General features: G+C 40.9%; 1 protein-coding gene across 1 annotated transcript; it reads left to right on the top strand.

Moving 5' to 3' along the window:
* Positions 1 to 23,636: 23,636 nt before the first annotated feature.
* On the top strand, positions 23,637 to 60,210 carry CHIC2 (cysteine rich hydrophobic domain 2). Its single transcript, XM_089669255.1, has 6 exons — positions 23,637 to 23,890; positions 43,420 to 43,474; positions 43,563 to 43,718; positions 56,982 to 57,038; positions 57,205 to 57,264; positions 58,763 to 60,210. The coding sequence occupies exons 1-6, from the start codon at positions 23,769 to 23,771 to the stop codon at positions 58,811 to 58,813; spliced, it is 501 nt and encodes a 166-aa protein (XP_089525381.1). The 5' UTR covers positions 23,637 to 23,768; the 3' UTR covers positions 58,814 to 60,210.
* The last annotated feature ends 11,879 nt before the right edge of the window (positions 60,211 to 72,089 follow it).

Raw genomic sequence — 72,089 nt, 5'->3', positions numbered from 1 at the left:
GCGGTTAACTGCGTTTACATGCATTTACAAGCATTTGGCGTCCGAAATGCCGGTAAAATCTACTCCTGAACGCAAGTTTGGTGCATTCAAAAAAACGACTGTAAACTCAACTGCCTGTAAACGACTATGTGTACATGGACACAGGAAAACATTAGGGAGAGTTCAGCTCCTGAACGTGAGTTTATCAGCTGCAGTGTATATGAGCCCTTACTTGTTTCTTGCTGGCCATTGATGCTCAGAAAAGGTTATCCTCAGAATTCTGTCTTATATGAAGTGACACTAAACTCTGGTTTAAAAAAAAATAATAATATTCAAGTATACTGTATATTCAAAGATCAAAAAATAAATTATATTGCTCTCAGCCTTTTCCAAATGTCCGAATTCTTTTTTTCATTTTGTGCTGTGATCTAACTTCCTGTTAGAGGGTGGCTACTTTTGTTCTCCATGGTCCCATAAGAACACAGCCATCACGGCCAAGATGGACCAAGGACTATGGACTATGGGATTTGTAGTGTGCATAGAGTAGCATACATGACCACAACTAACATACATAGTTTTTTCCAAACAAACAGTAGTTAGATGAAAAGGAGAGGTTTATGAGCTCATGGTGGACATTACAAGGGGGCAGATACAGTAAGAAACAATTTAATGGAAAATAAATTACAGGGTCATTAAGTGACGGATGTGTATGGATTCTTGTTTGGAAAATGAAGATATTGTTTAGTGTCACTTTAAGCTAAAAGTTACTAATATATAGGGAACTAAGCTTACTACTTCCAGCAGAGGTAGTGAGCCAGTCAACAGTAAATAGCTTCAAACATGCTTGGGACAAACATAGATCTATACTCAAAAACAAACCCCCCGCCCCCCCCCCCAAAAAAACCCCACAGAAAACACACACAAATCAAAAACGGGCAGACTCGATGGACCTCTTGGTCTTTTTCTGCCATCACTTTTCTATGTTTCTATGAAAAGTTTTATAGGGTAACTCTACTTTTGTGGGAAAATACTAAATAAAAAAAATTAATATAGTGTATACAATTGCGACACAAGTCATATTGTAATTGATTGTTATTAAAAATTCCCTTTCCTTTTCAATGTGTAGCGCTATAATGTTCTGTAAAATGCAGTGCAATATGGCAACTTGGAGGTATTTGCCCCTCAGAAATGCCATTTCATGCTTGCGTGATTGGCTTACTGATTTTCCCAGAAGTCTGCCCTAAGATACAAATCAGATTTTGAGCATCCCCTGCAACAAAAATGTCATTTTTGTTGAGATTCACATGCGGGAAATCACATCTAGAGGGATGCAGACCCCACGACTTTCCCAACATTGCATATGCACATGCAAGAGTCTTGCAGGTGCAGTACCTGTCTGATATTTATAAAATCAATCCCATACAGATTCACTGCGCACATGGACACAGACAAACAAACAGTTATTATTTCAGAATAACGAAAGGTAGGAATCTGCAACAAGATTTATAAAATCCCTGCGATGTACACAGATCACCCAAAGGGAAAATGTTTTTTTCTCAACAAAAGTGGAGCTACTCTTTAAATAAAACCTAGAGATCAAGTGGTGGCAAGAATGTTTGTTAGAGACATAATTGTTCATAATATGAGATTTTGGAAATATGTGAGATGGTAATGACTGTTCAGGTGAAAATGCCTAATTTGAAGGTAGGTCCACACTAACATTTGTTCCCTACCAGTGTGGTCCTACAAAACTTGCTGGTCTAATCAATTTCAAATGCTAAAAAATGCGTGATCTGTATCCTGGGGAGGATGACCAAGATTGAAGAGAGTGTTACAGGAGAAAGGCTGGATGTGGTTTGACTGAAGAGAGTAAAATAGGGGTGAAGGAAAGGGCATACTTTCTGATAGCCAGAGGTGTATTTACCACAAGGCAAACAAGGCATTTGCCTATGGCGGCATTTTTCAGGGGGGCAGCAATGAACCTCGGAAGAAGGGATGGAAGAAGGGACACACGTGGCATGGGGACCTGGTGGGTTCTGAGAATGGCTGTCGGTTTCATGACGGTGTATGCACAGCCTGACTCTCGTTCCTGAGGATGTCTGGAGCTGTGAAGGTGAGTGTCTCTCTTCCGTGGGCGATGGTGGCTGGTGTATGGGGGGCAGTGGTAGTGGAAGGCTCTCTAGAGTGGGGGGCAGGGGGGTTGTTGGTCAATGTCAAACTCTCTCTGTGGGGGGCGCTGATTTTGTGTTGCCTAGGGTAGCAGAAAACCGAAATACACCACTGCCGATAGCTAACCGAAGAAACCGATTAAGATTGCCTCAGTTAACGGGTGCTGGGACGGAAACATGCAATTTAATTTTAGTGGACTTTCCAATTATCAGTCCTTGTCACAAGGCAATATAAACAGTATTCCTTAAGCCCTGTCTACACTAGTGAGATTTCTCCAGAGTAGGCCGTCATCACCCCCCGATAAAGGAAATCCCATTATTTTCTATGGTACCCCTTCACATCAAAGTAACTTTTTGGCCCAATAGACTTCAATGTGAGTGCTTGAAAAATGCATGCAAAACACATATACTGTACATGCGTTTTTGGCAGGGTTTTGTGTTTAATACAATTAAGAAATGAAATCCCATTTCAGTCTTTGCAGATGACACCAAGCTGTGCAGTGGAATAACGTCCTTACAGGATGTCTCCAACTTACAAGCCGACATCAATGCACTGTGTAATTGGGCAACTATGTGGCAAATGAGGTTTAATGTTGATAAATGTAAGGTTATGCACTTGGGGGCTAAGAATATGCATGCATCATACATACTAGAGGGGGTTCAACTGGGGGAATCAATGGTGGAGAAGGATCTGGGAGTTCTGGTAGATCACAAGCTTAATAATGGCATGCAATGCCAAGCTACGGTTTCTAACGCGAGCAAAATCCTCTCTTGTATTAAAAGAGGTATAGACTCCAGAGAGAGAGATATCATATTACCCCGGTACAAATCATTAGTAAGACCTCATATGGAATATGCAGTTCAGTTTTGGGCACCAATTCACAAAAAGTATTTTTGGGAACTTGAGAAAGTACAGAGAAGGGAAACCAAACTGATACGAGGCATGGAGGAGATCAGCTATGAGGAAAGATTAGAGGAACTGAATTTATTCTCTCTTGAGAAGAGGAGATTAATGGGGGATATGATCAACATGTATAAATACATCAGTGGTTCATATAGTAAACTCAGTGTAGAGCTATTCACCCTGAGGTCATCACAGAGGACAAGGGGGCACTCTTTACGTCTGGAGGAAAAGACATTTAATCTCCAAACATGGAAAGGTTTCTTCACAGTGAGAGCTGTGAGAATGTAGAATAGACTCCCTCAAAAGTTGGTTCTGGCCAGCTCAGTGGATTGCTTCAAAAAGGCCTGGATTATTTCTTGGATACACAGAATATAACTGGATACTAACATTTAAAGGTAAAGTTCATCCAGGGAATATCCGATTGCCTCTCGGGGGGGTTCAGGAAGGAATTTTTTTCCCAGCAGGAGCAAATTGGATCGTGCTTTGCTGGGTTTTTTTTGCCTTCCTCTGGATCAACACTGGGTATAGGATTATAACTTTTTTTTTTCTATGGTTGAACTGGATGGACGTTTGTCTTTTTTCAGCCAGACTAACTATGTAACTATGTAAAACACCCAACATCAAAACCAAAACAGGTGCAAACCACGTACACATGAAAAAGAAGAGGGGTTTGGCCCCACATCGGAGGTATGATGAAAAAAGTGAAGAGAGTTTATTGATCCATAAAAGGCCACAAATAACACCAGGACAATGCTAGCTGTTAACGTGTTGCACACGATCACCTGCTTAGTCAGTACCTCCAGTGTGCAGTCAAACCCTTTTTCTTTTTAATTTTTTTGTGTTTAATAACCAGTCTCCTACTCCAAAAAAAAAAAGCACATGAAATTGCACAGAAAAAGGTGTAAAAACACACAAAACAATGCACTGGAAAATGCAGGATTTTGCAGCAGCACTAGTGTTAACCTAGGCTTAATGTTGGAAAGTAATATACTTTTTTTAGTTGGATTTGTGAAAATGAGGAATTGCAAGCAGGGGAAAGTTTCAAAAAAATATTTGAGAAGAAAAGTAAGATTTAAGAATGTGATAGGCATAGTTATTTATTTATTTCAGGTACTTGTATAGCGCAGTCGATTTACTTAGCACTTTATATATATATTGTACATTTACATCAGTCCGTAACCCTCAAGGGGTGTACAATCTAAAGTCCCTAACTTACATCCATATACTAGGGCCAATTTAGACAGGATCCAAATAACCTGTCAGCATGTCTTTAGGGTGTGGGAAGAAAATGGAGTATCTGGAGGAAACCCACACAAGCACAGGGACAACATGCAAACTCCAGGCAGGTGGTGCTGTGGTTGGGATTTGAACCAGCGACCCTAGTACTGGAGGAAGTGCTAACCATTTAGCCACCGTGCTGCCCCATAGTTTCAAAAGAACACAGAAGACAAGGCATTGCATTCAGTTTTAAAATAGCTTCTCTTTTAAACTAAAAAAATGATGATCTATCTCTTCACCTAAGATCTTGTTGAATGATGGAGAGAATGCTTTATGCAGTTAAATAGTAAATATCAGCCAGAGGAGTATTAGGTTGCTCTTCTGCTCCACAAGAAGGCAAAGTATTTCAAGTAGTTGTTTTAGGAGTTAGTTGCTGAAATAATCAAATTCTTTTAGCAAATTAAGTCAATGCATTTACGTTAAATTCTATTTTCCCATTTCAAAACCACGCATTGTAGGATTCAAAGTGGTTCTAGAGGCAGAAGATTTTTTAACCTTATACATTCTCTGCATTAAGGTATAAAACCCTCTGCAAGCAGCTATCCCCCCATTTTCTTACCGGAGCCCAATCTCGGTGCAATGCTGTGTATGAGAGCAGCAGCTCTCCTGGCCCTCCCCGCCATCTTTTAAGAAATGCAATCTGAACACACAGCAAGCAATTTTATTGAAGTATATTAATATATATCCACTTTTTTACCCGTGGTACCAGAAAGATCCTGAATGAGGTAATGCTGTAGGACTATGTATACCCCAGGACTGGACAATAATATGAATCCTTTGACAGGTAATCTACCTAACATACATATGCATTCAACTGTCTATTTGGATGTTTTCCCTTCATTAAGTTTTAAGATTAACACTGCAGAATATAAAATATAGAGATAACATACATATGCATTCAACTGTCTATTTGGATGTTTTCCCTTCATTAAGTTTTAAGATTAACACTGCAGAATATAAAATATACGGTCACTGAAAACTCATCATATTTGCTTTAGGACAGGATAGCAGATCTATTTCTTAACTGGTAAATGTTTCCCTGTTAGGCCCCTCGCACACTAAGCATTTAACCTGTGTGCATCCAATCCCAACATTTAATTGTGCCTGGAAGGTAAAAGTACAGCATTCAGCCCTGTCCAACCACAACATATTTTAGCCTGCCATAGACTTTGACATTGGGCTTGGATGGTGCATCTGTGCCTGCCGGATGTACTATAATGTCTGGATTGGATGAAGACAGGCTAAACACAAGGTGTGCAAGAGGTCTTAATGTGCCAATAGGGAGCTACTCCAATATAATCTTAGTGAGTTTAGTTAAATATGTCTGCTTCTTTTTCTGTCTGGCACTAAATTTATTAAATGCCACTCTAATGGACTTTCAAATGATCAAGTGCAAAATATCTAGGATGGATATAGAATCAAAAGATTCTCTTACAGATATGCTCTGCTAGGTTTTTTTGCCTTCCTCTGGATCAACTGTGGGTATAGGATTATAACTTTTTTTTTTTTTTAATGGTTGAACTGGATGGACTTTTGTCTTTTTCCAGCCAGACTAACTATGTAACTATATATATATATATATATATATATATATATACATTTCCATTCATTGGGGTCTTACACACCACCAGTACAAATAATTCCAAAAGAAGGTACAAGGTACAGAAATAACTTTAGTTATTAGCTCTTTCCTTTAACTATTACTCTTTAACTTCTTTATCTTTCTCAATATTTATGTGTATATCTTTCTGGTCTGTACAAAATCATACTGTTCAGGAATCCAATATTCTAGTAGACTGGACAAATATGCATACAAACATTCTGTATAAGGCTCCATGCACACTATTATTATTATTATACAGGATTTATATAGCGCCAACAGTTTGCTCAGCGCTTTACAATAGAACAGGAGACAATACAGCAACAATACAGTTCAATACAAGAGGGAAAGGAGGGCCCTGCTCCCTGGAGCTTACAATCTAGGAGTCTAGGCGTTTTAATAACACTGGTAGGGTTAGCTGTGTAAAGTCGCGTTAAAAGTGCAAATTGTTCAGCGTTTTTTAGCATTTTTGCATTAGCATTTAGCTGTGTTTTTCCACGTTTGTGTTTTGTAGCGTTTTTTTTTTACACAAAAAAATTAAAATTTTTGCTAAAAAACACGCCCCAAAACGCCGGTTTGGCGTGTTTTACAGCGTTTTTTAGCGTTAGAGCATTTTTACAGCTAAAAAAACTTGTCTAGAAACCCAATAGTTCTGTTTTTTTTTCCAACCAAAAAACGCTGACTAAAGCCTATGTGTGCATGGACACATATGATAACATGTTGGGAAGTGCCAAAAGCCAAAAACAGCAGCTGTAAAAATGTCCAGTGTGCATGAGGACCAGTAAAAAAACGTGCAATCTGCAGATTTGCCTGATTTTCAAAATGATTTGCTCTTTATTATTAATAAGTACTTTTTTTTACAAGATTGATAAAATCATTTGCTGCCCTGCCCAACAGTATTATATTTGCTTGAAAGTTAATGTAACTGTTCAAGTTATTTTTGTTACCTTTTTTTAAAACTAGCAGAGATAAAACAATTTTTATATTGAATGTTCTGGTGGAAAATTGCAAAAGTTATTAATAAACTTTGGCTCTAAATAGTGTTTCACATCCCATAAGTCGGAAACTTTGAAAAATGTATAAAGAATGGTAGGACTTTTGAGGCACTGCATAACAACAAGTTTTATTTATTACAGGTACTTATATAGTGCCAACAATTTATGCATTTATTTTTATATATATATTGCAATTTTACATCAGTCCTTGTCTTCGAGTAGCTTACAAAGATGCCTAATACACATACTAGGGCTAATTTAGACAGGAGCCAATAAACCTATCAGCATGTCTTTGGAGTGTGGCCTTGCAGGAAAAGGTTGGGATTCGAAACAATGGCTCTAGTGCTGCCATTCAGAAGTACTAATCACTTAGCCACTGTGCTGCCCATTTCCAGAAAAAACACATCATTTTATTGGTAATCATGTTGTATTAAAATCATTCTTGCATAGGAATACAGTAATATTAAAATGGGTGTGTGCCTGATATCTGGGATGATATTTGGCCCTTCTTTTGTGGCCCCCATTGAACCCTTATCTGGGATCCTTGATTCTCTGGATGGATGTGAGGTGCATTGAGCTTTGAAACAGTTTATCACATCCGCAGTAAGAGAATTCATAAATGTTGCTTGTAGGATTACCAACTGCACTATATTGCTAAAAGTATTGGGACACCCCTCCAAATCATTGGATTCTGGTGTTCCAATCACCTCCATGGCCAAAGGTGTATAAAATCAAGCACCTAGGCATGCAGACTGCTACTACAAACATTTGTGAAAGAATGGGTCACTCTCAGGAGCTCAGTGAATTCAAGTGTGGTACCATGATAGGTTGCCGCCTGTGCAATAAGTCCATTCGTGAAATTTCCTTGCTACTAAATATTCCACAGTCAACTGTTAGTGACATTATAACAATTCAGTGGTATAAAGCATGCTGCCACTGGACTCTAGAGCAGTGGAGACATGTTCTCTGCAGTGACTTATCACACTTCTCTGTCTGGCAATCCAATGGATGTGTCTGGGTTTGGCGGCTGCCAGGAGAACGGTACTTGCCTGATTGCATTGTGCCAAGTGTAAAGTTTGGTAGAGGGGATTATGGTGTGGGGTTGTTTTTCAGTGGTTGGGCTTGGCCCCTTTGTTCCAGTGAAGGGAACTCTTAAGGCGTCAGCATACCAAGACATTTTAGACAATTTTATGCTCCCAACTTTGTGGGAACAGTTTGGGGACGACCCCTTCCTGTTCCAACATGACTGCACACCAGTGCACAAATCAAGGTTTGGGGATGGCCCCTTCATGTTCAAACATAACTGTGCACCAGCAAGGTCCATAAAGACATGGATGAGCGAGTCTGGGGTGTTCATGTGCGTGTAAAGGCGGGCATCCAAATACTTTTGGCAATATAGTGTATGTAAGAGAAGAACTGGCCTCAACCTGACCTCAACCTGATAGAACACCTTTGGGATGAATTAGAATGGAGACTGTGAGCCAGGCCTTCTCGTCCGACATCAGTGCCTGACCTCACAAATGTGCTTCTGGAAGAATGGTCAAACATTCCCATAGACACACTAAACCTTAGACAGCCTTCCCAGAAGAGTTGAAGCTGGTATAGCTGCAAAGGGTGGGGCAACTCAATACTGAACCCTACAGACTAAGACTGGGGTGCCATTAAAGTTCATATATGTGTAAAGGCAGATGTCCCAATACTTTTGGCAATATAGTGTACTTATTAATGCCGAACTACTCTGAGTGGGTGATAGAAAATGTTAGGGGTCATTATGTCAATATTGCTGTAATCCTAAGCAAGATTGAGTTCAATATTAAAAGTGTGTGTTTTTATGGAAAACTTGTTATGCGGTGCCTCAAAAGTCCTACCATTCGTTATACATTTTTAAAAATTGGTGGAAAATTTAATATGCTATTGCCTGTCGGAGAAGAGTTTACTGTTGCATACACAACAGCTTAGCAAGCTGAATAAAATTATGAAAAAAACAAATACTGAAATGCTAGCAAACCGCAGGCTTAGAGCAAATGACTCTGGAATCACGTTTATTTCATTAGAGAGTTGCAGTTTTAAGAGCATTAGCCTCTGGAGTAAAGGTCTTTTCTAACAAGTGAAAGAGGCACAATTACCCTCATTGAGAAGTCGGTTTGTTCTCTGGCTGGTATTTTATTCTTTATGTAAGCCTTTGCATTTCAGAATGAATAAAAGCACATGCCAAGTATTTCAGGTCAGTTTCAGCTTAGAATCATGTGCAGGTGGCAGTGAAGCCCTCTTAGTTGCCTATTGTTGATATAAAGACAGTTCATTTCTGAAAAGTAATTTACTCTGAATTATTTATCAATGAACAGCAGAGAAAGAAGGTAAGGCTGTAAAAATGTTATTCCTTTTATTATTACAATTTGGTCTTGATTGCCTTATACACATTTACAGTCTTTTAATGTAATGGGTACATAGAGTAAATCACTTACATAGTCCCCGGTGGTCCTATACACTAACCCACTGGCCGGCCAGTCTTTCAAGGGAAATCTACTTGTGGTAGCCCATTGAAGAGCGTAATATGCTTCTCAGGTTAACCTTACACTTGGAGCATCTTTCCATTAAAGAATTCTCATATACCCACTAAAGAAACATCGACAAATTCTTAGCCTATTTTATAGGAAATGGTATCTTACCAAAAATGATAATTAAATTGCAATTACAAATATATTCACATTTGATTATCTCCAGAGCATTAGCAGATAAAGGTAGCTTGTGTCCACTTTTGATGGTCATCCTTGTTATTCCACACATATAGATGATCTCTAGTGTTCCCTTATCCCAGACTGGGATTCTACATGTAGGTTGTACTGCAATTTCTTTGAAGCTGCATCTGGCTAACATGCCTCTTACCAAATGCTATCACACACTTCTCCACTTAGTCCATTTATGGAATTGCTGCCAAAACCAGCTAGTAGCATCACTGGCATCACATTCCATGAAATATCCAACACCAATAAATACATGGCAGAGTAAATTTAGAATATTGTCCACATCAAGGTCCTTGTACAATGGTCCCTGAAGACTAGTAGGAAGGAGGGCCTCTCATCTCTTGGTTCCCTTGTAGAGACAACCAATCTTCTAGTGTTAACACAGTATTAAACCCAAAACCAAAAATGTAATATATTGTAGCTTACCAATTTAGGCTTTTTTCCTCTGTTTTCCCGTGGTGATCTGGCCAGTAATACACCATCTGTATTAGAGTGCCTCCACTCTGGATGAAGAACAGGGGCACCTTTGGACAGCTGCACTGTCAGTCTTGGGGGGAGGGGTGTGTTAGATGTACTAGCAGATTTAGATACACTATCAAATTGAAGCCAAACTGAAACTCCAGCTCACACTTTCTTTTTGGGATAAAGATTTTACATAAATAAAAGCTAATTATTGCAACCACCCCTGTCAGCAATACATGGTTTGTCTCAACTCTGTAGCTGTACATCTGCAGACCAGCTTGCTCTGTTTAAACACAACAGACGTACTGGCCAGATCACCAAAAATAAAGGAAAGAAAGCCTAAAAAAGAAAACTAATGCAGCCGTCACATGTAAGAATTCTCAAGCTGTACTATAATACATTTTTGCTTTTGGGTTTAATACCGCTTTAACCATAATTATATACTGTACCCAAGTACCATTGGTATTCTACAGTGCAGGCACTTAGTGATGTCCCTACCAGGGGCGGACTGACCATTTGGAAACTCAGGCCCTGCCTGAGGGCCCGGGGTCAGTAGGGGGCCCCATGAGATGCCCCTGGTACCTTTTTCATAGGCTTTTTTGAGTTTGGGCAAGGACACAGGGGCCCCATGATCCCTTATTGCCCGGGGGCCCCATGAGTTGTCAGTCCGCCCCTGGTCCATACATACCTTTAGATGCTCTTTCCAGCATCTTGGGTGACCTAAATCCTGAGGTGCTGTAAAATGTAAATTTCTACATTTTATGGTAGCATCAAGAGCTCCCCCCATCCTAATCCTGCATATTTCTATTGGCCCAGTCACTATAATGGGCAGGTTAACTGCACTATAGGAGTCTGTGGGAGGAATAAAGTAGCTGAATTGCTATTTACACAGGAAGTGTCAAAATGTATATGTAATAATTTCTTGGAATTTGGGTCTCCCAGGATGCTGGAAAGAGCATTTAAATGCAATCACAGCCAGGTACCTCCATTGTGATACCACAGCCTATTTAATGCATTTATTATACTGACACAGTTACCTTAAAGAGTATTTACTTTTGTTTTGAAATGCATAGAAACTGAAAACTTGTTCTCATTCTAACTAATTTTTGTCTTAATGATTGTGTATCTTATTAATTTTGTAATTAACATGTATCCTTGGCATGAAATTATTGTGTGTTTTGAGCCTTAGCAAATTTGTAATTCCTGCTTTATATTAATAAATAAATAAATCACTCAGTAAATAAAAAAATAATTTGTTGATTACCTTATTTGGTTTGTTTTTTTTCTGTATAGGTTGCTTTCATTAAATTATTTAATTTCTGCTTTATTTCATTACATCTGGTTAATTGTATGTTATTATTCATGCTGTGATTATAATAAAATGGTTGTTTAATTGCAAATCTGTGTCTTTTTGGTGATTGTTGCATAATAGAACTGAAAATGTTAAGAAGTGTAATGAATTAACAATTCATTTTGCAGCACCTGCCCTCCTAAGCTCCGGATGGTCACGTAAGAGGCTCTGAAGGGTCTCATGCCCACCAGTTGATTATCACACCACCATGAGGTTGAATAACAAAAGTTAATGTTACAAAATACATAAATATATGTAGAAAAAAAAGGAAGAAAAGCAGAATTTTATAGGTTGATCTAGAATGTTATAGTCAGCTGTCTAAACCATATATACGTTAACTGCACATAAAGCATATGATGATTAACAAAACCTAAAGAAACATGAATATGATCTTTTATTTACTTATTTATTTTTAGGTTTTATGCTTTGCTGATAGTTTTCCATTCTTGGACTGTTTCAATGTGTCCTGCTGCTCCTGTTAATAGCAAGTGTGCAGCTGAGGGAGGCCAATCTCAATGGATGAATTACTATGTGAATGAAGACAATAGAATGTCATTCTCCAATTGACTTAGCTTTGTTGTTCCGTATAGTGGTGAACTTGGATCAAAATCTCAGTAACACAAATGTATCCAACAGCATATCCTCCACTGTTCTCTAATCGGGGATTACATGACCATTATCCTCAGTCCACCTATTTGCAGCTTTAAGAAGGAAACTGAATGTTTAATGTTTTATGCAAATTGCCCAAATAACTAAATTTCAATACAATGATTAAATGGTAATGCTGTGTGTCTGTATAAACTTAACAACTTGTTAATTAAGATCTGTAGATCTTTAATTAACCCTAGAAACCTCTGCATAGCCCATATATATTTAGAGAAAATTCTCTGAACGTATTTTATTGTGTACTATGTATTCTCAATTCTGCAATACCTTTTATAATCAGGTTAAATCTTCTCTTGAGCAGCAGGTGAGAGTTTGCATTAAGCTTGGAAAGCAAGAAAAAATGCTAAAGACAAATGCTAAAGACTGTATCAGACCCTCAGTGCCACTAACCGTAGGCATACCCCAAGCAGAGAGGTCTAAGCAGTGTTTGGGCTTTGTGAGGGACCTCACAAGCAGGTTCAGGTTTTACTGTGACCTGAGCTTGGATTTGGCACAGTGGTGACAGCTGATGAGCTGACCAGCAACCACAGTGAATTAGCAAATGATCAAGCAAAAGTGAAGGCCGTTAATGGGCAGGGATTAATGAAAGAGGCACTTGGGAAGACTCTTAACACAGGAAGAAGGCTGAGGCAGGTGGTACACAGATGAACAACTGGAATCAGGAATGGGATAAGGTTGTAACCACAAAGTCAGGTTTTAGAGTCCGGGATACCAAAGCACTTACAAGTCTAAGCTAGAATATTGTGGTCAAGAACTGATGCGGTGTACTGAGCTTGTCAGTAGGATGGGGTAGCTGATGATGGACCTTCCTCCATGTTCCCCATTAACTCATTAGGCGCAAAGTGTAGGTTACATGTGAGGACTACCCCTGGGGTGGGTTCTTCTGGACTACAGTAGGCACCTGCAACAGGACCACTACACTTCACACATATAGAGTACCTTTACTCTTGTGCCATTTTCACCAATGCCCCTGGACAACGTTGCGGTCGCTGTAGAGGAATACTTAACCCTACAGCAGGCCTCTACTGTTAGAGATGAATGTGCATCATGTACATTTGCATCATAACTGTTCTCCAGTTACCATTTGGGTTCCGGTGTAATTGTACATCCTTCCAATGTAATTTGCAATTAGGAGGGACATGCTGTGCCCTAATCTCTAAACCCAAATCAGACTATGTGCTGCCCCAGCATTCCTGCAAAGGTGGAGCTCATATGCTACGAGGTCCATCAGTGGCAATCCAGAGTGGCTGGTGTCTTTGGGTGCAAACCCCAGGCACCGATGACCTGTTACATCATGACGGTTCTCAGCTGTTAGCTGCAGGCTCTCTCTCCATGACCCCAAGGCTCTCTGCTCTGGGTCACTGTCACCCAATCACATCACAGGACCAGTGGGTCAGACCCAGAGAAAATCTGCAAAGTAAAAGACCTAGGAAAAACCTAACTCTCACCCTCCTGTCCAGGGCAGCACCTAACTAATTTGCAACCCGCTTACAAGCTCTATGTCTGTCAAAGCCACAGAAAAACTATAATATACAGTTGCAAGAAAAAGTATGTGAACCCCTTGGGATTACGTGGACTTTTGCATGAATTGGGCATAAAATGTGCTCTGAACGTCATCTAAGTCACAACAATAGAAGAACACAGTCTGCTGAACATAATACTACACAAACATTTGACCCAAAACAGGTGTGTGTTTTTTAAGGGCAGGACAGCTGTCAGCAACACATCCAATATCATCACACTGATTGGAGTCAAGGTTGGCTCACTCCTGGCTCCAATTAGCTCTGGGAGAAATCATTAAGCTAGGGCCTCACATACCTTTTCCTCCCTGCACTGTGAATGTTTACATGTTATGTGCAATTAAACCATGGCAACATCTAATGTTTGTGTAGTATTATGTTCAGCAGACTGTGTTCTTCTATTGTTGATGACGTTCTGAGCACATTTCATGCCCAATTCATGCAAAACTCCACGTAATCCCAAGGGGTTCACATACCTTTTCTTGCAACTGTACCTGTGCTGCAGTTCCCTATTTCAGTAAGCATATAGTACGCATGTGCACTAATAACAGTGTAACTGAGTCTATCAAGAAGATACCAGTAAGGGAGAAAGCCACATAGACTGTGGACAAGGATGTTATGATGAGTGGATGCTTTCTATAAAAACCTCTTACCACTTTATGTGAAAAGCAGGGAGGGACTGGGAGTAAACACAACTGAATGGCCCTTTGTATGGTTGTAACAGTTTCCTGTGGGCTCATAAAAAGAGCACCGCACAAAGTGTGCTGTGGTGATTGGTTGCCAAGGTGGCAGGTGGGTGCTGTCTTAAAGGGTTAGATCACCTTTACTAAAAAACTGTGTATGCAGGTAAGAGAAGCCTGTAGATAAATAAAAATGTGCAGCTTTGATTAATGTTGGACAATGCCCTTGTTATAGGTGTAGGCCATATGTACCTTCCAAAGCCTAGTTGAAAAACTCCTATTGATGGCATCCCTATCCTGTCTTGTTGCTAGGGCATTACTACGACACTCCCAGCTATTACTGCGACCTTCAGCATAACAGGAGTGAGTCCACAAACCCCCGCATATGCATGGTTCACTATCTCCTCTGTTGCAACATCTCTGAACTCAGAGCTACTGTGACAAGGGAGAGAGAGTGCATGTAAGTGGGATTGAACTGGAGAAAAAGTTTGCTCCTGAAATGGTGGGCATTAACAGTAATGGCTGGGAACATCTTAGCAATGTCCTAGCAACAAGGCAGGGCAGGGGATATCATCACTGAGAGGTTTTTTTTGGCCGGGTTTCAGGAGGTAATGTATGTAAATGCCCTACACCTACAGCAGGGGCATTATTCAACTTGTTTAAAGCTGCAGCTTGTTTATATCTACAGGCACCTCTTACTTGCATAGGCAGCTGTTTTCGTAAAGGGGAACTAACCCTTGAAAGAACATGGTTTATTGTGAAACACCTATTTGCACATATCTTCTCAAACATGACTGCTACAATGACATTGCTTAAAGGGGAACTAAACCCTCCGATCCTTTTCAGCCAAGGAAGCTGCCATCTTAGCTCCTGCTTGTCCGGCAACTGCCATGGTGCTGAACATGTGATTAGTTATGACACCAGCCATTTGATTGTTTGATAGTTTAGTCGAGAGCACAAGCAAATGTGACAGTTAGCAATCCCAACATGCCGCGAATGTAACCTTATTTTGAAACTGTTAAATCAATGGGTTTAGTTCTGCTTTAAATAAAATAACATAAAAATAATATGACATCATTAGAAAAAAGACTTTTATGCAGAACACATTTTCCAGTAGATAAAATCTGTCAAAAAGACTTTGAGAAGCAAAACATGCCACTAAAAATAGTCTCTCTAGGAGGGAGCACCTATACAAACAAAACTAAATACCTAAACGGTTGTCTAATAAATGTTAGAATGCACAAGTATTCATTAAAGCAGACCTAAAATCCAAATGTTACTTCATGTCCACTGGTCCACCTTCAAGCTGCTATTTTAAAAAATGGCTCCTTAAATTTTAAACTTTGGTTGATTGCCTTTGCTTTTTGCCTGAACACGGGATGGTGGGAGTGAGAGACAGGAGGTTGTGGAGTGTAAAGCTGGATTGTAAAAGGGGATGAGGAAGGCAGCAGAACAATAGTTTGGGGGGGGGGAGTAATGAAACTGGACAGTGTAGTAAAGAGGGAGAGGGAGGAGGCAGCAAGGCTGGATTGTGGAAGGGACAACCAAAATTAGATGTAGGGTAGAAGTTAAAAAGATTTCAGAGAGTGGAGAGAGTTGGTGGAAGAGAGATAAAATAGAATAAGCAAGTTGGGGGACAGAGGAAGCAGCGAGACTGGGTTGTGGAAGGGTACCCTCATACCTATATTTTTACTAGCACAGGGAATAGAATAAATGCCCCCCTTCCTTCCATAGCCAAATCTCCCATGGTGGAGAGGTATTTTTTTGGGTAAAGGCCCTTTTCACATGATCGGTATGACTGGGCCCACCTGTCTGTTTTTCAGGCGGACCAGATCAGACCCTTCATTAACCTCTATGGAGTGATAGGTGTAAATGAACTTGTGTCTGTTTACACCCGCCTACCTCCAATCTGATCTGGTCCACTATAAAAAAAAAAAAAGGAAGATGATCCATTCTCCTCCATCTGAGCAGATCGGAGGGCACTCGGTGTATATGGACAGCCTGTCGGTTTACATCTGACCACCCATAGAGAAGAGCAGGCTGTGTCCATGTCCACTTTCATAAGTGGACAGATCCCCCACTGAGCATGTGGAGTCCATCCCATGTCTAATGGGCCAAAGAGATAAAAAATATAAAGACTAAAATTAAAATTAAAAATGTGACATTGATATTCACATGACTGGATTATTCCCAATCCCCAGTCCTATCATTGATAGCTGAAAATGAGCAAGGTAGATGGAATCCTGATCATAATTTAGCAAGGCTTCCCAAGTCACTGTCAGAGGCCTGGAGATGTGAGGGCTAGAGGGTCAAGCTGCAGTCTATAGAGAGGAAGAGGGCCTCTGAGATTCCCAGAAGTGCTGGAGTTGGCTCAGACTTCAAGAAGAGCTCCAGTCATATTTGTGCTTATTAAACGCCAGCTGCTAAATGAGTGGAAGTGGGAGTGAGTACCTGTGTCCCCCCCCCCTTTTATACTCCAAGTAAGGTCTGCTTATTTAGAATGGGCTGTCTCCCCCTTGATTAAAATGCATTTAAGCTCACACAAAAAATGTGACTTGATCACGTGCCTGATGAAGGGGTTCTGTGAGGCTCCAAAGCATTGCTTGTGTAATAATGATGTGATCGCTGAATAAAGCTTTGGACCCGTTCTGGATATCCTCAGTGTGTTGGTGACATTCTCTCACTGTGATTTGAAAAAGGTGCAGGGAACTTGCAGGTACAGCAGCCCAATCAGCGTGCAGGAACTGTACATACACTATATTGCCAGTATTGGGACACCCCTCCAAATCATTGGATTCAGCTGTTCCAATCACCTCCATGGCCAATGGTGTATAAAATCAAGCACCTAGGCATGCAGACTGCTTCTACAAACATTTGAGAAAGAATGGGTCGCTCTCATGATCTTGAAGCGTGGTACTGTGATAGGTTGCCACCTGTGCAATAAGTCCATCCATGAAATATCCTTGCTACTAAATATTCCACGGTCAACTGTTAGTGGTATTATAACAAAGTGGAAGCAACTGGGAACAACAGCAACTCAGCCACGAAGTGGTAAGCCACGTAAATGACAGAGCTGGGTCAGCGCATGCTGAAGCGTACAGTGCGCAGAAGTCACCAACTGTCTGCAAAGTCAATAGATAAAGACCTCCACATTTTTTGTGGCCTTCAGATTAGCATAACAGTGCATAGAGAGCTTCATGGAATGGGTTTCCATGGCAGAGCAGCTGCATCCAAGACTTACATCACCAAGTGAAATGTAAAGCGTCTGATGCAGTGGTGTAAAGCATGCTGCCACTGGACTCTGGAGTGACGAATCTCACTACTCTGGCAATCTGATGGACGTGTCTGGGTTTGGCAGTTGCCAGGACAACAGTTCTTGCCGGACTGCATTGTGCCAAGTGTAAAGTTTGGTAGAAGAGGAATTATGGTGTGGGTTGTTTTTCAGGGGCTGTGCTTCGCCCCTTTGTTCCAGTGAAAGGAAGTCTTAAGGTGTCAGCATGCCAAGACATTTTGGACAATTTCATGCTCCCCACTTTTTAGGAACAGTTTTGGGATGGCCCAACATGACTGCATACCAGTGCACAAAGCAAGGTCCAAAAAGACATGGATGAGGGAGTTTGGGGTGGAGGAACTTGACTGGCCTGCACAGACTCTTGACCTCAATCCGATAGAACATCTTTAGGATGAATTAGAATGGAGACTACGAGCCAGGCCTTCTCGTCTGACATCAGTGCCTGACCTCACAAATGCGCTTCTGGAAGAATGGTCAAACATTCTCATAGACACACTCCATAACCTTGTGGACAGCCTTCCCAGAAGAGTTGAAGCTGTTATAGCTGCAAAGGGCGGGCCAACTCAATATTGAACCCTACGGACTAAGACTGGGATGCCATTAAAGTTCATGTGCATGTAAAGGCAGGTGTCCCAATACTTTTGCCAATATAGTGTATGTGAACCAGGTCCAAGTTCCACTTTAAAGTGGAACTTCACCCAAAAAGTGAAGTTCCACTTTTCCTCCTCCTCTCCCATATTTGGAAAGTATTTTTTTTGGGGGGGGGGAACAGGTACCTGACTTTGATCCTCCCCCACCTCCCTCCACAGCCTCTTGGGACACATCACAGGTCCCAGAAGACTGTGTGACCCTTCACGGGGCAGAGCGTGGGTCATGCATGCGCAGTTGGCAGCCAGCTGTGAAGCCACAAGCAGTCATAGCCGGCTGCCCATAGTTAAGATGCCAGTGCCTGGACCCGAAGATCAGAAAAGAGCTGGGTCAGGAAAGGACATCGCTGGATCCAGGAACAGGTAAGTGCCTGTTTTTTTAAAAGTCAGCAACTACAGTATATGTGTTTGTACTCTTTGAAAGCAGTAGTGCACATCATGCCCGTGAATCGCACAGGAATCGCTCTGTGTGGTGAGATGTCAGCCCATTAATTTCGAATGTGCTTATATCGTAGCAAATTAAAAGTGGTGCATGCACTACTTTTTAATAGGGATGCATCGAAATTTCGGTGGCAGAAAAATTTGGCAGAAACGTTGGCCGAAATGAAAAAAAAGCATTGTTACAGGTGTTGAAAAAACCCCACCCCTAGCCGCCGCCCGCCCCTTGCCACCGCTCGGTAGTTCTCAGCCTTACCTGAGAAACCATCGATCTCGGCGCTGGGCATAGAGATGAGTGAAGGATAGATGGCCGCCACTCATCTCTATACCCTTGGAGGACTGGATCGATGTCCCTTCCCGTTCCGGTCATTTTTGTTTTTTTTTAAAGCACTAGATCAATGCTTTTTTTGATCCAATGCTTTACATTGCAGAGTAGACATGTGGGGTCTTATTGACCCCATATCTCTCCATAAAGAGGACCTGTCACTAATTATTTCTATCACAAGGGATGCATGCATTTCTTGTGATAAGAATAAAAGTGATTACATTTTTTTTTAAAGGAACAGTGCAAAAAAAAAAAATAAAACATTAATTTTTTTAAAAAAAGTTTAAAGTACCCCGTCCCCCTGTGCTTGCACGTAGTGGTGAAAGCATATGTAGGCCATGCCCACATATATAAACCCACGTATTGAAACCACACATGTGAGGTATCGCAACCTACGTTAGAGCAAGAGCAATAATGCTCGCACTAGACCTCCTCTGTAACTTTACACTGCTAACCTGTAGACATTTTTAAAGCATCACCCATGGAGATTTTTAAGTACTTCAGTGTCACACCATTCCACGAGTGTGCGCAATTTTAAAGCGTGACATGTTGGGTATCCATTTACTCGCCGTAACATCCTCTTTCACATTTTACAAAAAAATTGGGGATATATATTGCTTTTTTTTAATTAGTGTATTTTTTTACCAAAAACATATATTCATTTTTAAAAACTGCGCGTTTCGGTTTTTGGCCAAGTGCATTTTGAATTTTCGGTTATGGCACCAGAATTTTCATTTTGGTGCACCACTACTTTTTAAACATAAATACCATATGATTAGATGCAGGCAAATGCATTGCATTTGTGACCTGCATTTGGGGCGTTGTTAACTTTCTATTGACATCCGCTGCAGATCGCATACAAAGTGTATTTTGAATGCAGTCTGAATTGCACAGGAAAGTGCAAACTTGTGCGATTCATGTGCAGGCATGGTGTGAACCGGCTCTAACGGCTCCAGATCTTGACTGCATTCCAACTGCAGCTTATCTTATGGGCATTATTCATACCATTACAGTGCAGGGGAGTGAAAAAAGTACAGCAAGCTGCATTTTTCCACACAGCAAACATGCAAAAATGCGCATAAGAGCCCAAGGAAAGAAGGAAGTGACCTCACAGCACAAATGTAGATGAAAAAACTTGCGTCAACTGCATGTAAATGCGCATCAAATGTATTAATATTATTATTGTACAGGATTTATATAGCGCCAAGTTTGCGCAGCGCTTTACAATATAAGGGAGACAGTACACTTACAATACATTTCAGTACAGAAGGAATAGGAGGGCCGTGCTCGTGGAGCTTACAATCTAAAGGAAGGGGGAGGTGATACAAAAGGTGATAGCTGTGGGGGATGGTCTGGCAGAGGTGATTCAAGTACAGTTCTTAGGTGGAGGTGGGGTAGGCTTCCCTGAAGAAGTAAGTTTTCAAAGATCTCCTAAAGGCAGACAGGGTGGGGGCTGACCGGACATGCTGTGGTAGGGAGTTCCAGAGGATGGGAGAGGCTCTGGAGAAGTCCTGGAGGCGAGCGTGGGAGGAGGTGATGAGGGAGCTAGAGAGGAGGATATCATGGGAGGAGCGGAGTGGGCGATTTGGGCGGTATCTGTGGATGAGGTTGGCGATTTAGCTAGGGGTAGTGTTGTGGATGGCTTTGTAAGCTGTGGTTAGTATTTTGAATTGTATACGTTGGGTTAGTGGAAGCCAGTGGAGGAATTGGCAGAGAGGGGCAGCAGTCGCTGATTGGTTGGTAAGGTGTATGAGTCTAGCAGCAGCATTTATAATAGACTGAAGGGGGGATAGCCTGTGTAACGGTAGACCAGTGAGGAGGGAGTTGCAGTAATCGAGGCGGGATATAACCAAGGCGTGGATGAGTTGTTTTGTGGTGTCACTGGTCAGGAAGGGGCGGATTTTGGAAATGTTCTGGAGGTTGAGGCGGCAGGATTTAGCCAGTGAGTGGATGTGGGGCCCAAAGGAGAGGTCAGAGTCTAGGATTACGCCTAGCACCCTGGCATGAGGGGAAGAACCAATGGTTGTGCTGTTGATCTTAATGGTAAAGTCATGAGTGGGGGATCGGGGAGGAGGAAATATTACAAGCTCAGTTTTTGAAAGATTGAGTTTAAGGTAGTGATGTGACATCCATGCTGATATGTCACTTAGTAGATTTGTGATACGTGAGGAGATTGAGGGGGTGAGCTGGGGAGTGGAGAGATAGATCTGGGTGTCATCAGCATAGAGATGGTATTGGAAGCCATGGGAGGTTATCAGTTGGCCCAGGTTGGAGGTATAGAGAGAGGAAAGGAGGGGCCCAAGAACAGAACCTTGGGGTACCCCAACAGAAAGAGGAAGTGGAGCGGAGGAGGAGGAGTTGTATGTGACACTGAAAGTGCGCTGAGAAAGGTAAGAGGAGAATCAGGAGAGAGCAGAGTAACGGAGGCCGATGGAGTGGAGTTTACTGAGGAGGAGCGGGTGGTCGACTGTGTCAAAGGCAGCGGAAAGGTCAAAGAGTATGAGTATGGAGTAATAGCCGTTGGTTTTAGCAGTTAGTAGGTCATTAGTGAGTTTTAGTAGGGCAGTTTCTGTGGAATGTTGTGGGCACAAGCCAGATTGTCGCGGATCAAGAAGGTTGTTGTCGTTTAGGTAGCAGTTCATACGGTTGTGAACAAAGCGCTCGAGAAGCTTGGAGGCAAACGGGAGCAGGGAGATGGTTCTTAAGTTATTAAAACAGGTGGGGTCCAGCGAGGGTTTTTTGAGGATGGGGTTAACCAGTGCATGTTTGAGTGGGGAGGGAAAGGTGCCCATGGAGAGTGAGAGGTTGAATATGTGGGTTAGAGAGTTTAGGATAGAGCAGAAGGGAGGCTGCAACAATCATGAGGGGACAGGATCCAGGGGACAGGTGCTGAAGTGGGCCTTGGAAAGGAGTTCGGTAACTTCCTTGGTGGTAACAGGGTCGAAGGAGGAGAGTGTAGTTTGGTATTGGGCCTGGTATGTTGGTTCGAGGAGGAAGCTTGACACTGGAGATCTCATCACAAATTGTGTCGATCTTCTTCTTGAAGTGACTGGCAATCTCCTGTGCAGTAAGTAAGTTGGTGGGTGGAGGCAGTGGGGGGTGAAGTAAGGAATTAAGGGTAGAGAAGAGTTGATGAGGATTGGATGAAAGGGTCTTGATGAGAGTGTTATAGTAGGTTTGCTTAGCAGCGTGGAGGCTGGAATTGTATTTGAGAAGAGCGGATTTGTAGAGGGTAAAGTTTTCCAGGGAACTATTTTTACGCCATGCTTGCTCAAGAGTGCGGCTGCGTCTCTTGAGACTTCTGGTGTCATCTGTTTGCCAGGGTTGTGACAGGCGAGGCCTGGTTCTGCGTGTAGAAAGAGGAGCAAGAGCGTCCAGGGAGGATAATAGATAGTTGTTGTAGGCAGATGTGGCCAGCTCTGGGCAGGAGAGGGGTGCAATTTTATCATACAGGTGCTCAGTAGCAGAGTGAAGAAGGTCAGGGCTGAGGTGATGGAGGTTTCTACAGGTAACGGTTTGCTGGTTGGAGGCATGGGAGGTAGGAGGCAGGGAGAGTGTGAAGCTGATAAAGTTGTGATCAGAGAGAGGAAAAGGGGTGTTAGAGAAATTACAGGGAGTGCATAGGTGGGTGAATACAAGGTCAAGGGTGTTGCCATTAGAGTGGGTGGTGGATTGTGACCATTGTGTTAGGTTAAAAGAGGAAGTTAGGTAAATGTACATGAGAAACCGCCCAGTAGAAGCACTGTTTCTGGCATTGTGGCAGCACCCAGATATTACAGAGTTCCCCTTTAAACTGTAACATTTCTAACAGTATCTGCTTGCAAGTTTTTTGGCTCATCTTCCCTCCTCCCTTATTTCCTGTATTATGTTGTACCAGCTCGTAGCTGGGACCCTTATCTGCAGCTGCTGTCCAAGGTTATTCTGCAGAGTTTAGGAAGCCTGTTGAAAATATAGAAAGTGCAAGAGGAATCTATGCCTTGTGACGTAATCATTGGTATATACCAGGGGTAGGCAACCTGCGCCTCTCCGGCTGTTTCAGGACTACAAGTTCCATCATGCCTCTGCAAGTCATAGCTGTAACTGTGAGTTTTGTAATGTTGCAATGCCTCATGGGAAATGTAGTTCCACAACAGCTAGAGAGTCGCAGGTTGCCTACCTCTGGTATATACGCTTGTATATTCTAAGTTTTCTATAACTCACTTAGCAGATGAGAGCACAAGCCGTCTGTTGAGTCAAAACAGTGCTGTTTTTAATAAATCAGTTGTATTCCTTAAGCCCGAGTCCGGAGTTCTCTGATTTGCCAAAATTGCTACTACAGCATGAAAGAGCCCTAAACATGCTGGTAAAATCAAAATACACAGCTTTTTCTCTCTACACACTATCTGGTGAGAATCATTCAGTGACAGATATTAGTCTCCCTGTCCATACATATTCCTTATGCCCTGAAATCAGTCCCTTACAGATTACAGATACACAAGCTCGGCTAAACCTTAGTAGTTGTATGTGGAACAATAAAGTTTAGAAAGCTAACAATGAAAAAAGCCTATTGCGGCACTGGCAGCTCCCGGATTTGGTGACGAACGGGACGTCGTGACGTCAGGGCGCAGCGGCCGGGTATGGCGGCCTCAGCTTCCTGGTGATTGCAGCAGCCGGGAAGAGGAGGGGGGGAGGCGGCTGCGGCGCTTCCCGGTGTGTGCCCGGTGGAGGAGAGGAGCGAGAATGGCAGACTTTGATGAGATTTATGAAGAGGAGGAAGAAGATGAAGAGCGGGCCCTGGAGGAGCAGCTTCTCAAGTATTCCCCTGACCCGGTGGTGGTCCGAGGATGCGGGCACGTCACAGTGTAAGGCGGCCGGGGAAGAGGGAGGTGTGATAACGGGAAGGGACATTAGTGTGGTGGAGTGTAATCCGGCTGTGTTTGTGTATACAAAGTATAGGAAGTCATAGGGGGCTATTGATCAACTATGGAGCCGCTGTACATGGCAACCAATCAACTTCTATCTTCGGCTTCTTCAGTTGAGCTTTGAAAATGAAAGAGGGAAGCTGATTGGTTGCCATGCACCATATTCTGCCGGCTGCAGTCTGTGTAATTTCCTCCTCTGAGGAAATCCCACTGACTCCAGGCAGGAAATTGATGGTGGGGAGCTTTCATCTCACATTTCTAAATATGAAAGTGGATCTTAAGTCCTGCTCTGGACAGGCTCACCTTCCCCCATCCCCCCTCCAGTGCCGCTATTATTGTGCATGCACAAATGTGCTCCCGTGGCTACACACAGCCTTCAGGTCCTGACAGAGCCCATTGGCGCATCTACACACCCACAGGGGGGTTTCCATGAACGCGCTAAACCACGGAAGGCTTCAGTGTTGCCAGACTTTCGATTTGTGTGGGAAACTTCATGCCTTTGCAGATTTGCAGCAGGACTGTCAGGGCCAAAGCCCCTCCAGCACATCTTCACGTATGTGCAGGGGGCGGAGAGAATCTCTGGCCTGAACAGCGCAAATATGTGTTTGTGTTTTTTAACAACATACTTTATATCCATTGATAAGGGAGAGGAGGCAGGGCAGCACAAGATATCACTCTTTCACATATGTGGTGGACTCTTCAGAGAGCGTTTGACAGGCAGCGAAGATACTTGCCTCTTTACCGCCTGCTTTAACTCCTTCATTTCATGGTTGCAGATTGCTCGTAGAACAACCCCATTCACTTGAATGGGCTGAGGTGTGGAGATGTTTGAAAAAAACTACTTGTCCAGGTGGTAAATCGGGGCGCCAATCTACTTGTCCCTCATGACAATCTATCCAGATAAAAAATAACTGTATTTAAATCCCAGGCTAATTTTCAGCGCTCTCACACTTTGACAATTGCGCGGTGCAGCAACATTGTACCCATATGAAATTTTTAACTTTTTTTCACAGACAGGGCTTTCTTTTGATGGTATTTAATCGCCACTGGGTTTTTTATTTTTTGCACTATAAGCAAAAAAAAAAGTTTTTCTTTGTTTTGCAAACAGGTATTTTGTCTCCTTCACTGATGTGCGTTGGTGAGGTAGCACTGATTGGAACTGATAGGCTGCACTGATGAGGTGGCAATGGTGGGCATTAATGAGGAGGCACTGATGATGCTGCATGGATATGCAGCAATGATGGTCACTGATGGGTGGCACTGACTGGCGGCACTGCTGGGAGGCACTGATCATCAGTGCCCTGACGATCAGTGCCGATCTGCTCTGTGATAGCTGCCAGTTATTGGCAGTACTTTACTCATGTTGTGACAGCGTGAGGAAAGTGCTGCCGATATCCGGCAACTGTATTTACACCTTGATTTGCTGTGTCTTTGTACACAGCTGATCACGTAATCAAAGCCGCTATGATTGGCCATTTACCTCATCAGATCTCTGGCTGTGCACCCCTGGGTAACAGCACTGTAGCTGTCATAGCTAAAACTGTAGCTGCTGACTTTTAATAAACACACACTTATCTGTCCCAGGGTCCAGCGATGTTCTCACCATTCTCCCCTTCTCTCCGCCACGGTTCTGGCATCTCAACTGTGGGCACGAGGTTGTGACCGCTTGCGGCTTCACAGTTTGGTGCCTACTGTGCATTTATGAGTCGCGCTGCACCTCCTAATTGGTCTGGCAGTTTCCTGGGACCTGTGAAAGTTCCCAAGAACTGTGGGAGGGAGGAGGGTGCTGAACTTCCAGCTCACTTTGCCACAGCGAACTGAGCTGGAAGTGGGAGCGGTTACCTGTCAAAAACAGGTATCCACTCCCCCCCCCCCCCCCAAGATGCCAAATATGGCAGTGGAGGGGGGGAGGAGGCGGCAAACAAGCGGAGATTCCGCTTTTGAGTGGAACTCCTCTTTAAGGCCTGAAGATTACACAAAACCCCCAAACATATATTTTCTGAAATCCGAGACCCAAGAGAATAAAATAGCGGTAGTTCCAATTTTTTATGTCACACGATATTATCAAAAGGTCTAGGAAATGCAAAATTTCAGTAAAAAATACACTTAAGTAAATTTTAGGGCAGAAAAAACAATAATCCAATTTTTTTGTAAAATATAAAAGACAAGCTTGCATCTAGTAAATAGATATGCAACATGTCAAACCTTAAATTTGCATTCGCTCATGAAATGGCAACAAACTTTAGTACCCTATATTTTCTATAGGTGATGCTTTCAAACCCCTTATAGGTCATCAGTTTAGTGTTATGGAGGAGGTCTGGTGCTAGAATTATTGCTCTCACTCTGGCGTGTGCAGTGATGAGCAATATGTGTATCGCAATCGTTTTCATTCGTTGGCGCCTGAGCACTTTTGCGCTTGCATTTAAAAATAACAAAAACTTTTATTTTTTGTTAACTTTTTTTTTTTCTTTTTATCTCATAGGGGAAAAAAAGTCCCTCGTGATAATTTTTGGTTACAGGTGCTCTTTTTTGAGACATGCAGGGTCTAAAAGACGGAGGCTGGCACCGTAGTGGGCTGTGTGGAAGCAATCTGGTGGCAGCACTGCTGCCCAAACGCTTCCACCTGACAGGTGAGCCCTGCTGCTTGTCCGCAGCGGGGCTAAAGGTAAAAAAAAAACCTACCTGCCTGGCTCCCGGAACTGCATGTCCCGGGTGTCATGCGATGTGAATTGCACATCCCTGATGGGTCACATTTGTTGGACACCAGATGTACCAAAACTAGCAGTGGATATAATTTTGTCCACAAAGCATTGCAGCCACAGCATGTGTACACCCCTGGTTGCTGACTCTGCAGCTAAAGGGTTAGTGGTTCTGGGGGAGGGAAAGCAGCTTTATCACCTCCCAACCTCACATGTGAATGAGCTCTAAAGTTGCAATGGCAGCCAAATAGGGCTGTACGCATGCCACAAGGCTTTGTTTCTGTGCCACAGCAAAACATATACCGCTTATCAAATTTAGTGGACAGTATCACCATCGAATGTGACCCTTAAAGTAAAGTAAAGTAAAGTTAAGTAAATGGGGCTGGGCGGCAACTGTGTAATTCATGCAGTTCTGGTGTGAGGTTTTCAGGGGTGTGAGGAGCTGAGGTATTCTCTCCCAGCAGCCTGCCAAGTGTACTCTGAAATGCAATATACTGCAGATTGCTTTTCAGGGATGCAGCAAAGGCTGCTACAAGTGTGAATGAGCCCCAAGGCTCCATGCTCAGTAGCTTTTTTTTTTTTTTTTTTTTTAGCCCCTAGAAGCTATTAGGATAACACTATTTAGCTTCTAGGAGCAAAAAAATGCCATGTGTCCATGCACACTACTTTACTATAGGCTATTCTAAGAGCAGGAAAAAAATGTTCTTGTAGAGTTTTTTGGAGCTTTTTGCCAGCAGAAAAAAACCCCTAAATGCTACTAAAACAGACAGGCAGCTGAGTATAAATTGTCGGAAAGCGTGGCAGACAGGCAGCTGAGTATCCGTTATCAGAGAGTGTTGCAGGCACCTGAGTTTAAGTTGGCAGAGAACAGGGCAGACAGATGCCTGAGTGTAAATTTCTGGAGCGCATAGCAGGCCAGACACCTGATAATCTATTATCAGAGAGTGTTGCAGGCACCTGAGTGTAAGATGACCAGAGAGCATGGCAGGCAGGCAGGCAGGCATCGGAGTGTAAGTTGGAGGAGAATGTTGCAGGCATCGGAGTGTAAGTTGGAGGAGAATGTTGCAGGCATCGGAGTGTAAGTTGGAGGAGAATGTTGCAGGCACCTGAGTGTCAGTTGGTGTAGGACAATGCAGGCACCTGGTTGTACCACTGGGTTTACCTTTTGGCCTTATCTAGCCATGTTGTATTTGAATCTGCCATAAAATATCACAGGCTAGATGCTGCATCCAGCCATAGTAAGGCCTCGTTTTGGCTTGGGATTTGGGGGGGGTTGGTGTAATACACATTGTTGAGTCTCATTTTTACCACCCTCAACTGCTTTCTCAAGCTGCAGAGGCATCTTCTCTATGAATTAGTAAATCTCAGAGTTATTAGATGCAGCCACTATCTGGGTATTCTGACAGCTTGGGTGCCACAGCAACTAAATATAACCAAACTGTGTAGTATAGATGGAGGAATCAAAAGAAAATCGAGCAGTTTATGGCTAGCTTAAACCGTACATACATTGCATGTCCTTTTGTGCAAAAACATTTTAAAGAAATTATCTGTTAGTGTATACTTCCCTCTTGGCATGTCATGTAGCAGCAGATAAGTACATTGTCCGTCTGATTGCTAAAAGCAGGCCGAAATCAGCCAAATGGTTTAATCTATGATGAACAAATATATATATCCCTTCTATAATGTAAAACAGTTGTTTGGAAGGAAAGTTAGTTTGAGATTAGACTGTTATCTGACAAAGATGACATGAAATACATCTGCTTCTTTCCAGCATGATAGTTGATACATTTTACAACTCGTTCACCCTGTATGTGTTAAGGAGTGTTTTGCAATGTGGGGTAATGCAGCAAGTCAGTTAGAGCTGTGCTCACATATATCCTCTGGTGTAGAAATATTGATGTGAATTATGATGTGCATTAAAGCCAAACTCCAGGAAACCTGCTGTGGGAGTGCACCTGCACTGCAGGGGTTAACTGCTTCATCAAATCCTCTAGACATAAATTAGTACTGAAAGGGAGGATTGTTAGGCTTCTTGAAGTTAAGCTTTTGCATTTAAAAAATAAAAAAATATATTGTAACAGGCTAGATACACAATTTTAACTTTCCGCCTGACAGTGCGAGTCCTTAACATGCCTAATGTAAATGGAGAGTTTAAAGCTCCATGCACACGGGGCGTTTTAATAACACTGGTAGCGTTAGCTGTGTAAAGTCACATTAAAAATTTGAGTTTTTTAGCGTTTAGCCCCGTTTTTCCGTGTTTTGTGTTTTTAGCATTTTTTTAAAATTAAATTACAAAATATTTTTTTTTTTTTTTTACTCAAAGGCCAAAAATGCTGGTTTGCTGTGTTTGACCGCATTTTACCGCATTTTTCAGCGTTAGAGCGTTTTTCCAGCTAAACAAATTCTCTAGAAACCCACTAGTTCTGGGGATTTTTTCCAGCTAAAAAACGCTGATTACGGCCTATATGTGTATGGACACATAATATGCTTGGGAGTTTCCTGGTTGTAAAAAAAAAAATGCCCAAAACAGCAGCTGTAAAAATGTCCAGTATGCATAAGGAAAAAAGCAGTAGTAAACCACACCTACAAAAATCCCCTGCAAGGTAATGTCATAATGTGCTAGTACATTATGAAGGACTTGCCTTAAAACAAAGCCCTCCAGCAGAGCATTGTCACCATTGCAGAGGCTTCCATCTTCACCTGGTCTTCCTTTTTAGTTCACTAGCTCCGGCTGCCTGACTGGCTGAGCCGCAGTGAAGCTTTAGGTAAAAGTATGCAAAAAGAGTTTACCACTTTAAATCCATGCAAAAAAAAAGACCCCACGCATTATCATAATAGGACATATCAATTTGATTTTAAAATAAGTTTACAGTGCCTGTTCTCACAGCAACATCTCACGTTATGTCAGCCCACCATGATATACAGTGGATATAAATCATCTACACACCCCTGTTAAAATGTCAGGTTTCTGTAATGTAAAAAAAGAGACAAAGATAAATCATTGCAGAACTTTTCCCACCTTTAATGTGACCTATAAACTGTAAAACTCAATTGAAAAACAAATCTTTTGGGGGGGAACATAAAAACACTAAAATAATGTGGTTGCATAAGTGTGCACACCCTCTTATAACTGGGGATGTAGCTGTGCTCAGAATTAAGCAATCACATTAAATAGGAGTCAGTACACACCTGCCGTCATTTAAAGTGCCTCTGATTAACCCCAAATAACGTTCAGCTGTTCTAGTAGGTCTTGATATTTTCTTAGTCGCATCCTACAGCAAAACTATGGTCTGCAGAGAGCTTCCAAAGCATCAGAGGGATCTCATTGTTAAAAGGTATCAGGAGAAGGGTCCAAAAGAATTTCCAAGGCATTAGACATACCAAGGAACACAGTGAAGACAGTCATCATCAAGTGGAGAAAATACGGCACAGCAGTGACCTTACCAAGAACTGGACGTCCCTCCAAAATTGATGAAAAGACGAGAAAAAAACTAGTCTGGGAGGTTGCCAAGAGGCCTACAGCAACATTAAAAGAACATTAAAGGAATATTTGGCAAGTACTGGCTATGTGGTACATGTGACAAAAATCTCCCGTATTCTTCATATGTCTGGGCTATGGGGTAGAGAGGCAAGACAGACGTCTTTACTAAAGAAGAAAAAACATCCAAGCCCAGTTAAATTTTGCAAAAACAAATCTGAAGTCTCCCAAAAGCCTGTGGGAAAATGTGTTTTGGTCTGATGAAACCAAGGTTGAACCTTTTGGCCATAATTCCAAAAAGATATGTTTGGCTTAAAAACAATACTGCATATCACCAAAAGAACACCATACCTACAGTGAAGCATGGTGGTGGCAGCATCATGCTTTGTGGATGTTTTTCTTCAGCTGGAACTGGGGCCTTAGTCAAGGTAGAGGGAATTATGAACAGTTCCAAACACCAGTCAATATTGGCACAAAACCTTCTGGCTTCTGCTAGAAAGCTGAACATGAAGAGGAACTTCATCTTTCAGCATGACAATGACCCAAAGCATACATCCAAATCAACAAAGGAATGGCTTCACCAGAAGAAGATGAAAGTTGTGGAATGGCCCAGCCAGAGCCCAGACCTGAATCTGATCGAAAATCTGTGAGGTGATCTGAAGAGGGCTGTGCACAGGAGATGCCCTCGCAATCTGACAGATTTGGAGTGTTTTTGCAAGGAAGAGTGAGCAAATATTACCAATTCAAGATGTGCCATACTGATAGACTCATACCTAAAAAGTCTGAGTGCTGTAATAAAATCAAAAGGTTCTTCAACAAAGTATTAGTTTAAGGGTGTGCACACTTATGCAACAATTTTATTTTAGTTTTTTATTTTTACTTCCACCGAAAAGAATTCAGTTTGTTGTTCAACTGAGTTGTACAGTTTATAGGTTACATTAAAGGTGGAAAAAGTTCTGAAATGATTTACCTTTGTCTCATTTTTTTACATCACAGAAACCTGACATTTTAACAGGGGTGTGTAGATTTTTTTTATATTCACTGTAGTTCATGCCATAATGATTTTTCATTGGCTGTGGTCTCCCACCCATTGAGAAATGGAGCAGAATAAAAGACCTACAGTTAACTCATCTAAAGTACAATATAGTGTCCTTTGCCCATCCCCCTCCTTGTTGCTGTCCTGCACATCAAATGATCACTTATCCTGCAGATGGCTGGAATGGACCAAGGAAAAACAGGAGTCTGTGATCAGGCAAAGTGAGGTCTGGACTGGTTGCACAACTTGCATTCTTGATGACTTTTAAAGGTTTATACCAGAGGTTTTATAAAGATAATTATTACAAAAATGTCAGCAAAGTGAAACAAAGACAAATAAGGCTGCTTTCTTGCTGTGTTTTTACTGTTCTAAACGCAGTAGAATTCAGTACCCTTAAATCCAATGGGACTCTTCACAGCACTGCGCTATGAGTGCAATGCGTTTTGAAAAGTCCTGCATGCTGCATCTTTGGTGCAGTTCAAGTACGCAGGTCCCCATTTAAATAAAAAAATCATAAAAAAATGCACCTGAGTTGCGTTTTTAGTGCGTTTTTTGTTATGTCCAAGTTTCACAGGTGAATGCTGGGTGATAGGCACCCAAAAGACATATCGGAAGCACAGCACCAGAAGCACATTTTTGGAGCAGTGGGAAAGCATCCTAATAAGGATCGTTATGAACACATTCCTGTAAGCTTGATTGATTCTGAATTCTAATTTCTTTTTACATCTTCAGCTAGTGCCAGGATCACTCACAACCTTGTCTGTGTAATTCCCTCTTCCCCCGGCCTTGCACATCTTTTGCTTCACCATACTATATATGTCTGTGCTGTCATTCATATTGGTTGAGTTCACAGGATATGAGAATGGCAGTGGTGTTCTGGGTGGGAATATCGATAATGTTTTCCATCACATAGAAACCATTTGTGTCCTACATTAACCGTATTGTTTCTAGGCTATGGCTATTGAGATAGAAATAGTGTGCGGCTTGAAACGTGCTATATCACTTGCTGCTGACCTTGCTCTTGAAGAAATGGATCTACATTTACTTCAGTCATGTAACAACCTATTACCAAGATGTTTGCCAAGCAATTTGGGTCCAGATCCTTTGTTTGAAAAACATTTATAAAACAATTTAAAGATGAATGGATGAATATCTGTGATTCATGCTCATCAAATTTTGATTTTGGTGTTTCATCGCAAGAGCATCCAAAAAGCTGAAAAGGAGCTTGTTTTGTTGGTCAGCTGAGGTTTGCTGGCTGATTTGAGCTCCCAGGTGGAATGTGTATTGCTGGAATTTGCTATCTCTGTAGTACTAATTTAAGCGAGTTACTGCAAATAGGTTGAAATTACTGCAGTTGTCACTGGTGGAGGAAGGTTACATCAACATATTGATGTTGGTGTTCAAACACGGACATCAGAAGCTACTTCCAGCAAAGCTGCCTTTACAGTTAGGTCCATATATATTTGGATACAGGCACAATTTTAGTTTTTTTCAGATATTTACCAAAACATATTAAAGCTACAGTTATCCATTATATATGGGCTGAAAGAACACACTCTCAGGTTTAATGTGAGGGTATGTACATCCAAATTGAAGGAAGGGTTTAGGAATTACAGCTCTTAAGAGTAGCCATCCCCTTTTTAAAGGACCACAAATAATTGGACAATTGAATCGAAAGCTGTTTCATGGCCAGGTGTAGGCTACTTCTTATTTCTTCATCAATTAAGCAGGTAAAAGGTCTGGAGTTGATTCTAAATGTGTTATTTGCATTTGGAATCTGTTGCTGTGAACCTATATTATGGGTTCAAAGGAGCTGTCCATGCAAGTGAAACAGGCCATTGTAAGGCTTCAAAAACAAAACGAATCCATCAGAGAGATAGCAGCAACATTAGAAGCGACCAAATCAAGAGTTGGTACATACTGAGGAAAGAAGAATACATTGGTGAGCTCAGCAACATCAAAAGTAGAACCTGTTTTTTTTTTTTTTTTTTCTGTATCAAATGTGCCTGGAACGCAGTAAAACACATGTAAATGCATGTAAAAGCACCCAAAAAATGCACCGGAACGCACATTGTCCTGAGACTTTTAAAGTTTACAAAAAACACAGTGGAACACATGTAAACACATATGCAAAACCTATCCGAACAGAGAAATTGTGGTGTGAACCAGCCCTTAAAGCTAAACTCCAGATAAGTGGCTAAATACACAGATGAAATGCTGTTTTAATGATTTGTGTTTCTGTCCATCCAGTCCTAGGATTTACATAGCTCTGCCTCATAGGGAAGAGAACTTGAGGTTTTGCTGCTGCAGTTTCCTTTTTATATTTGTTTGGAATTCAGATTTGAAGGACAGGCACATATGACAAATCATTCCAGGTTTTTAATTTGAAAGATTAATTGATTTGCGTGTAGGTGTCAGCATATGTATTAGAAAAAATGGTTGTTAGATTAAATTGTGAGATCCTCTTTAGAAACTATAGACATAAGGGTACACTGCAGTGGACATGATAGAACGCAGTTTAGAAACACTTTACCTAAAACTGTTAGTTATATGGAGTGGAGGGTGAGGCAGGCAGGTTCTATGTAAAGTTAGATTTTGCAGCTCCAACATGACTTTCCAGTGTCACAATGCCCTTGTTATTAATCTCCTACTGCTACTCAAGCTGATTCTGCATCCTTAGCGCCATTGTTTCCAATAGGGAAATGTTTGATACACGCAGTCAGCATTGTTAGGAGCAAGGAGCTGCGATTTTTGGAAGTGTTGTCATGGTGGAGCTGCCAAGGTTAGTATAAATTTACAGTCTGATCCTCCACTAAAAAACAAAATCAGTAGGTTTGATTAGTTCTATTTTATGCATGGTTACTAAAATGTTACTATATTTCATAGGAGTTATGTGAAGTGTTTTTTTTTTCTGCTGTGAAAGGTAAACAAATTAGAGCCAAGTGCACTAGTGAATGTTTAGTAAAAATCTCACTGCTTTATAAATATGCCCCTTAGTGGTTATTGCAGAATGTGTCCCCAATGGATAGATTTCCTATCATGTTCTATTCCAGGAGGAAATGAGTGAAAATCTTCTAAATGGTGATAACCTACAGTAAATAAAAACCTGGCAAGTTTATATCCCTTTCCCACTCTGTCTGAAACTGAAAAAAAAAATGGCTAGAGTTCTGATCTTAGTTTAGTAGCAGACAGGGCTTAGAAATGGCTATAGACCACAAAGTGCAATATTATATTGCCAGCTGAATATTGAGGCATTTTGTTAAAGCTGGCCATAGATGATTGAATCCCAGCCAGTTCAGCTGGGATTGGCGGAGATTTGATCCATTGATCGTCTTCAGCTCAACCAGCCTATCAGATTTTTTTTCACGTGATCAATGCGGGCAGCTATAGCCACCAGCAGTGATCATTGTGTCATTGCAGCAGGGACAGCTCCCCGCTGGCAGAACACAGTGCTGCGGGAGGGATGCCCCATCAACGTTGACTGGAAGGAAAGAGAATTTCATATAATCTATGGGCTGCTTAAGACTTGCCTTTGGTTACTGTGCATAAGGCTGAACTAATTACTAGGGGTGCACCAAAATTTCGGTGGCCGAAACGTTTTGGCCGAAAAAACACCCCTATCAGCCGTCGGCCGATATGAGAAAATGCACCGATACAGGTGCCGAAAAAAAAAAAACCTCGCTGCTGCCACGGGCCACCTCTTGGTAGTTTTCAGCCTTACCTGAGAATACATTGAACAATCCCAGAGCTGGGCTAGAGATTAGTGAAGGAAAGATGACCTCCACTCATCTCTATGCTCTTGGAGGACCTGAGTGATGTCGCTTCCGGTTCCAGCAATTTTTTTTCCCTTTTTTTTTTTTTTTTTTTAAGCACTAGATCAATGCTTTTTTTGATCTAATACTTTACATTGTAGAGGAGATGTGGGGTCTTATTGACACCATATCTCTCCATAAAGAGGACTTGTCACTAATTATTTCTCACAGGGGATGGATGCATGCATTCCGTGTGATAGGAATAAAAGTGATTGAACATTTTTTTTTTAAAGGGACAGTGGAAAAAAACCCAAAACAAATATATGTAAAAAAAAAGTTTCAAGTGCTCACGCATAGTGGTGAATGCATACATAGGCCACGCCCACATATGTAAACTGTTCAAACCACACACGTGAGGTATCGCCATGAACATTGGAGCAAGAGCAATAATTCTAGCACTTGACCTCTGTTACACTGCTAACCTGTAGAAATTTTTCAAGTGTCACACATGGAGATTTTTAAGTACCGCAGTTTGACGCTATTCCACAAGCGTGCACAATTTTAAAGCATGACATGTTGGGTAACTATTTACTCACCATATCCTCTGTCATATTTTACAAAAAAATTGGGGTATATATTGCTTGTGGGTTTTTTAATCAGTGTATTTTTACCAAAAAATATATATTCATTTTTAAAAACTGCACGTTTTGGTTTTCGGCCAAGTGCATTTTGAATTTTCGGTTTCAGCGCCATAATTTTCATTTCGGTGCACCACTACAAATTACAACAAATAAGAATACTTTAAGGGTGTTACGTAAAACATGGTAGTGTTCCCCAACACCCACCGTCAAACCTTCCCCCACTTACCTGAATTTCAGAGTGCTTCTCCACCCAAATGTGGTGACGTCACAGTACTTGTAATCCAGTGTTTACTTTCTCCATCTCCACAACAGGTCCACATCACTGTCTGGACCTAGGGCAAGGATGTAAACTATCCAGGGGCCTGTGCTTTGCAATGCTCTTCAGACTTCAATGCAAAAAAATTATAAAAGCACAATTTTTTTTTTAATTTATAAGTGTGGATGCCTTTTAAACTGCCTAGTTTAGCACTGAAAATGTGTTTCTATCCTCTGTCTTGACCCTATAGTCCCAGTGTCCTCCTGAAGGGGTCTTTTGGTAGAGTAGTTTAAGGCTGCATTCACACTGGACACCTTGTCTCCTGTGTGCCTGATTCACACCATTGCGTTACAGTGATGTGTGGGTATGGTGCGCTGAAAAAGGGTACTGCATGCATTAGCCTCAGAAGTATGCTGAGCACATCAGTTTGTCTATGTTTGCCATATGTTTAAGAGCAGTGTGTGCAGAAAGTTTTTACAGAGCATTTTCAGATCTTTTTGAAAGCTTTGTTGAAGCCTTTAACCCCTTTTTTTTGCCAGCGCTGTTTATAAACGGAGGCTGCTAGAACCTTTTTTTTTTAAACAATTTTAAAACAAACCATTTTAAACTCGTTAGACTGACTGTGGCTTTCAGGTGGACGTGAGTTTTGTGGCTATAAAGCTGCCTGATCACTTCCACACCCTACTGAAGGTAATACCATGTAATAGAGAAAAACAAAGGCAGAAATATTTAAAGTCCAGTCTGTGTTACACAATGTTTGCCACCAAAGATACAGTGGAGAAGTGAGTGTAGCTGTGAAGGGTTAAAAAAGAAAGCTGGGAAAATGCCTGAGAAAAAAAAAACCAAACCTAACACAGTTCCCACTTCTACGGACTGGTAAGCTGCTGTATTACATTTTTGTTTCTTTGAGTGCACTTTAATGTCTATTTTGTCTATGCTTTTACTGATTTGTAGTGCACATTTCACAGCTTTGTGTGCAGCCACATGCACAAATAAACCAAACAAACTGTAAAATGTTTATTAAGTGCTAAAACCGTTATTTGTTTTACAACCCTAAAATGTAAATCTATCCTATTGTAAGCTTCTACGCTGTTGAGCCTTGCCCAAATTTGTTTGATAATCTGAAGTTTTAATTACAACTCTCCCCCGATACTGTTCATTTATATACATAGCATAATATTGGTAAGAATTATACAAACAGATAAGCATAGTGTGAGGTGGAAACTTCAAGATCCTCTACAATTATAATTGGCAGAATGGGCAATGAATAATATTCAAAGTAAAAGGTATTTCTGTGTAGGATGAAGCAGGATGGCTGTACTTGCCTTCTCCACACTCACCTGGCACCCTAATCTGCTACCAAATGAAGAAAAAAAAAAACTCGCCTGAAGACAAAAAGCTTGTTAAAGCAGCGCTGCAGTTGTTTTTGTAAAAATTAAACGTCAGTAGCTACAAAAACTTCAGCTGTTGACTTTTAATAAACCGACCCTTGCCTTCTTCGGTCCCCAGCATCGGCATCTTAACTGTGGGCACCTGGCTGTGACCACTTGTGGCTTCACAGCCAGGTGCTCATGCTCGAGCCGCGCTGCGCACTGTAATCGGTCCCTCAGTGTTTTTGGACCTCTGCTGTGTCCCAGAAGACTGTCGGGAGGGAGGGGGGTTGGGCGATCTGAGAGGAAGTGGTAGCGGGTACCTGTCAAAATCATATATTCCTTCCCCCCCCCCCCCCCCAAAAAAAAAGATTGCCAAATGTGAAAGAGGAGAAGGGAGGAGGCTTTAAAGCGGAACTTCCCCTTTTGGGTGGCATTTCACTTTAAATTCACCCAGTGGTGCTGTGTACATAGCACTTAAAAATCCAAGCAGTGGAAGTTAAAGAAAATAAGTCTTTTTCTGTCATTCCTGGTTTTAGCTCTCCCCACAAACGCCACCCCCCCATCCTAAAAATATGGCCTTTCCCATTTGGGTGGAGTTGCAGCCAGCTTTGGGCCCCTTCACTTCTCCATTCTGAGGTGTCGGTCTCCTCACCTGTCCCTTTCAGTACACAGTGTCCAGATTTAATTATGGGAACTAAGGGGGGAGTGAAAACGTTCGGTTTGTGTTCTGAATGATTGCAGCTGGAGAAAAGTGCTTTCAATAACATAAACACAAGCTGACAACTACACACACCTATTTCGCTTGTCTAAAACTGCCTAGTGTAGTACCTGGCTTGTGCTGCTGTCAGCTTGTACATTTGTGAATGAATGCAGTCTTCTCAAGCTGCAATAATTCACAACACAAGCTGACCCTTTCCACTCTCTCTTCCCTGAATAGCCGGCTGCAGTGTAAACTAAAGAGGAGAGATGAGCAGACAGCGCTGCACAGCAATGTTCTGTCTTCACTTAGGAGGAGGGTGGTAGGGGCTGTGTGTGCACTGCCTATTATGCCACATATCTTCCTGAACTGCCATTCAGAATTTGGTCTCTGTTGTTCTGTGTTGTCAGATTGCTAGGTAGGAGGGCGGGGCAAGCTATTGGACACTAGAGCTTGGCAACCCCTGCATGGATTTAGATGGGAACAAGTGTTATGTGCACAGGTTCGCTTTTGTGGTTTTTAGGCAGCACAGTGGCTAAATGGTTAGCACTTTCGCCTGGCAGTACTAGGGTCGTTGGTTTGAATCCCCACCATGGCACCACCTGCCTGGAGTTTGCATGTTCTCCATGTGCCTACGTGGGTACTCCAGTTTCCTCCCACACTCCAAAGACATGCTGGTAAGTGAATTGGCTCCTGTCTAAATTGGTCCTAGTATGTGTATGTATGTGAGTTAGGGACCTTAGATTGTACACCCCTTGAGGGTTAGGGACTGATGTGAATGTACAATATATATGTAAAGCGCTGCATAAATTGACGGCGCTATATAAGTACCTGAAATAAATAAATAATAAACTTTTTTTTTCCTGGTGACCTTCTTTAACTTCCTCTCCCCTAGTGACAATGTTTAGGCTTTAATTGTCTGCCTTAGACACAGCATGCTGAATTGTGAGAGGCTGGAAGGAGTGTTGTGTTTTATTATTCTTGAATGCATGAGTATCTCTTGGGGCTGTAGTAGTGACTGGCAAGTACTGTCTGCCCATGCTGTCTCCTGTCTAGTGCTCTGCTTAGTATGGACATTTTCACTTTAATTATTGTGCTTCATAACTGGACTTGGTTAGAGGTTTTTTTTTTTAAGTTAATGGTTTAGTTTGGGTCATTTATTACATCTAGAAACTTAGATCATTGGAATGTTTGAATATTGTCTTGTGTCATTCCTATAATTTTTTCTTTAGCTTGACCGGTGTTTTGAAAGGACCAGTCTGATAATTTGGAAACATCCTAAGCTACATTCCAGAGAATGTTTCAGTTGCTGTCCCTGCATTAACAGCTTCTCACCATACACACTGCTCAAGCCAGACAATTTTCTCAAAATATTTGTCGTCTCTAAGTGGAAAAGTGTAATAAAACAAATCATTCATACAAGCTAATGATTTCTCCATATTTTTACATAAACGAATTATAGCTTAATGCCAGACAATCAGTTTTTTTTTTTAAGACATTTCAGCCAGTAGCAGGATTTTCTTGAGTTGTCAGGTAGAATTGCAGTTGAATGCTTAACTATTAACTTCATTCCCTTTAAGTCTTTCTGAATGTAGCATGGAATGTAGAGTGAAAATTGTTTTTGCCAATTAGTTTAAAATACCTTCCCTTTTTCTGTAGTGGTGTGGAGCTTCTAATCATGAATATGTTAAAGGTAAACTCCAGCCTTGCATGGTTTTCAAGGTTCATCTCTTGTACTGAAATAGTTTACTTGGGTTTCACAGCGGAGTACCTCATCGTGTGCATTACAAGCTTCAGCAAGTCAGAATCTAACTCATTCTGTGGCTGGAGAATGTCCAGCACCACCCATATCTTTCTTGCTCAACTTACCATCTCTGGCCTGCCCATTTCATTAATTGGATCACAGTTTTTATTTATTTTAAATCGTGGAGTTTTAGGATCACATATGGGCATTAGAGAGTGTTTTGCATGCAAACGCAGCCTGCCTAGGAATGCCCCTTCTCCAGGCTGACATACACCCATCAAAGCCCACTGCTAGCCTCCGGGCCGAGAACTTTTGAGAGGAGTACTTAGGCAGGGTGATGGGATTTTTTCAGGAAACTATGGACAACTCTTTGATGCCCCCCCACCAGCCACAATCTGTTTGTACTGCCTATGAAGGAGCATGGGGACCCAGCAATGATGTTACTGGATGTAAAGTTATGTAATAGAAACAGCTTTTATTTAAACATTTCATTAGCATGTTGACAAAGTGGTGAAGGAGGACTTAGGGAAGGCAAAATATAAGACCAAACATCAGCTATAAGGTTCAAGCCAGTGTGAATAGACTAAAAGTACAACTAAACGCTTCTATCTAAATAAGTACCAAATCACAGTGGCAGGGTTTCAGCAATGGAGGCAGTGCTGCCAAATCAAGGAAGCAGTGGCCAGGTTTAGATTGACAAGCTACAGACCTGTGAATCGGCAGTAACAATCCTGATAGCAATTGTCCCCTGCAACATCTCATCCCACTTTAGAGCAAGCAAACATAGCTTCATTAGAATGACAACTCTGCTGTGAATTTAGGAGCAGTGCAGTATCACCATCACAGGAAGCTGCATTAGGTGGATTTCACTGACAGGATTGCCAGGTATTTGTGGAACTTTGTAGGGTGACTTAGAGAAAATGGTGAATGCAGAAAGACATGTAATAGGAGGATGAAGAAGGATCTACTGTATATCTGAATACTGCAGAGAAGTGTTTTATAGCAAATCTGACAGTTTTGGTTGTTATATTTGTCATCGAGCCTACTTTGTCACTCTCATCAATAGCTTGTCATCCAGTCCTCGTCGTCTCTTCTCTACTTTTGACTCTCTACTTTCTCCACTTCCACCTCCACCCAGCACCTCACTCACTGCTTATGAGATTGCAAATCATTTCAAAAACAAGATTGATGCAATTCGTAGGGGCATCTCTACTGCACAGACATCTATCCCACTTAGCATACCGTGTACTAAACCTCCCTCAACACTTTCCACTTTTGACTTTGCTACTACTGAAGAGGTCACTAAGGTTTTCTCAGAAGCCCGTCTCACTACCTGCCCCCAGGATCCTGTCCCCTCACAATTACTACGGTCACCCTCTTCTATCCTATGCTCCCTCACATCTTCAATCTCTCCCTCTCTAACGGTGCCTTCCCCTCCCCTCTAAAGCATGCACACATCACTCCCATACTTAAAAAGCCCTCCCTGGACTCCACCAACCTGAACAACCTAAGACCCATCTCCCTGTTCCCGTTTACCTTGAAACTCTTAGAACGCTTAGTCTACAATCGCCTGAGCTCCTACCTCACTGACAACAACCTTCTTGACCCTTTACAGTCTGGCTTTTGCTCACTACACTCCACTGAAACTGTCCTACTAAAACTCACTAATGATCTACTAACTGCTAAAACCAATGGCCACTACTCCGTACTCTTACTACTTGACCTCTCTGCGGCTTTTGATACTGTTGACTATCCCCTCCTCCTCAAAAAACTCCATTCTCTTGGCCTCCAAGACTCTGCTCTATCCTGGTTCTCCTACCTATCACAGCGCTCCTTAAGCGTTACCTGTAACTCTGGCTCCTCCTCCTCCACTCCCTCTTTCTGTAGGGGTCCCTCAAGGTTCTGTCCTTGGACCCCTTCTCTTCTCCATCTACACCTCCTCCCTTGGTCACTTGATAAACTCCCATGGCTTTAAGTACCATCTCTATGCTGATGATACACAAATCTATCTTTCTACTCCTCACCTCACCCCTTCAGTCTCCTCTCGCATTACTAACATACTAAGTGACATATCGGCATGGATGTCACTCCACTACAACAATACAACCATCAGTCCCTCCCCTCATGCCAGGGTACTTGGTGTAGTCCTAGACTCCCATCTGTCCTTTCAGCCCCAAATCCAATCATTGTCCAAATCATGTAGACTTCACCTACGCAACATCTCCAAGATACGCCCATTTTTAACCTCTGAAACTACTAAGCAACCTATTCACTCCCTTGTTATCTCTCGCCTTGACTATTGTAACTCCCTCCTCAATGGCCTACCACTTCGCAGGCTATCCCCTCTTCAGTCTATCATGAATGCTGCTGCCAGACTCATCCACCTTACTAACCGTTCCGTATCTGCCACCCATCTCTGCCAATCCCTTCACTGGCTTCCCATTGCCCAACGGATAAAATTCAAAATTTTAACAACATATAAAGCCATTTGTAAAACTGCCCCAAATTACATCTCCAATCTTGTCTCCAAATATCACCCAAACCGTACTCTCCACTCCTCGCATGACCTCCTGCTCTCTAGCTTCCTTGTCGTCTCCTTCCATTCTCGTTTCCAGGACTTCTCCAGAGTTTCCCCCATCCTCTGGAACTCTCTACTCCAATTTATCAGACTATTTCCTACTCTGCTCACTTTTAGGCGATCTCTGAAAACCTATCTCTTCAGGGAAGCCTATCCTGCCCTCAGCTAATAATGGAATCTTCTACTCCTCCTACCTGTCCATCCCCCACAGTTACTACCTTTTGTACCACTAGCCCCTCCCTCTTAGATTGTAAACTCCAAGGAGCAGGGCACTCTAAACCCTCTTGTATTGAACTGTATTGTTGCTGTTTTGTCTCCCGTTATTTTGTAAAGCGCTGAGCAAACTGTTGGCACTATATAAATCCTGTATAATATAATAATAATTCTATATGATGCTACATTGCACTTTGTGTTTCAGGTTGGTCTGGCATGAAAAACATTACGTTTAAACCTTTCACTGACAAGCTGACCATCAGATGAAAGTGACAGTTGCCACACCCTCCCAGGACATTAATCCCTTCCCCCTCCCAAGCTCCTATTCACACCCCCCACAAACACATGCACATATGACTGTAAACATACGTGTCGGGGCATGTATGTAAAAAAAATTTGTAGCTCTACACATATTGCATATCGCTGCATATGCCAAAGTGAGCAAAAGGGCCAGGGCCATTATTCATTGTTAACTCTAAACCAACGACCTGTAGGGGCTTTTAAAGTATCACCTATAGAAAATGTAAGTTACCAAAGTTTACCACTGTTTCCTGGGCACACATGGGGCTTGACATGTTGGGTACCTATTTACTCACCGGAACTGTAATATTTTATATTTTTCCAAAAGTGGGTAATATAATGCATTTTTGTGTCCTTAACTTTAGTATATTTATTACTGAAATGTTGTTAAACATTTCTTAAAATATTGCGCTTAATATTTCATGACATAAAACATTAAGACTACCACCATTTTATTCTCCATGGTGTCTGCATTCAGAAAATGTGTGGGGAAATAGTCTTCAAGGCCAAAATGTTGTTTTTTTTTTTTGTTTTTTTTTTTTCAGTCTGTGTGCGCAAAAAAAAAAAAACCCACAAATGGCTCTGGGTTAAAGTTGAAAGGATTAGTGTATTGATACCCAAACCTATTGTTTTTCATTTTGGATAGAATGAATAACCTCAGCTCTTTTTTTACATGAATAACTACCTTATTTTCTCTTTTAGATTTGGTCTTAGCAACAAATTTGAAGCAGAGTTTCCATCCTCTTTAACTGGCAAGGTATGGATGCAGTTAATATTAAATACATTTTCTTGATGTTGATTGATTCAGGGACAATTTTCTAATGACAGTTTGTTTATACACCTAGGTAGCCCCAGAGGAATTTAAATCCAGCATTAACAGAGTCAACAGTTGTCTTAAGAAGAACCTTCCAATTAATGTCCGCTGGCTGCTGTGTGGATGTCTTTGTTGTTGTTGCACATTAGGGTGCAGCATGTGGCCAGTTGTGTGTCTTAGTAAAAGAGTAAGTTTTTTTTTATTTTTTTTTCCCCCTCAGTACTCCCTTTAAATGTGTTATAAGCCAGATTCATACTCGCTGGTGTTTTCTAAGTGTTTTCTTTTGTAGTCACTATTTCAGAACAGTGGTGTATGGTTGAGAAGGTGGATTAGAAAAGGTGCTTCTGTTGGTACCCAGAAGTGACAGTGCAGTCTGAGGAGTCTGAACGGGAAGAGTGGCAAAGTTTATACAGTGCCGTAGGGTAATAGTGGAGTAAATGGGTCCAGCAGAGATCCACGTGGACAAGCATAGACAGGAAATAGGAGGGCAAAAAAGTTAGGTATGCTGGTTTAATAATGGAAGATAGTTCAATCAAGCCACTTCTGCTCAGGATGCATTGTGATCTGTAGTGTCTAAGGAGGGGGGGGGTTGTGACATAAAAGACAAAAATGGAGAATTTGGCTCATTGGAGGGTAGGTAAAGGAGTTTTTTTTTGTTTACTTTTGAGGCTTGGGCATCACATAACTAGATTTGAGACTTGTTTAGGGCAGTGGTGAGCAACCTTTTTTTTCAACTGAGCCAAATCTCGCCAAAACCACGATTGAAATTTATTTTGAGAGCCACATTTTTAAAACTGAAAATACATCCCCCCTATAGTAATTCATCCCCCCTATAGTAATTCATCCCCCCTATAGTAATTCATTCCCCATATTGTGTCAATTCACTTACCTTTGCTCCGCGCGTTCCTCTCGCCGTGTTCCCGCGCCGTTCCGGTCTTCAGGGCGGACTGTGAGAGGAGAGGAGTTCGTCGCGCTGCCCCGCCTACATCCTGACAGCCAATGTTTGCCATGCTCCGCGGGCAGGATTAAAAGGTCCGCCGGGCCGTAGTTTGCCCATTGCTGGGCTAGCTGCAGAGTCCTGACTTTTGGGGCGGCCGCCCGAGAGGAGGGAGGGGAGCGGGCGCCCGGCACACAGAAGAGCCGCATTAAAGTGTGTAAAGAGCCGCGGCTTGCCGACCACTGGTTTAGGTTAATCTACAGGAGTTTTTTTTTTGTTTTGTTGCACCTGGCTAATCTGTGTGGATTTAGGTAGGTTATATGGGTAACCAATAATGCACCCAGCAGAACTTTGCCCAAATCATCACACTACCTCTTCAGGCTTGTCTTCTTGCCGTACACCCTGGTCCCGTCTCTTCGCAAGGTAGGTGAAACACGCACTCGGCCATCCACTTGATTTAAAAGAAAATGTGATTCAGCAGACCACGCCACCTTGTTCCATTGCTTCGTTGTCCAGTTCTGATGCTCACGTGCTCATTGTAGGCTTTTTTTGGCTGTGGACACAGGTCAGCATGGACACCCAAACACAGCAAACTGTAATGCCCATTTTTTCTGTTTTAGCTTTAGCACATCGTTGAGGACAACATGTTCACTTGCTGCCTAATATATTCCACCGACTTTCAGATACTATTGTAAAAAAATGATCAGTGTTATTCACTTAACTTGTCCGTGGTCATAAAGTTAGAGCTAATTAAGCCGCGTACCGTTCAAGCTAAGAGCTGTATGGAGGAGTGCTCCATGACAGGATGAGAGCGTGCACAGAGAGCCCGCACCTCCTCCCGACTCTCCCCTCTCTGCTGCTGACACTTTTCTGGTCCCCTGCCCCTTGTCCTGGCCGAGTGTAGGGATTAGGGGGAGAAGATCAGCAGGCACAATGTCCATAGTGGGGGGCTGGCCTGGAGGGCACAACTGAAATCTTGGGGGGCGCAGCCCACTCCAGCATGCCCTAGATCTGGCCACAATCGGCTGCCCGCTGCCTGGAGCTGCATGCCCGCCTCCAGTGGTGGGGTTTGCGTGCGCCTAGTGCCAGTGGTGGGTGTGTTGCTAGGACACACTTTCTAGTCACTGTGGCGACCTGGCGTCTGGAATTTTGTCGATCTCTGATTTAAATGCAGGAATCCAGTTCTCTTGGGGGGGGCGGGGTAAGAACGGTAACCATTTAGTTCCGCTTCTTGGGCAGAAGGACATCTCTCTGTGTATTGCCATGTTTACAGTGTGCGATGTGCGTGAAGGAAAAGAGATGTCTTAATTTTCTGACTGTGAAGAAAATAACGGATAACCGAAACTAAGTTTGGAAGCAAATCTAAAAATGAGCATCAGTTGAGTTGCCCTCTGGCCCAAGAAGCTCGCACAGCTGAAACACATAGGCCAAAAAGGATCCCAGTTCCTACACTGGAGATCTTCTGAAAAAGTTATACAGGTGAATTCATGAAGAGTGTCTACAACAGGGGTGGGCAAACGTTTTGACTTGAGGGCCGCAATGGGTTCATATATTGGACCCGGGGGCTGGACTAAGAGTAGATGAATGATGTGTATGTGTCATCCATAGTAAGTATAGTAATATCCCCCCATAGTAAGCATAGTAATTCATCCCCCCTATAGTAATTCATCCCCCCTATATTAAGTCCCCCCTGTGTCAATTCACTTACCTTTTGCTCCGCGCGTTCCTCTCGCCGTGTTCCCGCGCATTCCGGTGTAGCATGAAAATCTGCCTCCTATGAGGATCTGTCCCCCTCAACGTATCTGCGCATGTGCCAGTTTCAGGCATTAGCAGCCGATCGGCGATCTCCGGCACATGCGCAGATACGTCGAGGGGGACAGATCCTCATAGGAGACAGATTTTCATGCTACACTGGTCTTCAGGGCGGACTGTGAGAGGAGCCTAGCTCCCCTCGCGTTCGTCACGCTGCCCCGCCTACACACATCCTGGCAGCCATCCTGACAGTATCACGCTCCGTGGGCCGGATTAAAAGGTCCGCCGGGCCGTAGTTTGCCCATTGCTGGTCTACAACATTCTTTAGAATTCCATCATGACAGAATAATGTACCTGTTGTAAACCCCACTGCTTGTTTTTCAATCACAAGGAGAGAGTGGGCTTAGTAGGGAACTAGTGTCTCTGCTTCCCCATCAGGCACTGTTAGCATCTCTGGTTGTCAGGAGGCGGTCGGCTCTGAAACCGACACCGGCGTTAACAACCAGTGACAAGTGGGAAGGGGGTAGTGGCGTCAAATATGTTTGCTATACAGAGACAGGCACTCTGCCTGTCCCAGTATGGCAGCCTAAATTTAGTCATTATTGCATCCAGTTTCGTTATCTTTGGCTTGTAGGTAATTATTAATTATTTCAGTGCAGTTTTACAAAGAGGCACTATTGAAAACTACTAAAATTTGCTGCATGTGTCATCAAAGCTACCAAAATGGGCAGCATGGAATCTGACTCAAGGGCCATTCTGTTAGAAAAATGTTGAAATTGCCCTATAGATTTGCAAGTACACTGTATTGCCAGAAGTATTGTGACGCCTGCCTTTACACGCTTATGAACTTTAATGGCATCCCAGTCTTGATCTGTAGGGTTCAATATTGAGTTGGCCCACCCTTTGCAGCTATAACAGCTTCAACTCTTCTGGGAAGGCTGTCCACAAGGAGCGTGTCTATGGGAATGTTTGACCATTCTTCCAGAAGCACATTTGTGAGGTCAGACAATGATGTCGGACGAGAAAGCCTTGCTCGTAGTCTCTTCTCTAATTTATCCCAAAGGTGTTCTATCGGGTTGAGGTCAGGACTCGGGCCAATCAAGTTCCTCCACCCCAAACTCATTGATCCATGTCTTTATGGACCTTGTTTTGTGCACTGGTGTGTCATGTTGGAACCAGAATGGGCCATCCCCAAACTGTTCCCGCAAAGTTGGGAGCATGAAATTGTCCAAAATATCTTGGTATGCTGACGCCTTAAGAGTTCCCTTCACTGGAACTAAGGGACCAAGCCCAACCACTGAAAAACAACCCCACACCATAATCCCCTCTCCACCAAACTTTACAGTTGGCACAATACAGCCAATCAAGTACCATTCTCCTGGCAAACTGCAAACCCAGACATGTCCATTGGACTGCCAGCATGATTGGTCAATCCAGAGAACACATTTCCACTGCAAGTCCAGTGGCAGCATGTTTTACACCACTGCATCAGATGCTTTGCATTGAACTTGGTGATGTAAGGCTTGGATGCAGCTCCTCTGCCATGGAAACCCATTCCATGAAGCTCTCTACACACTGATGTTGTGCTAATCTGAAGGCCACACGAAGTTTGGAGGTCTATAGCTATTGACTCTGCAGACAGTTGGCAACTTTTACGCACTGTGTGCTTCAGCATGCGCTGAATCCGCTCTGTCATTTTATGTATCCTACCACTTCATGGCTGAGTTGCTGTTATTCCCAGTTGTTTTTACTTTGTTATAATACCACTAGCAACTGACCGTGGAATATTTAGTAGCAAGGAAATTTCATGGATGGACTTTTTGCACAGGTGGCATCCTATGACGGTACCACGCTTGAATTCTCTGAGCTCCGGAGAGCGACCGATTCTTTCACAAATGTTTGTAGAAGCAGTCTGCATGCCTAGGTGCTTGATTTTATACACCTTTGGCCATGGAGGTGATTGAAACACCTGAATTCAATGATTTGGAGGGCTGACCCAATACTTTTGGCAATATAGTGTATGTATACATGCAATGTTTTTAGGTTGCAATTTCAGAGTTTCAATATTTAAAAAGAAAAAAAATCTGCTTTAACTACTTTGCCTCTCACACCTGTTCACCCTCTATGGACCACAGCAGTTTTTACATCTTTGTCATTACTAAAGACAACCAGGTAATATAAGTACTGTTTTTTTAAGGGCAAATAATACATTCTTTTCATGATATTGTCTTTCAACAATTTTTTTTGCAATCCTTTGACAATAAAATGCAACAAAACACTTTTTTTTTTTTTTTTTAATTTGAGCAGTGTTGGTTAAAAAATACAGTATTGTTACTTCAGATAAAAAGTGCACATTATTTCTGTTATTTGCCCTGTTTAAAATGACCCTAAACCTATGATACCGGTACAAAGCATTGCAAAGGAATTTACAAACAGTGCATTTTATTTTTTTTTAATTCTACACTTTTTTAAAAATGGGAAATGCATTAATATATGTTAAATGTGTAAATATTTAACAAAACAAAAGTTTAAATATTAATGGTTAATAAAATAAACATCCGCAAGAAAATAACTGGAAAAGTGGCTGATTAGAGTAAACAAATGGTTAATAAGGGGTGAAACAGGAATATTTTTAAAATTCTTTACTTGCCGTGTTGCTATAACTGACATAATTTGTAGATCTAAGTTCATTTCTTTTGATCTACAAATGATTGAACAAAATTATACAAAAAGAACATTGTTACTTTGTATCTTTTATATATTGATATCTGGAGCAGTGTTTGTTTATAAATACTGATTCAGACTGCTTTCTTGACAGCTGAAACTGCCAACACTTTCTGAGTATACATTTATCCGGGCTTTGATTATTAAAACCAGCAATTGCTGTGTACTGGGAGGGGGAGTTCCAGTAGCAGGACAGAGACATTGAATGTGCTACACATATCTTGTGTACAATGTTAAATGATTTTGGGCCTGTCTAGCATACCCAAAGTCTGCAACTAGTTAGGCTGTGCCTTGACCTCCACACCAATTGGCAAATAATCCCATTGTGTTTTAAAATTTTAGACTGTTTACTGTATAAATCGTCAAATCACATACAGATCCAATGTGCAATATACATTCTTACAGAAACAGATTATCAGTGCCAGTAAATTTTTTGTATAAATTAACCCCTGAGGTGCTGAGGTCACTCATACTGTGGCATGTGGCATCACAAAGGTGGGCTTTCTTCCATGGCGCCATATATATATAATATATAGCAGCTTTTTTTAGTGGAGCGTAGTATGTCTCTGAAATATTAAAAATGAAGGCACAGTCGCAGTTTAGAAATTGCCCTTCAAATTTGAGGTGGCTAGAGTGAAGTTTCAATGAATGACAATGGGTGGCGTGAGTTGCAAACAAATGGTCATATTGTGAAAACTATCAGGACTATGGCTTAGCCGTGGACATTTTTAGTAGCAGCAGGGATAGCTGAACGTTTTGATATACGATTTGTGTAGGTGGGCTTGACGATGAGGGAATGATGGCAGTTTAGAAATCATGTCCTGATTTTTCAGCTCACACTCTAGCTTTTGTCAGCTCCCACCCTAGTTTTGAACATTCGGCCATTCATTCCTATGGGACCAATTTCACCACAAAAACGCCGATATTTTGTGAACCATTTGGCGAAACGTTCCGCAAAGTAATAGCACACCAATCGGGAACAATCCGCACGTTTCGGTATATTACTATCTATGTAGTGTAAAAACTGCGGGAGGAGTTAGGGTGGTAAAATTTGGCTATAATAATAAGAATATATATGTGAGATAACAGTAAGTGGTCTTGCCATGCCAGAACACTTAATAATCATAGTGCTATGATACTACTAATAAAATGGTAATACTAAAAATATATAAAATAATGAGAATGTAAACTAACAAAATCATGATTGAAATATGTAGTTCATTTCAGAATGACCACAGTGTATCATAAATATGCCAGGTCTTTTGGACCAAGTCAACATAGGCTCCCTGACAAGTCACAGAAATGTTTTTCAATGTGCATTACTTTTTACACTGTAAAGTTTAGAAATTGATTCAAGATTAGGATGTATAGAGCAAACCAAATTTTATTTTCCAGCCTTTTTTTTTCCCCACCCTTTGGAATTCTTTCACCATTTGGGATAATTTGATAAACTCTTTAGTATAACTAGATTTTCTCATGTTTTTTTCTGCTCTCAGTTTTGGAGCATGTTGCTGGTCTATTTTGACATCATTCATTTCACATTATAGCAGCATAAATTAAGTCTTTTAAAACTAATCCATGCATTTGCGCTAGAGGACCCAGCTTTACTTTTGTAGTTGTGACAATTAATGTGCCATTGTTGTGAGCTAAAAATATTACTCTCCAAGTGTCCCATTCTGGTTTTGTGTGCTGTCACCTGCCTTTCGCTGGGAACCAGTAATATGTCAAGTGTGCTGATTAATTGGGCTGCACGTGCAGGAGCTTTCTACTTTCACCTGTCACGGCTGAGAAAAATGAAATGCTTAATAATGTGTATTGCCACTTGATCCCAAGCGTTTAACACAGAATTACACATTTATGATGTAAGAAGAAAATACATGGTCCTAGTTCTACAAATTGAATCAACATATGTCTAATATTTTTGTTTTTTGCATCTTACTAACGAAGTGTTCAGTTTGTGTGTAAGAACGCTGAAGTTATTTGTAGGCTGTAAGGTTTTATATTAACCTGGTTTTTATGGAATGCAGGATTATTGAAATCACTGGAAATTAAAGCAGAAGCAGAATATTGACAATGACTATAATACATTTATCACTGTACAATTTAGATATCTAAGCTGTCCTTCACCTTTGATGCTTTAAAATAGAGTACCTTGAGTGTTCCCAATGCATTTCATTGTATCTGTTCATCTCAAAATCATGACATTTTTATAGCAAAGAGAGACAAATGAAAACACGGTGAAAGTTTTAAAGGGAAATGTGATATAACCTTATGATGCAGTAAGCAGGTAGTGCAAAAAGTAAGATTTAGGTATCTTAATCCTTTGCCATTGATTTAGCAGCGGGTGGGCAGGCAGATGCCTGTTCAGTGTAGAACCTATTGCTGTCTTACACCATTGATAGAGTAGCCTTTCAGAGTCAATGAGCTTCTGTCAATATAAGCTTGTCAACCCTACAACTTCATAGACTCAAGAGGTGGTTTAAGGGGTCAGCCCTTTTCAGGTTTGCTGTGATGCAAATGAACTGTAATGCTTAAACAACTATTGGAATTTTTATGTCTGCCCCTTGTTCTTTTTTTTTTTTCAGTTTTTTTTTAAATTTTTTTTCTTCTTGCCCCCTTTTTTCTTTTTCTTCTTCGCCTTTTCTTTTCTTCTTTTTTTTTTTTTCCTTCCTTCACAAAGTCATTGACGAGACATTCGGTGCTTTCTAAATTGGAAGTTGCATTGTGTTAAAGGCCCAGTACAGATTTACGGAGGGCTGAAAGCAGTTAGATCATGTTCTTTTCATGGTGCGATTAGAATCAAATCGATTTCCCTACAGCCTTCAGCATTCAGATGGCAATTTGAACAAAGCTTGGGGCTAGACAAGGGACAAAACGACTGAACTGAATGTTAATTACACTCCACAGCCTTATTTTCTTTTGATTTGGAGCTGACTGCCAACTAAATTAACACAAAGTGTGACCATAACTGCAGCCCCATTTTCATTTAAAAGGGACGCAGCCTCTAAAAAGGCGATCTTTACAAAAAAACAAGCAGGGTCCGCTGATCTTTGTCAGCTCAGGGCACTGTTTCACTTTGCAGAAATGCACAGATAATGAATGTAATAAATTTAAAAAGTGACACTTGCGTCTAAAGTAAACTATTAGGTTCCCACTCAAACAGAATGTCTCCCGAGAGCCCATGAGTCCTGTTTGGTTATTCATTTCAATTGAAGACTAATTGGTAATCAAGCTGATTATGTTTTTAGTACATGCTTGTGGTAATTATCTGATGGACTTAATTGCATATTTAAGTCTGGCCATGGAATATAAAAATCAACTTGTTGATTTGGAAATCTTGCAAACTTTTCTGGCTCTTTGATAGCCGTAAGACTTAACATAAGAATGGTTTATTGGAGCTGCAGTCAGTGTGGTGCACTATACTGTCGTTTCTCATCCCTAACTGCAGCTGCACTTCGCTGCTTAAGTAGGGGACTGAGCTGTCACTTTGCACCTGCAGTTGTCTCCTGCTACTAACACCTGGCATCATGATTTATCTGCTCTGGTCCCAGAATTATCTGCTAGATCGTGATTTTCATTTTTTTGCATTGCAGCTGAAGTCTTTTAAGCAAAGAAAAAAAACATAGTTTCACTCTAAAAAACTCAATCTGAATTATTTTAGTATGAGCTCAAGTATAACGTACTTTCAATTTGCAGCCAACTGTCCTAATATGACTTGAGTATAACAGTGCAATGCCATATATTTAGCTTCACATCAAAATGTTTTTATTAAAGTTAGTGATTTTTATCACTCTAAAACCGAGGATCTACCCTTGGAAAAAAACCTATTTAGCTACATAAATTGGTGTACAAGTTAGTGTTAAGTGTAGTACTTCAATGACAATCCAGATATATGTTTTGTAGGTTTGTTCTTAAGTTCAATTTGTGTGTAAGTTGAAACAGGTACATTTTTTCAGTGTAACTCCAGCCAAAAAAATATTTTTTTGTTTTTTTGATCGCATAGGGAAGGGTTCACCTTTCAGACAAAAATAATAAATGCAAATTTTTTTGCATGTAAAAAAAAATGTACATTTGTTATTTTTGTCTACAGGAGCCTGGAAAGCATTGTACCAATGACCAATGAGTAGATCGCTGATGCCATGCAGGTCTCCTGCAGACCTCTCAGAATATCTGCTTGCCTTACCCGTTGTATGAGCAAGCAGATATTCTGACAGGAAGCTTCAATGAACTACCAGGGCGCTCCACAGTGCCGTTTTAGTTAATTGAAAGCTACAATTCCACAGCCAGCTAAAGCTGTCGGACCTGCAGTTCATTCATTCATGGAAAACTGTGAATGAATGATGCAACCATGTGGGCGGAGCCCTGAATGGCCGCGCTGTTTTCAAATTTGACAGATAGTATGAGGAGAAGTCTCCCCATCTGTCAGAGGGAGGGAGGGGGGGCGTGGCGTGGTGGCTATGGGAACGTGTTACTTGTTCCTCCCTAAAATTGGGTGGAACATGTAACATGTTCCCAAAGGGGAATCCTTTAACACCCTGTAACATTTGTTTTGATGTCTTTGCCCTTGTTCAGAAGATTTAATCTCCCTTTATGTCCTTGTGACAATTGGCTTTAGAAAATTTTGGGTTGTCGTGAAAACGAGGATCAAGCTTCATTGGAGACACCTTTTTCCCATGATAACTTTTACAGGAGTGAATTTCTCTTCCTAGGGGTAGATTTCCTCTTACTTCCTGTTGAGTCCCTCCGTTTGTAAGTATTAGTCATATGAAAGTCAGATGTATGTAACTCTGGGACTGCCTGTATTTCTTCTATCTGAACAAAGAGCAATGCTGAGGGATTAGGACTGCATACAGATTTTGCTCTGGGTTCTCTGAGTTGCTTGGCTATTCCACTCATGTTGTGATCTTTCTCATTATGATCCAGTTAGTATGGCTGGATCATATGTTTAATTCAATAAACCTATACACAGCATGCAGACTTTTTCATTCAAAAGAAATTGGAGCGTGTAACATGTAACGAAAAAAGAAAAGTAGTTAAATTGTCCCATGCGCTCAATGATTCAAATTGTTCTCCAGTGTCATGAAGAGCACTATAGATGTTTGAGAGTATAAGTTGACTTTTTAGGTTTGCCAGCGTCATCTTTGTATAAAACAATCTTTCTATATAGGTATACATAGATTGCAACAAGGAATTTGGATAGCTAGCTCCATTCATAGAAAGGATTGGTTTGACACTCAGCTGTGCATTTCGGAAAATGATTCCTGCATGTCTCTTTTGCTTATCAGTCTCCCTTTTAATGTTACTACTTTGGCTTCTAGCACAGCCACCTTCTTCTGCTGCAGATGTCAGTGTAACTCTCAGTTTCTCCTTACTTCATTTACTGTGCTGTCTGAAAGAGTGTGGGATGTCATGTAGATAGTATATTAAAATGGGATCCATAGGCCCAACTAGCAGCTTCAAGTGAAGCCTGCTCCTTCTTTAGGAAAACTATTTAGTACTGTATTGTTTTACATGCATTCTGTATGTGAAGGGTAGCAAGGAGATTTTTCTAGCTGGTTTTGGAACAAGGTGGCTTGGTGCACTAGAGCGATACCTACATGAAAGACTGAAGTTCCTTATTTGTACCAGCACATTACTGGTGAACCATTTAAAGAGTAACATCCATTTGAACATTGTTTTCATTAAATTTACAGTAGTTCACTACAAAATTTGTGTTTTCTGACCTGGCCATGTATAACATTCTTTATAGTATTTAGTTAAAAATTTTTTGTCAAGTGGCTTCCATTAACAGCCGCTCAAGAAAATAAAATTGGATAACAGTAATGGTGAATAGCTGTGCTGTTCTCTTTAAATAATAAGGTTGGGTGAGGTAATTTTCGGCTTGATAAGTCTTGTAATCAGACATAATGGGGTAATTACACTATGCTAAGTAATGCATTTAAGATGAATACATTTTGAGTATAGAAAATAAAATAAAGGAAATACTTATTTAAGATTTTCAGGTGTACTGTTTGAGATGCCAAAAAGAACTCAAAGCGACTTTTTCAATGAAATGAAGTTTGAAATTAAAGGTCTTGTAAAGAAGACATTTAGGGATCATTGAAAACTGTTGGCGCTGTATAAATCCTGTATAATAATAATCTCAATACAAATAAAGTCTGAATGACCACCTTGTAATGTATAAAAACACATAAAGAAAGAAAATACTTATTGAGACCACTAGGTAGGAGTAAAGGCTTTGACTTTTTTCATCCAACCTTGAATAATGAGGCAGTGCAGTAGGTTTTTTATATTATTTTGAGGACAACCCACATCCAGTCTTGATATATGAACAGGGAAAGGTAAAAACTAGAAGGAATAGAAAAGGGAGCACTTTGTGGAACAGGGAGGTAGGGAAGGGATTTCTCTAAGGGAGGGTTTAGGTCAAGGAAAGCTTTTCTTTTCATTTGAGTTCCAGCGGATCACTCCATCTATGTGTCCTGAGAAGTTAACCCATATCGGGAAGGTCCAGCCAACCAGTTTAACATGAATTGATCATGAGAGTGCAACACTCAGCTCAAAAAGCAAAATCCTCCAATAGAACCAGGTTTTATAAAAATGTTCATTTGTGGTGTTTTCAGATGCCATAAATTCCTCCATGGATTTAATTTAATTGACCTTTTGCAACCAAAGACTAGTAGAGGGAGAGTCAATCTGTTTCCAATAAAGCGGTACATATGTCTTTACAGTGTTCAGCAGATGTTTCAAAAGGGAGTGCAGGTAGTGCTTCCTGTGGCAAAAGGGTCAGATGGAGGAGGATTGCTGCTGGATCATTACTCTAACAGCGAGTTAAGTAGAAATATGTTTGAATTGATCCTAAAAATCTACTAATAATCGGGTAAGACAAAAGAACATGTAGCATGGAACCCTGTTCATGTTGACATCTCCAACAGAGGGGGATTTTAAAGTGGTTGTAAAGGCTTCTATTGTCAGCTCCCCAAATGCCTACCTGAGCTTGATCTCGATCCAGCTCTGTGCCTGAGAGCAGCTGCCATTGGCTTTTGCTGTTGTCCGTTTAATTCAGTGATGAGGAAATGGAAGGCGGGATTGAGCTGCAGTGTGTCTGTTTCAGTGGACATATAGAGAATGGCTCAGGATCAAGCCTGCATGTGTGCCACCATAGGAAGCTGTTTCCTATGTTGGCACAGGGAGAAGAGGAGGAACCCAGAGCACCAGCAGGGGACCACAGAAGAGGAAGATCAAGGCTGCTGAGTGAAAAACCATTGCACAGAGCAGGTAAGTATTAACATATATTAAAAAAAAAAAAACATTTTTGTAACAATCACTTTAAAGCCTTTCTTGAATCCTACTTGTGATGAAAGCACTGTGTGCCATCTGTAGTAACCCATCTGGAGGACAGAAGTCAATGTTTATTTTCAATTTTTTTATTTATAGTGTAAGAATTCATGAAGAAATTTCTGATTATGGTTAGACTTTTGCGTTAGAAGAAGGGGTACAATGGTCTTTTGGGCAGTGTTTGTTTTTCATGAAATTATATTTGCTTAATACATCCATGTATATGAAAAATAAAATAAAAAATATATATATCCAAAATTTAGTAGGATGGGGAATACTACAAACAAAAGTTATTTACAGTATGATTAATGGTAATTCTGGTTGTTGAGCGGATGTTTTTAGAAGTGAAAGTGTTTTTTGTTTTTTTTGTTTTTTTCCTTTTTCTATCTTCTTTTTTTTTAATGTGGATTATTTTGTGTATGTTTTGTTCTCTAAACTCCCATTGGAAATCTGTACACAATTAGGAGTGATTTGGGGCTATTTAGTTACTTATATTATCCAAGCGAATCTTCTATTTTCCTGCGGGTAAATTCATTGCAGTAACTATTTAACAAGCAGCCCTCTTTGATGATGTTGCAGACCACCCCAGTCTTAGTCACTGTCCTGAAGCTTGAACCTTCTCATCCAAAATAAAAAAAACAGCTGCAGAGTTTTCTCTTAAGCTACTGAAGGGTAAAATTCCTCCCCCCATTTGTCTTGCAGACACGAAGATCGATTGAGAAGTTATTGGAATGGGAAAACAATAGGTTATACCACAAGGTGAGTACCGCAGGGAGTAACTTCGCAGTGTTGAAGTCTGAATTGCACAGTATGGAAACAGATGCTTTTGTTAGGCAAAAAATATGAAAGGTGGATAAATGAGCTAATGTGTGCGCCGCAGTAAAATGGAGCTCATTTTTCTTCTTTTACTATCCCTCTTTTCCAGCTGTGCTTGCACTGGAGACTAAGCAAAAGGAAATGTGAAACCAATAACATGATGGAATATGTAAGTTAAAGGGCTGTTTTGTGAGTCTCTCTATTAAATGATCATTTATTTTGCCTCTGATCTTATTCTTTGCCTGATTATTAATCAGTAAAGGTGTCAAGAGCTTAATCACCCGAGCGGAAGGATTTTCTACGGTTCACAGATGCATGGGCTCATGGGTAGGGCTGATTTATAAAGTTATGAAGGACTGAGGACAAGTCTTCACTGTGCCATGAAAAAAAAAAATAATAAATTGCTTAAATAAAATAGCCCAGGCGTACATTGATGGGGTGTGAAATTTTTGATTCTGTATGAAGGATTAACACATAGTTGACTGCTCCTCTAGTCTGAAACTTGATTAGCATTATTCTAAATGCCCATATCTAACTTGAATAACTTTCTTTAATTCATCCAGGACATGAAGACAATTTTTTTAAAATCAGAAATTTAAAAATAAAGTGTGGAGTTGCACTGCATCTAGTTAACACATTCATTTTAGGAGCTATAAATGCCATAAACAATTTTGTTTTTCCTGGATCACAGTGACAAAAGCGCTGAGCAGTTTTTAGATTAAAATTACAATTTCTATGTAAATTTGAAGGTTTTATAGTTCTGCATTTGTTGTAAACACCATTTTTTATGTCACTAGGGTGTTTTACTCATAACACTCACCAAACATTCAGTTCTAATTTCTGATATTAAAAAAGAAAACCTTCACAGGTTGCTGGGTTTTTTTTTTTTTTTTTTTTTGTTCCCCCCCTAGAGTATTTTTTTTTTTACTTCCTACCTACAGTGGAGACAATGGTGACATTTCAAGATTGTGGAAAGAAATTTTGTACTAGTTTTTTTTATGTGATTTGAAAGTCATTAAATTTCTACAGCACAGTCTAGTTTGTGTGCAAGTTAAAGCTACAGCTTTTTGTAACCTGCATTAGGATATAATCAGCCTATTTTTCTTAACTGTAGCCACATTGTCAATCATCCAGCGCTGTAGATCACATTCATAATTGACCACCAAAGTAAATGAAGTCAATATTCATAAGGAGCATTATGCAATAGACCCTTGACACAGTCATTATTTAGTTCCTAAAAGGCAATCATTAGCAGTAAGGCATAGTTTGTATTGTGTTGTTGCTATCAAAGGAACTCCTTTTTTTTGTTTTCTGTGACAAACATCCTGAACTGTATCACTTAAATGGTCAGTTAATAATTAGCTGGTGCTTATTTTAACAGATTTAGTGACCTCTTAACCATATGTTTGTATGCCTCTTTTCATACCTTATGGGTGTTGTTGTTTATTGCTCTAAAACACCCGCTGTGTAGTATCATTTAGTGGACTCTAAGGTTAAAAGAGTTTACGTTGTATTTGTTTCATTTGACCTTTTTTCTGGCTGTTTCCTTATAATTAAGTGTTCTGTTGCTTATAAGTAGGTTATAAATGTCTTTTTTTCCTAATGCCTATATGATTGATAGGCAGCAAACCAAAACCTTGATTAATGTATCTGTCTTCTTTTCACAGGTCATCCTAATAGAATTTTTACCAAAGACACCAATTTTTCGACCAGATTAGCAGTCTTTTTTGCACAAGTTTTTTTTTTTTTTTTCTTTTATTCTAGTGTTATGGTTTAGTTTCTTTGTTCTCTCTAAGGACTTACTCAAATATCCCATATTTCCAATGGTGCCTTTCTTGGTTCTTCCCCATTGGTGACATAGTAATGAGTTTTTTTTTTTTTTTTTTTTTTTTTATGGAAGGAGTTTAAACACATCTCACAAAATATACATTTTGTCCATGATTTGGAATCATTTACTTTTTGCTTTGTGATATTTATGTTGACTGTTTCATTATCCCCAATGTTTCACTGTTTTGGAACCAAGATGTAACTGCACCATTAGGAATTTGTATTTGCCTGGGAAGATCATCCTGTCAGCTGGTTCTGAAAAGGATGTGCTGAAATCATTGGAGCCAGTGGACATTCTTCATGGTTATAGAATATACCTGTGAAAAATATGTGTGCGGCATTTCACTGGAGCTCAGGACCATATGGTTGTGCTACCATGACACTTTAGTGCTCGTTTTGAGTTGGGTAACTTTCCAAATGACAGATTTGTTTACTCGCACAAAGTTGGTATCTTTAGCTGCTTTCTTGTCCTCACCATCACCCACTAGTTGGCTGCATCTCTCATTACATGGCATACAGACATTGAATACGTCATCACTTAAATTTTATTTTTGGATCACGTTGCTTGACAGTGGAAAAAGAATCCTCAAACTATTCCTTGTGGCACAATAAACCAATTACACAATCTTTATCAAATTGTTTTAAATAAAATATCACAATAATTTACTGTGGTGTCATCTTAAGTATGCTGTATTCTCAGACTAGTTATTAAACTGTGGTATATATGTAGCATTTAAATATAGATGCTCTATTTAAAACTATACTGACAAAATCTTTATTACCACTATAAGACAGCGCTTTAATTTTGCTCCTTCTAGGGTATGATACGTTGAAATTCCTAATCCACCTTGCAGATATATACATGCATTTGTCTATTATAGTGATAATTTTGCATTTATTTACCCCTTCTGTTTTTACATATATAGTTTAATTTTTGGTTATTGGTTTATTCTTTAAATTCAAGTAAGTCAAATTATGTTCACTATTAAAGGATGTATAGCCAGTACTAACACAATGTGGGTGTAATTTAATTGTGTAGAGAAAAAAAAAAAAATGATTTGTTTGAAATATTATATGGTATAATGTTTTCCTTGGTTACTTTTTTCTTTTTCCTTTCTAAGATGTGCATAACTGATGCTGGCAAAAGGAGTGCACTGAGTTTTATTAAGAAAAATCAGTTATATAGACACTCAAATGTCCATATGTTTTTGCTGTAAGATGCTTGGCCTTGTTAAGTTTTGTCATCCTATTTGTACATTATTAAAATGGGAGAATTAAATGAGGGAAATCTTTTTGTTTTTGTTAGAATTTGTGTTTTTTCACCTTGCGTACCTAAAACTACTCACACTAGAGTCTGATCTTATAATCTCATTTATATTCCCAACAAATCTGTACTGTGAGGGTCTACCTGGTTAGATAAGTATTGAACGGGTTTTAAGGTAAGCCCTCACACTATAAAGTTGCTGGAGGGCCCTGCTGCTAGGGTTGCTTTTGTCCTGGAGTGTGCTGTAAGAAGGGGAAAAAAAAGTGCATTTTGAAGAACCTTTTGTGTATATTGGTAATATTGCCTACAGCAACCATTCATATTCTGTTACCTTTTTACAGTAGAGTTTACGAAATCTGAATATTTATTGTACAAAAGTTGTTTTTCAGTGCACATATTTAAATTTTTATTGGTGGGCAAAGACTAACATTTATGCCAGGGGTGTCCGAACTATGGCCCTCCAGCTGTTGAAGTACTACAAGTCCCATCATGCCTCTGGGGTGTATTGACTGTGGTGACTGTGGGTGTCTTGCAAGTCCTCATGGGACTTGCAGTTCCTCAACACCTGGAGGGCCGTAGTTTGGACACCCCTGATTTATGCTATTAGTCAGATGTTTTTATTAAACTTTAAAGTGACAAACTGCAAGAAAAAAAAAAATGGGCCCCTGCAAGTTTTGGTTATAATCTACTAGTAATCATTGCATATTAGTACATTATGACAGACATACCTTTACATGGAGCCCTCCAGCACAGCGCTGTCATTGCTTTCCTGGTGCTGTCATCTTCCCAGCGATATGAATGGCCAGAGTTGCAATGATGTCACTCCCATGAAAGTGCTCAGGAGCGCTTGGCTATGAAGGGTCCAGTACAATATGCCGTCCAGTGACGTCACTGGCTGCATGTTATGTGAATATCTCCTAAACAGTGCAAGTTTAGGAGATGTTCACTGTACCTACAAGTAAACCTTTAATAGAGGCTTACCTTGTAGGTACAAGTTCTAAAGTGAACTTCCACTTTAAGCAGCTCAAGTCGAGTGAAAATCCTGAAATGGTATTAATGGTAAGTGTAGCAATTAATAATTTACAGCTTTTCTGCAGCTATAAGTCATAAGCCTTGCAACTGAAGCCAACGGATACTGTGGGTGTTCCAAATGTTGATTACTTACAAACTCCCTGCTTGTTTGGAAGCAGTGTCAGAATAAACTGTTATTGCATCTTCTGAAGTATTATTTGGATGATATTGCACATTGTTGCCGTAATGGTGAGGCAATTAAAACAAGACAGGCTATTCTACAACCCAAATTCCAAATAAGTTGGGATTCTATGTAAAATCTACATAATAACTTAATGCAATGACTTGCAAATCTCATAAACCCATATTTTATTCACAAGTAAACATATCAAATGTTTAAACTGGAGAAAATGTACCATTTAGAAATAATAAACCAATAAGGTAATTTTAAAATTGATGGCAACAAAATGTCTTAAAAAAAAAAACGTTGGGACAGTACCACCAAAAGCCGGAAGAACATTTTGCAAATCATTAGCTTAACCACTGAAAGTCTGAACACTTTCACGCTTTTCCAGTCAAGGCCCATTTTCAGCTTTCAGCACTTTGTATGACATTGCGCGGTCATGCAACACTGTACCCAGATTACATTTTTATAATTTTTTTTCACTCAAATAGAGCTTTCTGTTGGTGGTATCTGTCATGTCTCACATGACTGTCGTATGCCTTTAAGTGTTCTTTGTATTTTGTCTCTGCTCCTCCCTTTCCTTTGGTTTAGTTCTTGCTGTATAGATAGCTCACCCCTTTTCCCAGTAATGCCTTTCAGCTTCTAGCCTCATGTTATGAAGCAGATCACATTAGGATCTTTTGACCTCTTTGATGTTCATTGTGGTAAGATTTTCTCAGTTTATGGAATAAACTTCACAAGATCTACGAGGTGTCATCTGTGTCAAGTCACTGCTTGTGTTGTTCAACTAAGATTGGAGTTATTGCTATCTCATCACAACTGTAAGTTACAGAGATCACACTTTCAATGCTTAGATTGGAGAGACAAGCAGTATCGCCACTTTTGTTTTTCTATTTTTTGCTATATAAATGAAAGAAATACTGAAAATTAAAAAAAAAAAAACATTCTTTGTTTAGTTTTTGTTATAAAATTGTATAACAAGTAAATAATCTTCATAAATTTAGATTAAAATGTAGTATTTTACCTTTTTTGGGTATTAACCCAAAACCGTACAAACTTTGGGATATATATCTGAAAATGCAGCTTTTCACAAATTGTGTACCTCTGCCCATCTTTACTTCTTTGACACTCTGCTTTTATAAGATGTTCTTTTTATACCTTGTCATGTCACTGAGCTGTTGCCAATTAACTGCTTCCCGTTCGCCCATTGCCTATAGACAGCAGACAGGAAGCAGCGCCGATGCAGGCTAATGTACCTGTACATCAGCCGACATTGGAGGTTCCTGTGTGGCTCACAGACCGCGCACCCAAAAGCCGGTGATCCGTGTGTCACCTGGACACAGCAAATCACTACTGCTGTGTCTGGGTGGTCACATGGTATTTTACCATGTGATTGCTGTGTCCAATCAGAGCAATCACATAATAAACAATACTTAGTGAAAGTAAAGATCTGTTCTCTACCATTTCAGAATAATGTTCCTCCACGTAAATTTGCAAAGACTTTGAATATATCATAATCTGCAGTATATAATATCAAATGATTTAAAGAATCTGGATAAATCTCTGCACAAGGGACAAGGCTGAAACTTAATATTGGAAGGCTGTGATTTTTGGGCTCTCAGGTGACACTGCATTAAAAACCGGCATGATTTAGTGATGGACTTCACTGCATGGACTCAGAAATACTTTCAAAAATCACTGAACTGTTTACAGTGCCATCCAAAAATGCAAGTTAAAGCTCTTTCGTGGAAAGAAGAAGCCATATCTGAACATGATCATGAAAAACTCATCTTCTCTAGGCCAAACCTCATTTAAAATGATGCGTTGCAAAGTAGAAAGCTGTTCTGTGGTCAGATAAATCGAAATTTGACAATCGTTTTGGCAAACATGGGTGTCTTACAAGACATTCCCTTTGAATCTCCCACCACGAATCAGATCACTGGGCCTCCCACTACTTCCATATATTTTACCTTCGTCTATATGGTATAACTCCTCCATCTTGTTTATATAATAAACCCTTTCTAACCAGTCCCTCGTTGGGGGCTCCTGTACCTGCCAGAATTTGGAAATAAGCCCTTTATCCGCACTAATTAGATGGTATAATACACTATTTTTATACTGCTTCACTGGTACATCTGACCTATAAAATAAAAACACCCACGAATCTTTCTGTATAGTTGTCCCCAGTATCTCTCTTTTATAAATTGGATTATATGTTGCCAAAACCCCTGTATTTTTGGACAGTCCCACCTTATATGTGCCATTGTTCTCTTAGCTCCACATTCCCTTCAACAGAGCGGTGAAACTTCTACTCGTCTATGTGCAACACTTGGTGTCAAATACCATCTTGCTAAACATTTGTAATTCATTTCGACCGTGTTCATATTCATCACCCCATGTGTTAATTTAAACATTTTATTTTTCTATGATTCATTCATTTTTGTTCCCATTTCTCTTAACAGTGGAGGACCCGCTCCCTCAATTCCGTAAGAATTCTATATATCCCAGAAGTGCCATGTTTTGGAGCCATATTAGAACCCAACATATTTTTGAACGTGAGCATGTCCTCCACCAACCTCAGGGGTTGAGGCAACTTTGAAACAAAATGTCTTCGTTGATAACATCTCAATTTATCTAATGCCACAAATATCTTTTTTACTCTTTAAATAAGCACATTTGTGAGGTCAGGCACTGATGTCGGACGAGAAAGCCTTGCTCATAGTCTCTTCTCTAATTTATCCCAAAGGTGTTCTATCGGGTTGAGGTCAGGACTGTGTGCAGGCCAGTCGAGTTCCTCCACCCCAAACTCTCTCATCCATACCTTTATGGATCTTGCTTTGTGCACTGGTGCGTAGTCATGTTGGAACAGGAAGGAGCCATCCCCAAACTGTTCCCAGAAAGTTGGGAGCATGAAATTGTACAAAATGTCTTGGTATGCTGATGCCCTAAGAGTTCCGCTGGTACTAAAGGGCCAAGCCCAACCCCCTGAAAAACAACCCCACACCCTAATCCCCCCTCCACCAAAATATACACTTGGCACAACGCAGTCAAGTAAGTATTGACCTGGCAGCCGCACAAACCAAACACGTCCATTGGATTGCCAGACAGAGAAGCGTGATTGGTCACTCCAGAGAACACATCTCCACTGCTCTAGATGTGTGCTTCACACCACTGCATCTGACGTTTTGTATTACACTTGATGATGTAAGGCTTGGATGCAGTTTTTCTGCCATGGAAACCCATTCCATGAAGCTCTCTACACACTGTTGTGTTAATCTGAAGGCCACACAAAGTTTGGAGGTCTTTAGCTATTGACTGTGCAGACAGTTAACGACTTCACCAATGCGCTGACCCCACTCTGTCATTTTACATGGCCTATCACTTCTTGGCTGAGTTTCTGTTGTTCCCAGTTGCTTCCACTTTGTTATAATACCATTAACAGTTGACCATGAAATATTTTGTACCAAGAAAATTTTACGGATGGACTTATTGTGCAGGTGGCAACCTATCATGGTACCACGCTTGAATTCACTGAGCTGTGAGCGACCCATTCTTTCACAAATGTTTGTAGAAGCAGTCTGCATGCCTAGTTGCTTGAATTTATACACCTGTGGCAATGGAGGTGATTGGAACACCTGAACCCAATGATTTTGAGGGGTGTCCCAATACTTTGGTAATATAGTGTATATCCAGATTTTAGAGCAGCATATGCTTCCATCCAGATGACATCTTTTCTCTTACGTTCATTGACCAACACAGCCTCATCTTCTATATCCATGACTATATAGGGTTTTATAGCCCCATCTACTGGAGTAGGACATTAGGCAGAAAAAAAGATTGGCACTTCCTATTGGCAGTTCTGTCTGGCCATAAAACCCCCTCTCTGCTATAGGCCTCCAGTCATTTTAGTGTCTTCAGTATGGACATATTTTTTCCTGGGTCCCATGGCTTTTTCCTTTTTATTGTTGGAATTTACCTTTTTCCTGCGGAGATCTTCTATCAACAGTCAGGCTGGGCAATCCAGATTCAGTGGTCAACCCAGTTGTGACCACACAAACTGTTAGCTCCGCGCTCAGTTGGCCATGGCAAAGGCCCATCCATGACCAGGGGGGCAAGTGTGTTAAACGCCTGGGTGCCTATAGTCTGTGTCAAGTGTATTGTCCTGGCCAACAGCCCCCCCCCCCCCCCCACTTCGGTGGAGAGGAGGCTCTGTCATATGAACCTTACCCTCATAATCGGTAAGTAGATGTCCCATCTTCCTTCCCCAAAATTGGTGTGGGTGCGAGTACTCCCGGGGGTGGTTGTTTTCTGTGGGGTTCTTCCCCCACCCACCAACCTGGTAATGGTGTACCTCCCCTCTCCCTCCGGGACGTGGGGCTTGCCCGCTATGAAGGGTGTTGCCTATCCTATTTGGGCCCCTTGATGTGCACACTAACCTGGTCCATTCGGTGTTGGTCTGCAGGTGCAGGGGTGACGAGTTTTTGCCTGAGCCTCCCATTATGGCTATCAATGGGTAGATGTCCTGTGATGGGGGGCATGAGGTGTGGGCTTGCTCTGGTGCCTCTCTTCAGTTTTTGTACACTGACCACCATTGTGCCAGTTTATGCTGATCTGGATCACTTCCCTGACGTGATGGGCCTTTTGGGGGCTACAGTCTGGTGCTAGGTCATCCCCTGGGCCCGCTTGTGGGTAGGAGTGCACCACACGATTAGGCCTTCTGTAGGTTTAGGCCATGACTTACTGGGCGGGCTCCGGTGCCTGCCATCTTGATTGTGGACAGGTGCCCTCCCTGGCACTGATGTCAGCTACTCACTGTGAGGTGGGGGGCGGGCTCTGAGCTTACTGAGTGCACCTGCCTCGTCCTGGTGTTGGCCACTAGTGGAGGGCTGCTGTGGCAGCCATCTCTAATTTATCTTGGCTGTTAGCCATTTTACGTAGGATACCTATTCTGGTTCCCTCTCCAGAAAAAAAAAAAACAGTGAAGGTCACTCGTTCAGGACATTGCTACGTTGCAGACTGCTGCCCAGGCAGATGGGCAGCGGTAGTGGGGTTGGTGTAGGGCTGAACCATATTGCCTAGAGCATCAGTCCTAATAACCCTTTCCCTGGTGGCTTCAGGATCAGGCTAAGAGGGGAGCTGGCTTCCACTCTGGACTAGTGTAGAAAATTGTTTGTCTGGGCCATCTTGGCTCAAGCAAACTAGTTAAAAGGACAGTAATCCTGGAGATCAGATTTCAATGTGTAGGTCTGCCCTTCACAGAAATTGCAATGAAAAACAAGATGATAGATGTATAAGTACAGTACCTGGAAGAGTAATCAGTGGTTATGCAGATGGAAATTAATTTTTGTATTCTCATTTCTAAGTTTTACATTTATTTGTTGTATCCAGTTGTGTTTTAATTAGTTTTCCCATTTTTGAGAGGTGAGATTTTGCCTTCCTCCTTGGTCAGAAGTGAGTTAAAATGGATGAAAACGTCACTTTCGGTTGTGGCTATATAAGGGCTCTATGACAGCTGGGTTCCCGCTTACTGTGGAAGCCCAATCACGGGGCATAACACGTGTAGGTGGGAGGAGGCTATCCCATAACATAATTTTGGAGGCCATCCAGGAGAGCGGTGCTAATAAATAGTTTCAAAATACCACTAGGGTTCTACTTTTCTGTTTTCCATAATACATGATGGATGAGAGCTTCAGTGAGAGGAATTACATAGCAATACCAAGGAGAAGATCGGAGAAAGATCACACTGGGTGTGCATACACTATGATGTAACAAGCATATTTAGACCTGTTTATGAGGTCTAAAAGTGAGGTGAGAAGGTTTTTCACCTAGTTAGTGGAAGCACGTTTTGGCACAAGATGAAGACAGAAGACTAAATTGAAGTTACATTTTGCATAGTGGTGTTTTTACATTAGGAGACTTTGTTGGGACTTTTTTCTTTTGTCATAATATAGTATTATTGCGCTACACTATATTTACTTATTTATTTTCATTAGGTGTGGTGAAATCACTGACAGATTGTTTTTAGCAAGCAATATTTTTACTGGTATTGATTTATAAGTTCATTAAGTTTGCGCTGATTTAACTGGGTTTGAAGATGTCAGTATGCTCTCAGTACACTATCAAAGGGCATTTGGAAGCTGAAAGAAATTCGATAGGGACAGGTCTGGCAAGCTCAAAGCCACAACAGAACCACAAGATATATTTCTGAGAGTCCGCAACTTGCATGACAGGTTTCTGATATTCAGCAGCTTCAAACATAGCGTAACATTGGTTGAAGTAAGCAAGTGTCAATTTGCTTCACCTGTGACAGGTTAAGTGGCTGTTAAAAAGCCACTATGAAAATGGTAAAATAAGAAAGATTTGCCTCGACCAGGAACCACAGCGAGTGGAATGGGAGTTTTTTTTTTTTTTATGGACTGAAGTCAAAATCACATCACATACGGGTTTTTGTATGTCATCAAGTAGAACAATAGCTCCCCAGTGTGTGATACAAATCAACCAAGGAGGGAGTGTGATGGACCTCTCCTTTTCTGGATGCAGAGTTGGTGACTTTCACAGACCAATTAGCACCCTGAACCAAATGGTCTACCACAGCATTTTACAGAGCCATACAATACCCTTTTGGTCAGGGGTTCATCCTACAGTAAGATAGTTATCCAAAACATACCTCCTGGCTGTCTCGGAACAACCTTTAGGCTCCTTTCACACTGGCGTCATCCATTCAGTAACATTTTTTTAAAGAAAGGATGGATTCAGTTCTCTTTTTACATCAGTGTTCAGTTCAGTTTCCATCCTTTTTTTAGTTGTTGCAGAAACCAATCAGAGGTGACAATTATATAGACAAATAGTTCATGCCTAAAAATGGATGTAAAAAAAAGCATGTAAACGGATAACATTCGTTTCACTTTAACGATCTGGATGTTGCCTGTTCCATTTTAAAAAAACAACTGAATGGACACAGATGTAAACAGATGATCATCTGTATGCATCTCTTGACAGACAGAAAACAGACAGAACGCCCATCTGAAAGGGGCCTTAGAGGAAAAGAACAAGATTGTAGGCTCCATATCATAGAAAAGGTGGTTTATTCTGAATAGTTTTATTATATATAGTAGTGGGCGCTCTGGTACGTTTGTGATTATGGTGAAACTACTTTTGCAAGTTTTTTGGGGGGGCTTTAATCTACATCTATCCCCACTGATGTTGGACTTTTGCGGCCCTGAGTGAATAAAAGTATAGAAGCACCAAATATAAACATTTTGAAGAAAATATGCTTAAAATGTATGTCTGTCTAAAATACTTTTGGGGTAGCTTAACATGCCTGCTCCTTCTAGGCTTATAAGTTTTGAACTCTTATTGCAATCAGGAAAGCAGTCTTGTGTTTGGTGCACACTGCAAAACTTATTAGCCTTAAAGAAGAATGGACCATGTTAACCACTTCCAGGCCGGACACTTTTACCCCCTTCCTGACCAGGGCAATTTTCAGCTTTCAAAGCTATCACGCTTTGAATGACAATTGCGCGGTCATGCAACACTGTACCCAAATGAATTTTTTACCATTTTTTTGAGACAGATAAAGCTTTATTTTTGCGGTATTTATTCACCGCTAGGATTTTTATTTTTTATTTTTGAAAAAAAGTGTTTTTTTAAATATAATTTTGCAAATAAATAATATTTCATCATAAATCTTTGCCAAAATTTATTCCATTATCTTTTTAGTAAAAAAAAAAAAATCCAAATTAGTTTGTAACCAAAAATTATAATTTTTAAACATTTTTTTTTACATTTTTATTTTTTTTAATATTATTTTTTGTTTTATTTATTTTTTTTTACATACTGTCACCCTAGCAGTACAGTGTCACCATGGTGACACTGTACTACTTGTGGGGGGTGATGAAGATTTTTTTTTTTTACACATTGCTTTTACACCCATATAGGATGTAAAAGCAATCATTTCTCTTTCTCTCTGTGTGCATTCTTGCACTCATTGAGAAGTACTGAGTGAGCTGTGATTGGTCACAGCTTGTCACATGGTACAAGGCTGTTGTGAATAGCCTTGTACCATGTGACCTCTGTGATCATTCACAGATTTCACATGTAGTAAGCAATGATGTCACAAGTGACATCTTGCTTACTACTTTGCATGTGATCACTGATTGGCCAATCAGTGATCACATGATCGGGACCTCGTACAGAGGTCCCGTCCGACGATCGGTGTTTCACTGTGTCCGGAGGACACAGCGGGCACCGGATCGCGGTGCTGCGCGCTCCCAGGGAGCGCGCACAAGCAGGGTGTGGGGAGGCCGTTTGTAAACGGCCACCCAACCCTGCACTGCCACCGTCTGGCCGTTTATATGCAACGGCCGGTCGGGAAGTGGTTAAGACCCCTAAACACATTAGTATTTTGGCATTTATGTTGATGGCATGGTAATTCTCCCTCACCTCAGATATAATGCATAACTTTACCCATTACAATGTGATAAAAAAAATCAAGGAACATACAGTACATTCTACATTAATAATGCTACCAAAGTTAGTGTGTGCTGTAAATTGCCTTCAGCAATGTTCCTGTTTCTTCTTGCTGGAGGCTGCCATTTTGCTAAAGCCCAGAGCGTCTGAACAGCAGTAAATCATAAAGCAGAACTAAACCCATCGATTTAACCATTTAAAAAAAAGTTACATTCTTGGAATGCCGGGATTGCTAACTGTCACATTTGCTTGTGTCCTCAACCAAACTGGCAAACCATCAAATGACTAGTGTCATAACTTATCACATGTGTAGCATCATGGCAGTTGCAGCTCAAACAAAAGCAGCTTCCTTGGCTGTGAAGGATAGGGTTCAATTCTGCTTTAAGGCTGTCAGCAGATCGACCTCTACAAATGTGGCAGTGCCTATAAATGCCTAAAATGGAAAGCAACTGAGCATGTGCAGAGCAGGGCGAGACAGTACATTACTGGATTTTAAACAGTATAGACACTTATTTGTAATGTTTTACAGAGCTCTACCTGCAAAAGGGGCCAGCCTAAGGTGATCTAGCAGGACCTAATCTTCTGACTAAAGTTCCACTTTAAATACCCCATTCAGTGTATATAGAAAAGAATCGCCCCCTTTAAAATAATCACATTTTGATGCTTTGCAGCCTGAAATGAAGACAGACATAGTTTTCGTTTTATTCAGCTGTATTTACAGTTTAGGTGCAACTTCTATCCAAGTTAAAGATATAACAATAACGTCAAATTTTTTTTATAAAAAACAGAATCACTGAGTTGGAAAAGAGATCATTCCCTTGTGTCAGTAATTTGTTGAACCACCTTTTGCTTTAATTACAGCCTTTAGTCTGTTGGGATATCTCTACTAACTTTGCACATGTAGACTTTGCAATATTTGCCCACTGTTCCTTCAGAACTGCTCAGGTTCAGTAGAATTTGACTGCATTTGCCTGTTTATTGACTGCAGTCTTCAAGTCATTCCACACACTTTCAATGGGGTTTAAATCTGGGCTCTGACCAGGCCATGCAAGGACTTTTATCTTTTTCTCCTTCAACCACTGTGTGATCATTTTTACTGTGTGCTTTGGGTCATAGTCATGTTGGAAGGTAAACTTTCTTTCCATTAACAACTTTCTGGCAGAGGGCAGCAGATATTTCTCAAGAATTTGACAGTATTTTGCCCCTTCAATTTTTCCTTGTATCCTGGCAAGTGCTCCAGTCCCTGCTGCAGAGAAACATCCTCATAACAGGATATTACCACCTCCATGTTTTACTGTAGGAATGGTGTTATTTGGATTAGTAAAAGTTAGTCTCTGACCATAACACCTTTTTCCATGTGGCCTCATAATCTTCAAAGTGTGTTTTGACAGCTCAGTCCTGACTGCGTGTGGCCTTTCTTGAGTGTATTTTTTTCTTGTAGCCCTGACATAGAAGCCACATTTGTGTAGAATTTGTGATATTTGTCACAGGAACACAATGACCACTCTTTGTCATGAATTCCTGCAGCTGCTTCAGAGTTGCTGCGGGCCTCTTAATAGCCTCTCTGACCAGTTCCTACTGGCTCTTTTATCCAGTTTGGAGAGACATCCTAGTCCAGGGAGGGTCTGTGTTGCACCAAATGCCTTCCACTTTTTAACAATAGACTTTACTGTGCTTCTAGGCATCGATAAAGCCTTTGACATTTTTTGTATCCATCTGACTTGTGACTGTCCAAAACTTTATCCTGGAGAACTTTTGACAGTGCCTTGCCACCCATAGTTGATTGTTTGCTACATTTGCACTAACAGGGACTGAAATGCTCCAGGAACGCTCTTTTCATGCTGAGCTAATCAAAATGACCACAGCTGATTACAGTTGAAAGTCCAATGGCTTTGTGTGCCATTTGAGAAGGTAAATAACTGCACCTGATTGAGTTTACAAGTCATTTTAGGAGCTGGGTGATCCTTTCTCAGTGATTCTGTTTTTGATTTTTTTTTTTTTTTTTTCCTGACATTGGTTTTATAGCTTTCACTTGGATGTTATAAGCTGTACCTAAAGAGTAAATACAGCTGGATTTAAAAAAAAAACAGCTTGTCTTCATTTCATTCTGCAAAGCACCAAAATGTGATTATTTAATGGGAGGGGGGATTCTTTTTTTTTTATACCCACTGTATATAAGAGGGTGCTAAAGATTTTTGTTGCAAAAAACCCAAAAACAAATCTGAAGCATTGACTATAG

This window comes from Staurois parvus, unplaced genomic scaffold, assembly GCF_062004578.1.
Source record: "Staurois parvus isolate SC_StPar_1 unplaced genomic scaffold, SC_StPar_1.0 ptg000071l, whole genome shotgun sequence".
NCBI lineage: Eukaryota > Metazoa > Chordata > Amphibia > Anura > Ranidae > Staurois > Staurois parvus.
This window is presented reverse-complemented; position numbering and strand designations above follow the sequence as displayed.

Coding starts and splice junctions, on each gene's coding strand:
- CHIC2 (XM_089669255.1), top strand. CDS start 23,769: ATGGCAGACTTTGATGAGATTTATGAAGAGGAGGAAGAAGATGAAGAG. Junction 23,891..43,419: donor GGATGCGGGCACGTCACAGT/GTAAGGCGGCCG, acceptor TTTCTCTTTTAG/ATTTGGTCTTAGCAACAAAT. Junction 43,475..43,562: donor CATCCTCTTTAACTGGCAAG/GTATGGATGCAG, acceptor TTATACACCTAG/GTAGCCCCAGAGGAATTTAA.